The sequence below is a fragment of the Oncorhynchus tshawytscha genome, linkage group LG23, assembly GCF_018296145.1.
Source record: "Oncorhynchus tshawytscha isolate Ot180627B linkage group LG23, Otsh_v2.0, whole genome shotgun sequence".
NCBI classification, from domain to species: Eukaryota; Metazoa; Chordata; class Actinopteri; order Salmoniformes; family Salmonidae; genus Oncorhynchus; species Oncorhynchus tshawytscha.
Genome location: NC_056451.1, coordinates 20704632 through 20776222, shown reverse-complemented (window position 1 = coordinate 20776222; position 71591 = coordinate 20704632). Strand labels below are relative to the sequence as shown.

At 43.4% G+C, this 71591-nt stretch overlaps 4 protein-coding genes and 2 long non-coding RNA genes across 7 annotated transcripts in view; 2 read left to right on the top strand and 4 right to left on the bottom strand.

Moving 5' to 3' along the window:
* LOC112245884 (neural cell adhesion molecule 1-like) overlaps nt 1-660 on the top strand; it is a 13596-nt gene extending 12936 nt beyond the window's left edge. The window contains exon 16 of the mRNA XM_024414055.2: nt 102-660. Within this exon, the coding sequence (XP_024269823.1) occupies nt 102-141 (40 nt within the window). The 3' untranslated portion in view covers nt 142-660. The remainder of the gene's footprint in view (nt 1-101) is intronic.
* Nucleotides 442-8888, bottom strand: LOC112245885 (B-cell receptor CD22). The gene is made up of 9 exons (XM_024414057.2): nt 8788-8888; nt 6794-6861; nt 6311-6706; nt 5978-6217; nt 2260-2532; nt 2019-2109; nt 1605-1656; nt 1215-1342; nt 442-1008 (listed from the first exon to the last, which is right to left on the bottom strand). Coding segments are annotated over exons 1-9 (1317 nt in total). The 5' UTR covers nt 8790-8888; the 3' UTR covers nt 442-941.
* Nucleotides 8889-37528: 28640 nt separating this feature from the next.
* Nucleotides 37529-38940, top strand: LOC121840600. Of its 2 annotated transcripts, none has more exons than XR_006079729.1 (2): nt 37529-38532; nt 38872-38940. It is a non-coding gene; the product is annotated as an uncharacterized LOC121840600 (long non-coding RNA). The 2 variants fall into 2 exon arrangements; XR_006079730.1 differs by having other exon boundaries at nt 38306-38336.
* A 2507-nt stretch (nt 38941-41447) lies between these two features.
* LOC112245890 (IgGFc-binding protein) lies at nt 41448-47281 on the bottom strand. The gene is made up of 9 exons (XM_042304849.1): nt 46970-47281; nt 46335-46878; nt 45977-46173; nt 45589-45727; nt 45113-45441; nt 44417-44990; nt 43693-44303; nt 43017-43578; nt 41448-42828 (listed from the first exon to the last, which is right to left on the bottom strand). Exons 1-9 carry the CDS (start codon nt 47219-47221, stop codon nt 42404-42406), a joined length of 3633 nt encoding a protein of 1210 aa, XP_042160783.1. The 5' UTR covers nt 47222-47281; the 3' UTR covers nt 41448-42403.
* LOC112245875 (IgGFc-binding protein) lies at nt 47281-56873 on the bottom strand. The gene is made up of 15 exons (XM_042304848.1): nt 56823-56873; nt 55104-56330; nt 54567-54907; nt 53875-54448; nt 53178-53782; nt 52445-53015; nt 51695-52293; nt 51060-51603; nt 50702-50898; nt 50314-50452; nt 49841-50166; nt 49149-49722; nt 48452-49056; nt 47719-48289; nt 47281-47567 (listed from the first exon to the last, which is right to left on the bottom strand). Exons 1-15 carry the CDS (start codon nt 56866-56868, stop codon nt 47284-47286), a joined length of 7203 nt encoding a protein of 2400 aa, XP_042160782.1. The 5' UTR covers nt 56869-56873; the 3' UTR covers nt 47281-47283.
* Nucleotides 56874-63893: 7020 nt separating this feature from the next.
* Nucleotides 63894-65556, bottom strand: LOC112245887. Its single transcript, XR_002952827.2, has 3 exons — nt 65241-65556; nt 64842-65035; nt 63894-64326 (listed from the first exon to the last, which is right to left on the bottom strand). It is a non-coding gene; the product is annotated as an uncharacterized LOC112245887 (long non-coding RNA).
* Between the last annotated feature and the right edge of the window lie 6035 nt (nt 65557-71591).

The following is a 71591-nucleotide window of genomic DNA, read 5'->3' as shown; positions in this document are numbered from 1 at the left end:
GTGCATATTTAGTTACTGAGCTAATGACTCATTAAATATTTACATGGCTAGTTGTATTGAGTTGTATTTTATTTCTAACCTGACCTATGATTTCTTATCAGGAAAACGTCCCCCATTGGAGATCCTGCCACAGAGGTCTGAGTTACTGAACAGGAAGTGACATCCTAGTATCTGAAGAATGGAACTAGTAAATGCCAAAGTAGAAAGGAGGAAGTATTGTGAGTTGGGGGTCTTAGTTAAACATTTTTGGAGAGTTCCCAGGACAGTCCAAGTTGAGAAAGGATAAGGATTCGGAAAGTTATCTGAATTGTAAAGTCTAACATCAACAGATGGTTGTAATTTCATCCAGCCCTGTGTGTTAAGTGTTTCAGTACCTTCTTGTTATATTTCAGTACATTAAGGCGGCTGTAATTTGTCAGGGAGACCTTCGTAGTTCATTAATTTAATCATAACTCATTATTTATTGAAGTTTATATTCACTTTAATCTGCAAACAATCTGTAAGTGACATATCATTATTTGATAAGGACAGTTTATCCTAACATATTAACATGTTTCCACATTGAATATACAGCATAATCACGTTAACAAATAACGACGTGTCAAAATTACATCTCTTCAAGTGTTGTAATCATGAGAAATATACAGAGCTCATATATTACAGAGCAATATGATATGCTTATTTTTAATAATCTGTTGTTAAATGGAATACCCTGTGTGCTCATGTAATCATTTTATGTTTGTATTTGTATAATTATCCACTTTTTTTACTGTTTTTTTGTATATTGTACACTGTACATTGTTTGTACATACACATACAGTATAACAGCTTGTATTTTGCTATTTAAAATATGTTACTTAACATACTTTTTTTCATTCACTTTTCTTGAGTTTACCATACTGTAGGCCTTGAGGTCTAGATATCAAAGTTCTCTGACCACCTCAGTGTGTTTGCAGTTGTCTGTAGATAACTGCATCGTCATCTTCTGCCTTGTTATTCCGCTGCATCCTTTTAAAGGGAACAGGTTTTAGTGCAGATCTATATTTGTATTTACCTAGTAGTTATTACTATATTACAGATACTACGTAATGTAAGCCTGTTGTTGCATTGTTGGGGACACGTTTTTTTGCAAGTTATTATGCAATGGTTTTGATACACATTATTTTCCTTGTGCAATTTACTTTGAGTGTCTCACTCACTCTGTGTTTATTTACCTGGGTGAAGGAGCAGGCCTGATATTGAGCTCTGCGTAGTTCATGTCATCAGGATCAGTGATCGGCTTGGCTGACCATTTCACGTTTTCATAGATGTCCTCTGGTCTAGACAAGGTTGCTTTCTGTAACTAACAGTCAGAATACAGTCAAAATACTGAGCACTGGCCCCAGGCATAGAATGACTCTCTTTCTACTCATTGGCATATTTTAATGAACTCAAAGGTCAATGGGATTGATTTCCACATTTACATACAAGCTGTTTTTTATTTAAGAAAAACAGAACAATAAATTCCATGTGTAAGGTTTGTTTCGCAATGACAACATAGCCCATTTGCAATGACAACCACAGTAAGGCCACTGTTCGTACTTTACTTTCCTCTGATCACCTACTTGGGGGAATGGTTTGGTTGGAAGCTTCTTCTCGGCCGTATTCAACTTCCGTCTGTGGATGATACAACAAAGTGAGAATTCAGCCATAAAGGGCAACTAAATAGCCTGTCATGCTTTTCAGTAACTTTCCACTGTGGGCCAACCAAACCAACAGTTGGTGGTTGTCGATGCCAGTATGATAAATCATTTCGAAAGAACATTGGAAAAAAGAAGTTGTGAAAGTTTCAGTTGTGACATGATTACGACATCAAGCCTGTAGACAGTGTATTTTCATTTGTGTACACAGCTGAAGAGGGAGGGGAATGGGGCGAATATAATTCTATATATTTCTAAAGAAGAGATAGGGGAGAGAGGACCCTTCGGTGCACTATAATATATGTTTAGTACTTTATAAGACATTTTCAAACCACTCACCTTTTTATGTAAATGAAGAGCACCACAATCACTGCTGTGACAAGGAAGAGAGCCCCAAATGCTGCCAGGACCATCAGTAAATGGGCTGATTCTGGAACACAAGAGAAAATACACTATTAAACCTGATAAGATCATATACTGTAACTTCATATCCCTCTCGGCATGCCTTTGTTTTGTTGAGATACACAGGGCAGACATCACAACAGCGTGACATACAAGAAGTGCAGAAGTGTTGCAGTACCTTTAACTTTCACCTCATGTTCTGTAGAGTTCTGTGATCCAACGGCATTCTGGGCCATACAGAAGTACAGTCCACTGTCATCAGAATCTATTTCGTGGAAGGTGTGTTCTTTCCCCATCCCTAATCTTAGTGAAGTTAGCGTTCCTGTCCTCTGAAACCAGGTGTAGGTCTCTGCTGCAGGGTTGGCGTTATTGCTGCAGGTCAGAGTCAGACGACTGCCTTTCACTACCTCGGGGCTCGGGCTGACCTTAACAGAAACGTTCCTTGGAGCATCTGGAAGCAGACGTACAGAAAACAACAATGTATTGTGTGTATTCATTTGACTGTAAAGTCACCCCCCTTGGCGTTTCTCCTATTTTGTTGCATTGCAACCTGTAATTTAAATGGATTTTTATTTGGATTTCACGTAATGGACATGCACAAAATAGTCCAAATTGGTGAAAGTGAAATGAAAAAATAACTTGTTTTAAAAAATTCTAAAAAATTAAAAACAGAAAAGTGGTGTGTGCATATGTATTCGCCCACTTTGCTATGAAGCCCCTAAATAAGATCTGGTGCAACCAATTACCTTCAGAAGTCACATAATTAGTTAAATAAAGTCCACCTGTGTGCAATCTAAGTGTCACATGATCTGTCACATGATCTCAGTATACAGTTGAAGTCGGAAGTTTACATACACTTAGGTTGGAGTCATTAAAACTTGTTTTTCAACCACTCCACAAATTTCTTGTTAACAAACTATAGTTTTAGCAAGTCGGTTAGGACATCTACTTTGTGCATGACACAAGTAATTTTTCCAACAATTGTTTACAGACAGATTATTTCACTTATAATTCACTGTATCATAATTCCAGTGGGTCAGAAGTTTACATACACTAAATTGACTGTGCCTTTAAACAGCTTGGAAAAATCCAGAAAATTATGTCATGGCATTAGAAGATTCTGATAGGCTAATTGACATAATTTGAGTCAATTGGAGGTGTACCTGTAGATGAATTTCAAGGCCTACCTTCAAACTCAGTGTCTCTCTGCTTGACATCATGGGAAAATGGAAAAAAATCAGCCAAGACCTCAGAAAAAAATTGTAGACCTCCACAAGTCTGGTTCATCCTTGGGAGCAATTTCCAAATGCCTGAAGGTACCACTTTCATCCGTACAAACAATAGTACACAAGTATAAACTCCATGGGACAACACAGCCATCATACCGCTCAGGAAGGAGATGCGTTCTGTCTCCTAGAGATGAACGTACTTTGGTGCGAAAAATGCAAATCAATCCCAGAACAACAGCAAAGGCCCTTGTGAAGATTGCGTAGGAAACAGGTACAAAAGTATCTATATCCACAGGAAAACAAGTCCTATATTGACATACCCTGAAAGGAAGGAAGGAAGAAGCCACTGCTCCAAAAACACCATAAAAAAGCCTGACTATGGTTTGCAACTGTACATGGGGACAAAGATTGTACTTTCTGGAGAAATGTCCTCTGGTCTAATGAAACAAAAATAGAACTGTTTGGAGGAAGAAGCTGAAGAACACCATCCCAACTGTGAAGCACGGGGGTGGCAGCATCATGTTGTAGGGGTCTTTTGCTGCAGGAGGGACTGGTGCACTCCACAAAATAGATGGCGTCATGAGAAAGGAAAATTATGGGAATTTATTGAAGCAACATCTCAAGACATCAGTCAGGAAGTTAAAGTTTGGTCGCAAATGGGTCTTCCAAATGGACAATGACCTCAAGCATACTTCCAAAGTTGTGGAAAAATGGCTTTAAGGACAACAAAGTGAAGGTATTGGAGTGGTCATCACAAAACCTTGACCTCAATCCTATCAAAAATTTGTGGGCAGAACTGAAAAACCGTGTGCAAGCAAGGAGGCCTACAAATCAGACTCAGTTACACCAGCTCTGTCAGGAGGAATGGGCCAAAATTCACCCAACTTATTGTGGGAAGCTTGTGGAAGGCTACCCAAAACGTTTCACCCAAGTTAAACAAGTTAAAGGCAATGCTAACAAATATTAATTGAGAGTATGTAAACTTCTGACCCACTGGGAATGTGATGAAAGAAATAAAAGCTGAAATAAATAATTCTCTCTACTATTATTCTGACTTTTCACATTCTTAAAATAAAGTGATGATCCTAACTGACTTAAGACAGGGCATTTTTATTAGGATTAAATGTCAGGAAATGTGAAAAACTGAGTTTAAATGTATTTGGCTAAGGTGTATGTTAACTTCCAACTTCAACTGTATATACTGTACAGCTGTTCTGAAAGGCCCCAGAGTCTGCAACACCACTAAGCAAGGGGCACAACCAAGCAAGCGACACCATGAAGACCAAGGAGCTCTCCAAACTGGTCAGGGACAAAGTTGTGGAGAAGTAGAGATCAGGGTTGGGTTATAAAAAAAATCTGAAACTTTGAACATCCAACGGAGCACCATTAAATCCATTATTAAAAAATGGAAAGAATATGGCACCACAATTAACCTGCCAAGAGTGGGCCGCCCACCAAAACTCACAGACCAGGCAAGGAGGGCATTAATCAGAGAGGCAACAAAGAGACCAATGATAACCCTGAAGGAGCTGCAAACTCCACTGCAGAGATTGAAGTATCTGTCCATAGGACCATGTTAAGCCGTACACACCACAGAGCTGGGCTTTACGGAAGAGTGGCCAGAAAAAAGCCATTGCTTAAAGAGAAAAATAAGCAAACATGTTTGGTGTTTGCCAAAAGGCATGTGGGAGACTCCCCAAACAAGAAGGTACTCTGGTCAGATGAGACTAAATTGAGCTTTTTGGCCATCAAGGAAAACGCTATGTCTGGCGGCGCAAACCCAACACCTCTCATCACCCCGGTGGCAGCATCATACTGTGGGGATGTTTTTCATCTGCAGGGTCTGGGAAACTGGGCAGAATTGAAAGAATGACGGATGGCGCTAAATACTTGAGACCTGTTTCAGTCTTCCAGAGATTTGAGACTGGGACGGAGGTTCACCTTCCAGCAGGACAATGACACTAAGCATACTGCTAAAGTAACACTCAAGTGATTTAAGGGGAAACATTTAAATGTCTTGGAATGGCCTAGTCAAAGCCCAGACCTCAATCCAATTGAGAATCTGTGGTATGACTTAAAGATTGCTGTACACCAGCGGAACCCATTCAACTAATAAATCAAGATACAGTGGAAGAACAGAGTTTTATGACCAAGACAATAACTGCACACTGAAACTCAACAATGTGACTGGAGCAGTTTTGCCTTGAAGAATGGGGCCAAAATCCCAGTGGCTAGATTTGCCAAGCTTATAGAGACATACCCCAAGAGACTTGCAGCTGTAATTGCTGCTAAAGGTGACTCTACAAAGTATTGACTTTGGGGGAGTGAATAGTTATACACGCTCAAGTTCTGATTTTTGTGTCTTTTTTCTTGTTTGTTTCACAATAAAGAATATTTTTCATCTTCAAAGTGTAAATCAAATGATAGAAACCCCCCCAAAATCAATTTTTATTCCAAATTGTAAGGCAACAAAATTGGAAAAATGCCAATCGGGGTGAATACTTTCGCAAGCCACTGTATGTTTGTAGTACTGCATTTATACATTAATACAGACAATGAACAAAGCCATCTAAAATGTCCATTGGCCACTGTGAAGAGAAAACAACCCACTGAAGATAACTGACTACATCATAAATCGCATCAAACCAACATTTATTGCTGACTTACATCTCACATCCAGCAGTATTGGTGTAGATGTGCCTTGTCCCAGACCACAGGAGTAGCTCCCAGTGTCATTAGGGGAAAGTGGACCTAGGGGATACTGCCCACCAGAGACACCAGGAAGTGGGCGGCCATCTTTAAACCAGAGGAACTCCATTTGAGGAGGGTTACAGTTGGAGGTGCAGGCCAAGGTGACGTTGTCTCGCTCCTTAACGGGGCCATTTTCATTTAACTTTAGGGATAAGACTGACATAAAGAAGATACATGTATAACAAATATAGGACATGTTGAAGGGTTAATGACTTTGGTATGATGACATGTACACAAATCTAGATTTACCTGATATATTCAGGTCCACACCCAACGATCCTGTAAATCCCTGAGGGGTCTGAGGATGTTTATTTGCCTCAAATCTGAAGAAGAATCTGCCACTGTCATCTTCAGTCACATTGTTGAGTTTCAGTGTGCAGTTATTGTCTTGGTCATAAAACTCTGTTCTTCCACTGTATCTTGATTTATTAGTCAGTCCAGATGTGTTAAACACTCCATCTCCTTGCTGTGAGCCATCTAGTTTTGTATCGCCTCTCGGAGTGAACCATATCTTTCTTCCAACTTTTTTGTCAGCTGGGTAGCTGTATATACAGTCAAATACCACTGATGAGCCTTTTGATGCACAGATAACGGTAATCGTGACCCTGTCACGGTACCGGACAGACCAGGTGCGTGCCAGTGTGCCTGAAAACAGCGATTGAAACATCAATACATTGATTTATTCATTTTCCACTGATGGATATAATTAACTGAAACAAAGATAAAACGTACCTGGCAGGGAGAGTAGAGTTAACAGAGATAACTGTAGAATGCATTGACAGTGCATAGTGGCTTTAGCCCTGTAGGAAAGAGAGTGGTATTCCAGAAAATATATAATCAATACAATCTTTGATTCAAGAACGTAGTACCAACAGCTGTGTGTTATCTGACCAGCAGTGGCCGGGAAAATTCTTCTTATTGAAGACTGGGTGGTTGTGGAGAAGTACTGATGTCATCATAAAACTTACTGTCACATACTTCTGCTTTGTAGAGAGAAAACAAAGTCACAACAATACCACAATACCATTTTGCAATAACACCCACTGGGCAAAAACTGGTTGAATCAACATTGTTCCATGTCATTTCAACCCCCCCAAAATCTATGTTATGACATTGAATCAACGTGAAAAACTGATTGGATTTGCAATCCAATAGTGGAGTAGAGTGTGACTGTTTGAGGTTGTGGACAGGTGTCTTTTATACTGATAACAAGTTCAAACAGGTGCCATTAATACAGGTAACGAGTGGAGGACAGAGGAGCCTCTTAAAGAAGAAGTTACAGGTCTGTGAGAGACAGAAATCGTGCTTGTTTGTAGGTGACCAAATACTTATTTTCCACCATAATTTGCAAATAAATTCATTAAAAATCCTACAATGTGATTTTCTGGATTTTTTTCTTCTCATTTTGTCTGTCATAGGTGAAGTGTACCTATGATGAAAATTACAAGCCTCTCTCCTCTTTTTAAGTGGGAGAACTTGCACAATTGGTGGCTGACTAAATACTTTTTTGCCCCACTGTATATGGAGGATACTGGTCAACAGAACACAAACAGCAGAGGGGCTAATGACCTTGGAGATGGGGAAAGGGCTGATAAACCAGGGGGAGAGTTTGTGTGATTCCAACCGTAGGGGCAGATCCTGGGTGGACGGCCATACCTTCTGCCGAGACGATACCGGGGAGCCAGGGTCCGGTGATCCGCTTGTCATCAATACCTGGAGGGGGTCTTGAGAAGGGCCGACCGGGTTCTCTTCCAGGTACGATGACAGTGGCGTGGCAGAGCAAGGAAGGGTGTTGTTGGCGTATTCGACCCACACTAGTTACTGGCTCCAGGTGGTGGGGTTGGGAGAGACCAAACAGTGCAGAGTCGTCTCCAGGTCTTGGTTGGCTCGCTCCGACTTTCTGTTGGACTGGGGTGGAAACCGGAGGACAGGCTGGCCGACGACCCAATGAGTGAGCAGAATTCCTTCCAGAAGGGTAGCTTGGGGAGCGGAATGAAGCGGGCGGCTTTGGAAAACCGATCCACTGCGGTCAGGATGGCGGTGTTGCCATCAGACTGGAGAGACCCGCAACTATCTGTCACTTCCGTAGGTTCCTTCCTCAGTTGGTATTGTTCCTGTGTTCATGCCTTATCGCCACTGTTATGCTGTCTCATTTCATGTTTGTTATTTTATTAAATGTTTCACCTGCACCTGCTTCTCGACTTCCAGCGTCTCCATTACAGGCTTTTTCCTTATAAACAATACTTTTAAAAGAAATTGGTAATAAACATGTTTCATACAATTTATCTCAATATATATAAAATAAAAACATTTTAATTGATTTATTTAACCAGGTTTGTCACAATTAGATTTTGTAAGAGAGACCTGGTAAATAATATTGCCAAGCATAACGGTAATATAGCAGCATAATGTACTGTAACTAGTGTGGGTAGTTGTTACATAGTATAGTAGTACATAGTACATAGTATCAACTGTTATACCTCTTATAAGGCATGTAAACCATGTAATTATTATATAGTTTTTAGCATCACTGTGTAGTGATATAAATAGTAATTTGTTCTTAATTGACTTGGCCGGTTAAATAAAGGTAAAATAAAAATGAAATACAAATTGCGGCCATATAAAATAACAATGTACTTTCAAATTATTCAAATTATCATGTGCTTTTAATGTATTGTTTTAAGGCAATATTTAAACATGGATTAGAAGAAGTACTCGTTACTTACATATGGATGTTTTAAGTGTATGTCAACAGAACATGGCTTAAGTGAACGTCAATAGGAGACGGGCGAGGAGAGCTTACACAAATAAAACCAACCATGGAAACCATTACAGAAACATTGTTATTGAAACAGGATATGAGAGCCACATCCCAGTTAACAAAGAAAACAATATTTATTTACTGTCAGCTCAATCGAGAATAGGGTGACAGTGTTCTGAACAAGAACCCTGGACCCTTATGAGGATTTTGGGGGTGTGACGAGAGGGGTGAGGTGAGGATTTGTTTATCTTATCTTAAATACACATCATGTCATGGGCGCGTTTGTATAGTTTAAGGAGGAAGTGAGTATGTGAAATGCATTACAGAGCTGCCAACATGCTTATAACCAATGTGGCACTGCAGCTTACAAACAAAACACTCGTCCTGCTTAGTTTCTTTGACACTTTAACACGATGGGCACAGGCGGGCCTCATCCCTGTCATCAATGTAAGTAAAGGGCAAATGATTAATATGCATGTATGGTTTCACATTCTAGCTCTGAGGGTGATGTGTCAGAGGGCACCTTTTTGAACTGCTATCACTAGGGTTGTATGTCATTCTTTACAATGCAAATTCCTCCCATACAATTAAAAATTCCTATTAGTAACCTTTTCCTGGTGGGTCAATGTACGGATCTAGAAAACGAATATACTTAAGGTGGGGATGGAGGAGTACTATAGGTGTGTTGTATTTGTACAAGTACCTTCTGTGGGTGGCTCAAGGTTAGTTGAGCATGTCTTGTTACAACTTGTAACAACTATTTGTTGATGTGCTTGTTGAACAGTTGCTTTTCAAAATGCCTGTGTTGCGGCAACGGTAAATAGTTAATGTAATGAACTGTCTCACAGAGTGACTCAAGTAATGAAATTTGAAATATTTCTGTAATATGCCCCAGACGTTACATCCACCTCGTGGTGTAGGATCAACTTTTCAACCAGTCCAACTATAAGGTGGATAGTACTTTTCCCACAGTTGTTGGGAAACCTTTGACAATAACATTGGACAAAATGTATGTCCATAAATATCGATTAGAGTAAACATACTCTACATTTGAGTTATGTAAAAACATTGTGAGCTGACTGCTTACTGTTCGCTAAGATACTGTAGTTGTTATGGGGTTGCAAGGCTACATCTCTCCAAATGGTGAAGTTAGAGCAGCTCTTACCATCTAAAATATGTGAGACCGATAGTGGGAGAGTGTGGGTGTGGTACTTAGTGCACACAGTTATAGTAATTCCCTTGTCCCATCATGCAAATCATATCAGAAAAGTAATCCTTTCAGTGGGTATCGTAAGTATTCACCCCGCTTGGATTTTTTCAAATTTTGTTGTGTTACAAAGTGGGATTGAAATAGATTTAATTTAGAAATGTTTCATTGATCCACACAAAATTCTCCATAATGTCAAAGTAAAGAAAATTCAACAAATTTGTACAAATTAGTCAAACCTAAGTAACAAAAGTATATACTGAACAAAAATCTAAACTCAACATGCAACCACATCAACGATTGTAGTGAGTTACAGTTCATATAAGGAAATCAGTCAATTGAAATGAATGAACCCTAACCCTAATCTATGGATTTCACATGACTAGGCATGGGCACACCTGTCAGGTGAAAGGATTATCTTGACAAAGGAGAAATGTTTACTAACAGGGATGTAAATAAATTAGTTTTTGTGCTTCTGGAAAAATTCTGGGACCTTTTATTACAGCTGAAGAAACATGGAACCAACACTTTACATGTTGTGTTTGTATTTTTGTTCAGTATAGTTGCTGCATAACTATTCACTACCTTTGTTTAGGAAAATTTGTTCAGGAGTAACATTTGGCTTACTAAATAAAAAAATAAGTTAGTCTATGGACTCACCAGTCCCCCTTTCAAACTACAAAGACCAGGGAGCTTTTCCAAAGACTCAAAGAAGGGCAATGATTGATAGATGGAGAACAATAACAAATCAATAACACTTAATATCACTTTTAGCATGGTCAAGTTAAGAATTACACTGTGGATGATGTATTTAACCACCCATACACAAAAAAAGATAGTTGTACTTCTGAACTGAGCTGAAGGACAGGAAGGGAACTGCTCAGGGATGTCACCATGAGGCCATTGGTGATTTTAAACAGCTCTGGAGTTCATGGGAGAAAACTGAAGATGGATCAACAATATTGTAGTGATTCCACAATAAATGACCTAAAAGAGTGAAAAGAAGAATACAAATATACAGAATACAAATATTCCAAAACATGCATCCAGTATGCAACAAGGCACTAAAGTAATACTGAAGAAAAAAATACATGACAAAGGAATAGATTTTTGGGCCTTAATGCAAAGTCTCATGTTTCGGGCAAATCCAACACAACACATCACTGAGTAACTGCCTCCTTATTTTCAAGCATGGCGGTGGCTGCATCATGGTATGGGTATGCTTGATATCAGCAAAGACTGGGGAGTTTTTCAGGATAAAAAGAAACAGGATGGAGCCAAGCACAGGCAAAATCCTGTAGAAAACCTGTTTCAGTCTGCTTTACACCAGACACTTGGAGAGGAATTCAGCCTTCAGCGAGACAATAACCTATAACAAGGACAAATCTACACTGGAGTAGCCTACCATGAAGACAGTGAATGTTCCTGAGTGGCCAAGTTAGTTTTGACTTAAATCTGCTTGAAAAGCTATGGCAAGACTTAAAAATTGCTGTCTAGCCATGATCCCCAACATCTTGACAGAGCTTGAAGAATTTTGAAAAGAATAATGGTGTAACGGTTCTCTTGTGGTGAAGGAGAGGACCAAAACGCAGCGTGGTGGTTATTCATGTTTCTTTAATGAAGTCACTATACATGAATAAACTAATGAAAACAATAAACGTGAGAACTCAAAACAGCCCTATCTGGTGCAAAACACAAAGACAGGAACAATCACCCACAAACGCACAGTGAAACCCAGGCTACCTAAATATGGTTCCCAATCAGAGACAATGACTAACACCTGCCTCTGATTGAGAACCATATCAGGCCAAACACAGAAACAGACAAACTAGACACACAACATAGAATGCCCACTCAGATCACACCCTGACCAAACAAACATAGAAACATACAAAGCAAACTATGGTCAGGGTGTGACAGTACCCCCCCCCCCAAGGTGCGGACTCCGGCCGCAAAACCTGAACCTATTGGGGAGGGTCTGGGTGGGCATCTGTCCGCGGTGGCGGCTCTGGTGCTGGACGTGGCCCCCACTTCACCATAGTCTTAGTCCGCCACCTTGTCCGCTTTCTTGGCCTCCTAATTACGGCGACCCTACTACATGACCCCACTGGACTGAGGGGCAGCTGCTCGGGGCAGAGGGGGTCTGGCGCCTCTGGGCAGAGGGGGTCTGGCGCCTCTGGGCAGAGGGGGTCTGGCGGCCCCTGGGCAGAGGGGGTCTGGCGGCCCCTGGCTGACTGGCGGCACTGGCGGCCCCTGGCGGCACTGGCGGCTCCTGGCAGACGGGCGGCACTGGCGGCGCTGGGCAGCCGGGCGGCACTGGCGGCGCTGGGCAGACGGGCGGCACTGGCGGCGCTGGGCAGACGGGCGGCGCCGGAGAGGAGGAAGGCTCTGGTAGCGCCGGAGAGGCGGGAGACTCCGGCAGCGCTGGAGAGGGAGCCCCTGTAAGGATGGACCGGAGAGACAGCCTGGTACGGGGGCTGCCACCGGAGGGCTGGTGCGTGGAGGTGGTGACAGATAGACCGGACCGTGCAGGCGCACTGGAGCTCTTGAGCACCGAGCCTGCCCAACCTTACCCGGTTGAGTGGTCCTGGTCGCCCTGCCAGTGCGGCGAGGTGGAGTAGCCCGCACTGGGCTATGCAGGCGAACCGGGGACACCGTGCGCAAGATTGGTGCCATGTAAGCCGGCCCAAGGAGACGCACTGGAGACCAGATGCGTAGAGCCGGCTTCATGGCACTTGGCTCGATGCCCACTCTAGCCCGGCCGATACGCGGAGCTGGAATGTACCGCACCGGGCTATGCACCCGCACTGGGGACACCGTGCGCTTCACAGCATAACACGGTGCCTGTCCGGTCTCTCTCGCCCCCCGGTAACCACAGGAAGTTGGCTCAGGTCTCCTACCTGGCGTAGCCATACTCCCTGTGAGCCCCCAATAAATTTTTGGGGCTGACTCTCAGGCTTCCATCCACGACGCCGCGCTGCCTCCTCATACCAGCGCCTCTCCGCTTTCGCCGCCTCCAGTTCTTCTTTGGGGCAGCGATATTCTCCTGGCTGAGCCCAGGGTCCTTTACCATCCAATTCGTCCTCCCATGTCCATTCTTCCAAGTAGTGCAGCCTCTCCCGCTGCTGCTCCTGTTGCTGCTGCATCTATCGTCGCTGTCTTTTACCACACCGCTTGGTCCATGGTTGGTGGTGGGTGATTCTGTAACGGTTCTCTTGTGGTGAAGGAGAGGAGGACCAAAACGCAGTGTGGTGGTTATTCATGTTTCTTTAATGAAGTCACTATACATGAATAAACTAATGAAAACAATAAACGTGAGAACTCAAAACAGCCCTATCTGGTGCAAAACACAAAGACAGGAACAATCACCCACAAACACACAGTGAAACCCAGGCTACCTAAATATGGTTCCCAATCAGAGACAATGACTAACACCTGCCTCTGATTGAGAACCATATCAGGCCAAACACAGAAACAGACAAACTAGACACACAACATAGAATGCCCACTCAGATCACACCCTGACCAAACAAACATAGAAACATACAAAGCAAACTATGGTCAGGGTGTGACAAATGGGGAAATATTGCAGAATCCATGTGTGCAAGACTCACTGCTGTAATCACTGCCAAAGGTGTTTCTTACATGTATTGACTCAGGGGGGTCTGTTTGTGTTTTATTTTTCATTCATCTAAAAAATATTTTTTACATTTCTTCCACTTTGACATTAGAGTGTTTTGTGTAGATCGTTGACAAAGAAATTATAATTACATCTATTTTAATCAGACTTTGTAACACAATACAATTAGAAGAAATCCAAAGGGGGTGAATACTCATCTTTTCCCTGTTTTCAATATCTGACTAACAAGATGTTGTTATGTAAAAAAACAAAGTAGGCTGGATTACATAGGCTTGCAGAGAGAGTTGCAAAGTCTACTGCTAGCAGTACTATATAATACTTTATCAAGAGGGAATGGAAATATTTCAGAAGGCATCAACATACACATCTAGATTTGTGACATTGAAACACAGTGCTGTAAAAGCTTAAGCTTTGACTTCTCAAACTAGTTATTTTTTCAAGTCTGTTTCATAGGCCTCATCTTGTCCTATTGTATCGTCATGTGGGACCATCTGGTGTCGGTGTGCTTCAGGCTTGTGTCTGAAGTACAAAATGAGTGGCATTGCTAATGCTGCTAAGAGAACTATCCCTAATAACACCAAAGCCGGTCTGCCCCTGGTTGCAAGAGGCACCTCACAGCATTCTGTAAAAGAGGAAGAGAAGAGAGAAAGAGACAGGCTTTTTGTTTACCCCTAGCCCTCTTCAAGGATCTCCAGCTCTCTGTACAGTCATCCTGTGACAGCTTCATCATCAGTGAGTGGGTGAAGCTTTGATTGAGAACCTCCAGTCGTATTTCAACAAAGAGTGTGCTGTTTGGCCTGACCTCCATGGAGCTGTGGACCTCATAGCGCCCCCTGCTGTCCAGGCCGATACAGCTGTGGCTCTGATTGGAGATGTCTCCTCCAATGGAGTCCGTCCACCACGCATCAGGCTGGGAGAAACCCTGAGAGGAGTGGAGGGGGATGATGAAGCTGTCACAGGATGACTGTACAGAGAGCTAGGGCTCTTGAAGGGGGCTAGGGGTAAACAAAAACAACAACAACAACAATACTCTTATTCAGCTCTTAACAAATTAGAATTCTGACTGCAGAGGGCTTTAGGCAAGTAGATGACAATAAGCTGATTTTGTGCAGATAGCTTAATACTTTTAAGTCTCTTAATCCCTCATAGATGCAAGATTTTAAAAAATAAATCTGAATGGACAAATATAAATAGTCTCTAACCTGCCACTAAAAGTTGTAGCTTTCCTTGGTGCTTCCCTGTTCATCTGTCACATCACAGGTGTATGGGCCCTGTTCACTCAGCTGCACACCACTTGTGTGCTTCTTGGTGACGGTTGTTGTTAAACCAATATTCTAAATAATGCTTTACCAAATTTATTTATTTATTTTTATTTATTTTACCTTTATTTAACCAGGTAGGCAAGTTGAGAACAAGTTCTCATTTACAATTGCGACCTGGCCAAGATAAAGCAAAGCAGTTCGACAGATACAACGACACAGAGTTACACATGGAGTAAAACAAAGATACAGTCAATAATACAGTATAAACAAGTCTATATACAATGTGAGCAAATGAGGTGAGAAGGGAGGTAATGGCAAAAAAGGCCATGGTGGCAAAGTAAATACAATATAGCAAGTAAAACACTGGAATGGTAGTTTTGCAATGGAAGAATGTGCAAAGTAGAAATAAAAATAATGGGGTGCAAAGGAGCAAAATAAATAAATAAATACAAATTAAATACAGTTGGGAAAGAGGTAGTTGTTTGGGCTAAATTATAGGTGGGCTATGTACAGGTGCAGTAATCTGTGAGCTGCTCTGACAGTTGGTGCTTAAAGCTAGTGAGGGAGATAAGTGTTTCCAGTTTCAGAGATTTTTGTAGTTCGTTCCAGTCATTGGCAGCAGAGAACTGGAAGGAGAGGCGGCCAAAGAAAGAATTGGTTTTGGGGGTGACTAGAGAGATATACCTGCTGGAGCGTGTGCTACAGGTGGGAGATGCTATGGTGACCAGCGAGCTGAGATAAGGGGGACTTTACCTAGCAGGGTCTTGTAGATGACATGGAGCCAGTGGGTTTGGCGACGAGTATGAAGCGAGGGCCAGCCAACGAGAGCGTACAGGTCGCAATGGTGGGTAGTATATGGGGCTTTGGTGATAAAACGGATTGCACTGTGATAGACTGCATCCAATTTGTTGAGTAGGGTATTGGAGGCTATTTTGTAAATGACATCGCCAAAGTCGAGGACTGGTAGGATGGTCAGTTTTACAAGGGTATGTTTGGCAGCATGAGTGAAGGATGCTTTGTTGCGAAATAGGAAGCCAATTCTAGATTTAACTTTGGATTGGAGATGTTTGATATGGGTCTGGAAGGAGAGTTTACAGTCTAACCAGACACCTAAGTATTTGTAGTTGTCCACGTATTCTAAGTCAGAGCCGTCCAGAGTAGTGATGTTGGACAGGCTGGTAGGTGCAGGTAGCGATCGGTTGAAGAGCATGCATTTAGTTTTACTTGTATTTAAGAGCAATTGGAGGCCACGGAAGGAGAGTTGTATGGCATTGAAGCTTGCCTGGAGGGTTGTTAACACAGTGTCCAAAGAAGGGCCGGAAGTATACAGAATGGTGTCGTCTGCGTAGAGGTGGATCAGGGACTCACCAGCAGCAAGAGCGACCTCATTGATGTACACAGAGAAGAGAGTCGGTCCAAGTATTGAACCCTGTGGCACCCCCATAGAGACTGCCAGAGGTCCGGACAGCAGACCCTCCGATTTGACACACTGAACTCTATCAGAGAAGTAGTAGTTATTATACAAATGTACACATGATGAGATGATGGAATATGATAACTAGCTACCTGAGAAAAGCAATGAAGTCGAAAGAAGCTGTGAGGTGACAATTGTCTTTTCATCCCCAATGCTTTTGTGTGGACCTGTAAAAAGAAAATGTATAAAACAATGCGGATCACATCCATATATTGAAATACTATATGCCTTGAGTTACAACATGCATGTCTATAGTTGTCTCAGTCAGACGTACCAAGAGTCATGATAACTGATGAAGTAGGCCTAGTTCAACTTTATCAGTTATATGTGGATGAAAAGTATCAAGAGGTTGGCTAACTAAATCCTTTTTCATATTGGCAGTTTGAAGTGACTCAAATCCTATTTTTTTCCATATCCGATTCCAAACGGTTATTTTTCCTGCAGTCTGAACTGCCAAAAAGCACATGGAATCGGATATTTCAAGCCACATTTCAAACCCCCGTCTTGGTTTGAAGTCAGATACAAATCTGATTCCTGGCCATGCGACTTTAAATATAGCATTGAGATAACTTATAAATACAGCATTGAGATAATTATAGCCTACCAACATCTTTTGATTACTGATGCACGGTTCTGACTGTCTGCCTGTTACTGACCTCTGCCCGGCTGTGCCCCTCCCATCTCTCTCTTTCCCTTGCTACTTTGCACTTTCTTCGCTGTAAAAGATGCAAGAGTTTGCGTTCTCTAAAGTAAACTACAGCAACTACACTGAACACAAATAAAAATGCAACATGTAAAGTGTTGGTCCAATGTTTCATGAGCTGAAATAAAAGATCTCAGACATTTTACATACCCACAAAAAGCTTATTTCTATAAAATGTTGTGCACACATTTGTTTACATCCATGTTAGTGAGCATTTCTTCTTTGCCAAGATAATACATCCTCCTAATATGGAGTTGGGCCCCCTTTGCTGCTATAACAGCCTACACTCTTCTGGAAATCTTTCCCATAGATGTTGGAACATTGCTGCGGGGACTTGCTTCCATTCAGCCACAAGAGCATTAGTGAGGTCGGGCACTTAGGCCTGGCTCGCAGGTGTTAGATGGGGTTGAGGTCAGGGCTCTATGCAGGCCAGTCAAGTTCTTCCACACTGATCTTGACAAACCATTTCCGCATGGACCTTGCTTTGTACATGTGGAAATTGTCATGCTGAAACAGGAAAGGGCCATCCCCCCCAACTGTTTCTACAACGTTGGAACCACAGAATAGTCTAGAATGTCAATGTATGCTGTAGCATTAAGATTTCTCTTCAGTGGAACTAAGGGACCTTGCTCGAACCATGAAAAACAGCCCCAGGCCATTATTCCTCCTCCACCAAACTTTACAGTTGGCACTATGCATTGGAGCAGGTGGCATTCTCCTGGCTTCCGCAAAACCCAGATTCTTCCGTCGGACTGCCAGATGGTGAAGCGTGATTCCGATTTGGAGGTAGAGGGTCCGTCATGGTCTGGGGCGGTGTGTCACAGCATCATCAACTGAGCTTGTTGTCATTGCAGGCAATCTCAACGCTGTGCGTTACAGGGAAAACATCCTTCTCCCTCATGTGGTACCCTTCCTGCAGGCTCATCCTGACATAACCCTCCAACATGACAATGCCACCAGCCATACTGCTCGTTCTGTGTGTGATTTCCTGCAAGACAGGAATGTCATCGAAGAGCCCAGATCTCAATCCCATGGAGCACATCTGAGACCTGTTGGATCAGAGGGTGAGGGTGAGGACCATTGCCCCCAGAGATGTCCGGGAACTTGCAGGTGCCTTGGTGGAAGAGTGGGGTAACATCTCGCAGCAAGAACTGGCAAATCTGGTGCAGTCCATGAGGAGGAGATGCACTGCAGTACTTAATGCAGCTGGTGGCCACACCTGACTCAAAGGGAATACTGTGCCATCTAAAACTCATGGTGCGCTGATTTTGTGCTCACGTCTGCATTAAAAACAAATATTGATCCAGGTTGGATGTGACAGGAGAGATGAGGTGCACATTGTCGACCACACCCCTGACTTTGAGAATATCAGACCTGACGTGTATCAAGCACACCCATCTCAATAGTGGTGGTGATAAAGATAAATTATGTCAGACTAATTCGTAATTGCCTGTCATAGCCCCACATGAAAAGTATATTATGGTGAGTTGAGAATACAATAAGAAATACTGTTAGAATGTTTTGCAATTGACTGCCATAGCCCCAATTTTTAAAATAAACATTGCCTGTTAATTACATCATTTTTTTCACACAATTTTTCCTATTCAATCAAAAAACATTCAAATGTGTTGTAATTCTGTTAACTTTTTACTATCAGCATTTTTGAACAAAGCCCTCAATAAAATATTATGTTATAAGCAAAAATACAACAAAATTGTGAGTTAATCTCCATTTACTTTATTTTTTTAATATTTCAACTTTATTTAGGCTAGTTGAGAACAAGTTCTCATTTGCAACTGCGACCTGGCCATCTACTTTGTGCATGACACAAGTAATTTCTCCAACAATTGTTTACAGACAGATTATTTCACTTATAATTCACTGTATCATAATTCCAGTGGGTAAGAGGTATACATACACTAAGTTCACTGTGCCTTTAAACAGCTTGGAACATTCCAGAAAATTATGTGATGGCTTTAGAAGCTTCTGATAGGCTAATTGACATAATTTGAGTCAATTGGAGGTGTACCTGTGGATGTATTTCAAGGTCTACCTTCAAACTCAGTGCCTCTTTGCTTGACGTCATGGGAAAATCAAAAGAAATCAGCCAAGACCTCAGAAAAAAATTGTAAACCTCCACAAGTCTGGTTCATCCTTGGGAGCAATTTCCAAACCACGTTCATCTGTACAAACAATAGTATAAACACCATGGGACCACACAGCCGTCATACAACTCAGGAAGGAGACGCGTTCTGTCTCCTAGAGATGAATGTACTTTGGTGCGAAAAGTGCAAATCAATCCCAGAACAACAGCAAAGGACCTTGTGAAGATGCTAGAGGAAACAGGTACAAAAGTATCTATATCCACAGTAAAATGTGTCCTATATTGACATCACCTGAACGGCCGCTCAGCAAGGAAGAAGCCACTGCTCCAAAACCACCATAAAAAAGCCAGACTATGGTTAGCAACTGCACATGGGGACAAAGATCGTACTTTCTGGAGAAATGTCCTCTGGTCTGATGAAACAAAAATAGAACTGTTTCGCCATAATGACCATCATTATGTTTGGAGGAAAAAGGGGGAGGCTTACAAGCGAAGAACACCATCCCAACCACGAAGGACGGGGGTGGCAGCATCATGTTGTGAGGTTGCTTGCTGCAAGAGGGACTGGTGCACTTCAGAAAATAGATGGCATCATGAGGAGGGAAAATGATGGGAATATATTGAAACAACATCTCAAGACATCAGTCAGGAAGTTAACCTCTAGTGACACCCCATCCCGTGAACGGGACCGTTGTCATCATCTGACACTAATTAGCATAACGCAACGGACATAAATCTTCCTAGAAAATATTCCTATTCATGAAAAACACAAGTGAAATATATTGGAACACAGCTTAGCCTTTTGTTAATCACCCTGTCATCTCAGATTTTCAAAATATGCTTTACAGCCAAAGCTAGACAAGCATTTGTTTAAGTTTATCGATAGCCTAGCATAGCATTATGCCTTGCTAGCAGCAGGCAACCTTGAAAATCAGAAAAGCAATCAAATTAAATCGTTTACCTTTGATGAACTTCAGATGTTTTCACTCACGAGACTCCCCGGGAGATAGCCAACGTTCATTTTTTCCCAAAATATTAGTTTTGTAGGCGAAATAGCTCCGTTTCTTCTTCACGTTTGGCTGAGAAATCGACCGGAAATTGAGGTCACGACAACGCAGAAAAATATTCCAAATTAGCTCCATAATATCGACAGAAACATGGCAAACGTTGTTTAGAATCAATCCTCAAGGTGTTTTTCAAATATCTTTTCGATAATATATCCACCGGGACAATTGGTTTCTCAGTAGAAGCGATTGGAATAATGGCTACCTCTGTACTTTACGCAAGATTTTCTCCGGGAACATCATGTGACCACTTGCGCAATGTAGCCCCCTACGGGTATTCTTCAACATAAATGCGTAAAACTACGCCACAATGCTGTAGACACCTTGGGGAATACGTAGAAAGCGTAAGCTGGTTCATAGCACATTCACAGCTCAATGGGGACTCATTGGCACGCAGCGCTTTCAAAATATGGGGCACTTCCGGATTGGATTTTTCTCAGGCTTTCGCCTGCAACATCAGTTCTGTTATACTCACAGACAATATCTTTACAGTTTTGGAAACGTTAGAGTGTTTTCTATCCAAAGCTGGCAATTGTATGCATATTCTAGCATCTTGTCCTGACAAAATATCCCGTTTAAAACTGGAACGTTTTTTTTCCAAAAATGAAAATACTGCCCCTAGAGTCGCAACATGTTTTAAAGCTTGGTCGCAAATGGGTCTTCCAAATGGACATTGACCCCAAGCATACTTCCAAAGGCAAAATGGCTTAAGGACAACAAAGTCAAGGTATTGGAGTGGCCATCACAAAGCCCTGACCTCAATCCAATCGAACATTTGTGGGCAGAACTGAAAAAGTGTGTGCAAGCAAGGAGTCCTACAAATCTGACTCAGTTACACCAGCTCTGTCAGGAGGAATGGGCCAAATTTCACCCAACGTATTGTGGGAAGCATGTGGAAGGCTACCCGAAACATTTGACCCAAGTTAAACAATTTAAAAGCAATGCTACCAAATACTAATTGAGTGTATGTAAACTTCTGACCCACTGGGAATGTGATGAAAGAAATAAAAGAGGAAATAAATAATTCTCTCTACTATTATTCTGACATTTCACATTGTTAAAATAAAGTGGTGATCCTAACTGACCTAAGATAGGGCATTTTTACTAGGATTAAATGTCAGGAATTGTGAAAAACTGAGTTGAAATGTATTTGTCTAAGGTGTATGTAAACTTCCAACTTCAACTTATGTAACCTCAATAAACTTGGCACATACAAACATATCATATGGGATTGTCCTAAAGTTTATGAGTTTTGAAGGAAAGTGTCATCTATTCTCTCTGACATGATAGATCAAACTGTACCGCTTGAATCATTTCCATAGTTGCTTAACGATGATACTGGTATGCAGCTGAATGAGAAACAGCGAAAGGTTTAGCTGGCTGGGTTGACTGCTGCCAAAACACTTGTTGTTCAGTGCTGGCTGCCACCACATGGCTGGCATGTTTTCAAGACTTAGTTATGTAGAGTTATCCACTGCCCGTATGAATAATGCCAGACTTTGTAAACGTGGAATGTAGCTGCCTCAGATATCTCTGAGTTGCAGTAGATGATGTAGGTGTGTGGTGTAAAATATTTTTTGGATGGTGTTATATTAGCAAACAACATTTATGTGTTTTATTTGTACTCTTGTGTAGTGTGTGTTATTTATTTACATTTTATTATAATTTCCATTTTTGTGTATTTTTGTTTTATATAATGGGTTGTCCGAGGTTGGGGACAGGGTGGGACTGCCAGGGGTATGCTTGGGATGGGTGGGATGGGAGGGTGTGTTTGTTTGTTCAAAAAAGTGAGGAAAGTGTCATATATTTTCATGATTGTATTGATCTTGTGACCCAATAAAAACCATTGTTCAGGGCCTCCCAAGTGGTGCAGCGGTCTAAGGCAATGCATCGCAGTGCTAGAGGTGTCACTACAGACCCGGGTTCGATCCCGTGCTGTATCACAACCAGCCGTGATCGGGAGTCCCATGGGGCGCCTCACAATTGGCCCAGCATCGTCAGGGTTAGGGGAGTGTTTGGCCGAGGGGGCATTACTTGGCTCTTATGCTCTAGTGAATCCTTGTGGTGGACCGGGAGCCTGCAGTTGTCAGGTGAACGCATTTCCTCCGATACGTTGGTGCGGCCGGCTTCCGGGTTAAGCGGGCGGGTGTTAAGAAGCGCGGTGTGGCGGGTAATGTTTCGGGGGATCGCAGGCAAGGTGAGAATGGCATCCACATGGGACAGGATGTGGGTGATGCCCTGTCTGGAGAGCCTGTACCCAATGAATCGAGGTGTATCTGTGGATGTATTTCAAGGTCTACCTTCAAACTCAATGAATTCAAAGTCTGACACCCCGAACACACACTTTTCAGTGTTGAGTCTGGCCCCGTTCTCGATTAGCTGACGAAACACCTGCTGTGTGTTATAAATGCAGTGAGATCTCAACTCATGTGCCAGGGGAACCTGGAGGTATCCCTGCCTCAGGTCAAGTTTGCTGAATAACATGGATCCATAAAAATGGGTTGTGAGCTCCTCAGCGGTTGGTAGCGGGTACTTGTCTGGAATAATAGCTTTGTTCACGGCCCTGAGGTCCATGCAGATCCGAAGATTGCCATTTTTCTTGGGTGCAACGACCAGGTTTGAGACCCATGGCGAGGCGTCAATGGGCTCGATGATGTCATTCTCCAGGAGGTTTTCAAGTCCCTTATCAATGGGCTCCCAAAGGGTCAGAGGAACCCTTCGCAATGGCTGGATTACTGGCTTGACATCTTTGTTGACTGTAGACCGATGGACGAAACCTCTGAGGTGACCTAGCCCCTCAAACAGTTGTGAGTACTCCATAGGCACAGGTGTAGGCAAGTGATGCACATGTGCACCAGTTGAATCTGACATCAGGAATCATATTGTTCCTTGAGAGCTTGGACCGCTGATGTAAACTTGTTATCCACTGGCTGTAGAGTGGAGAAGACACATTGTCCCTCAGCGCTGAGACAGTGGTGCAGAATCTCCAGTTTTCGTGCATCGGCAGCTCCATGCAGATTGATAGCTACCATATACAACTGAAAGGATTGAAACCAGCGATTCCATGGAACATGTGGCTCTCCAGGGACTGGAAGAAATTGAGATAGTGGAGGTAAGCTAAACTCGGCCATCCTCGTCGCCAAATGTTCCACATGCAAGGAGGCTTGTTGTGCAATTAAACTGAACGTTTTACTTCAGATCAACATGTTAACAACTCGTAAAGAAAATCACTCATCCAACCCTCACACCTCGGTTTACGCACAACCTGACTGATACATTCTTAAAGCAACAGTATTCAGTACTCAACTGAGCTACGACACCATATTACTGAACACAACAAGGAGGTAAAAATGTATAGCATAGGTTCACAATATCAACATTCAAATGACTAATTTACACACCCCTGCACAGGACAAATATTTAGGATCAAAGGCCTGATTACCTGCATGTCCACCAACGTTTTTTACATGTTGAAATGTCCCTGCGGTCTGTCTTACATAGGGACAACCTGTAGAAGCCTTGAGATCCGGATCAGTGAGCACCGCATAAATATATGGACAGGTGAGACAAAAAAACACGTCTCTGTTCATTTTGTACAAGCTGGACATCCTATTAATTATCTAAGATACCTTGGAATAGAAATGGTCAAGATGTCACAAAGGGGAGGGAACACTGAGAGGAAACTTCTTCAAAGGGAATCTTTCTGGATACACAGGCTCAACCCACAGTCTCCTCTTGGCCTTAAGGAGGAGTTTGACTTAAAACCGTTTTTATAGTTAAAAAATGTCCAAATTGTTCTGTGCTTTTAAAGAAATGCCAATTGAATATTGTATATATACAGAACTAGTTAAAAGTTTGGACACAGCTGATCATTCAAGGGTTTGTCTTTATTTTTATTATTTTCTACATTGTAGAATAATAGTGAAGACATCAAAAATATTAAATAACGAATATGGAATCATGTAGTAACCAAAAAAGTGTTAAACAAATCAAAATACATTGAAAATTGTAGATTCTTCAAAGTAGCCACCCTTTGCCTTGATGACAGCTTCACACACTCTTGGCATTCTCTCAACCAGTTTCATGAGGTAGTCGCCTGGAATGCTTTTCCAACAGTCTTGAAGGAGTTCCCACACTTGAAGGAGTTCCTGCGGTCCAACTCATCCCAAACCATCTCAATTGGGTTGAGGTCGGGTGACTGTGGAGGCCAGGTCATCTGATGCAACACTCCATCACTCTCCTTCTTGGTCAAATAGCCCTTACACAGCCTGGAGGTGTGTTTTGGATCATTGTCCTGATGAAAAACAAATGATAGTCCCACTAAGCGCAAAGCAGATGGGATGGCATATCTCTGCAGAGTCTCATTAGGCTCGTAGCCATAATGAACTTATCCTCTGCAGTAGAGGTAACTCTGGGTCTTCCTTTCCTGTGGCGGTCCTCATGAGAGCCAGTTTCATCATAGCGCTTGATAGTTTTTGTGACTGCACTTGAAGAAACTTTAAAAGTTATTGATATTTTCCAGCTTGACTGACCTTCATGTCTTAAGGTAATGATGGACTGTCATTTCTCTTTGCTTATTTGAGCTGTTCTTGCCATAATATGGACTTGGTATTTTACCAAATAGGGCTATCTTCTGTATACCACACCTACCTTGTCACAACACAAATGACTGGCTCAAATTCATTAAGAAGGAACGAAATTCCACAAAATAACTTTGAACAAGGCACACCTGTTAATTGACATGCATCCCAGGTGACTACATCATGAAGGTGGTTGAGAGAATACAAAGAGTGTGCAAAGCTGTCACCGAGGCAAAGGGTGGCTACTTTGGTTACTACATGATTCCATGTGTTATTTCATTGTTTTGATGTCTTCACTATTATTCTACAATGTAGAAAATAGTAAAAATAAAGAAAAACCCTGGAATGAGTAGGTGTGTACAGATTTTGAATGGTACTATATATATTGTCGTGACATGACTTTCATTAATGTGCTGACTGTTACTTATCGAATCAGCTAACTATGTTTAATTGTCACCCGATTAAATAAATCATGTAACAATTAAGTCATTAGGAATTTGGGGCACCACGGACGGAATAAGTTGTTCATAAAGTTACCATCTCCCGAATTAAACTCTAAAGATATGTTATATATCGATAAGAGTCACCTATTAATCATTACCTCATATCAGTCTCATTCTGAACGTTGCATACTTCTTCGATCTGCACAAACCCGAGTCTTACTGATCATTCCATTGATTTGATTATTTATTCACTAACAAACTAAATGATAACACGGGATACACACACACGGGTATAGGTTATTGATTAGAAACTTTTTTTTAAATTTAAAAATGTATTGAACATTCAAAACATACAATGTATTTGCAGTGAAGCTGCTCAACAACTACATCATACCAGTCATCCAACTGATTCCCATTCAGAGAGACACATAGAAGCATCCAGGGTCAATGCCCTGCTCAAGGGAATGTTGACCAATCTACCACCAGGCCAAAAACGTGAACCCGAACCCTCCAAGATCCCCCCACAGTTCCCCAATAGCTGTGCATCAACCATTCGAGACCCCTCCCACAGTCCCCCTCAGGAATAAAAGTTAAAAATACAATTAATCCCACCCCCAAGTACCCCCAATGCACCAACAACCAAGAGAATGAACAAAAGAGAAAAAAGGAAAAGACAGAAGAAAGAAGAAAACAGCAAACAACAATGCAACATTTTATCTAATCGAATAGAATCCACAGATTGCGAGTTGAAGGTAAATACTTTTACTAAGAGTATGAGTATATTAGTAATTGACTGACCCGGTCTCCCCAAATCTCCTAACAGTACTATTACTAGAGTCAATTTTTAGATCAATGCTATGCATTTTCAGCCATTCCTGAACCTGAGACCAGAAACAGGCTACCTGAGAGCAATACCAAAATAAATGGTCTATTGATTCTGGATCCTCACATCAAAATCTGCAGAGCTTATGCCCCAAATATTCAACATTTTGTTGGTGGCAAGTATTCTATACAATCATTTTAGCTGAAAAGCACGAAGTCTTGAATCTTGCGTTGTTTTATATATCAACTCATATACCCTGTACCATGGAATCAGTACATCAAAAATCTCTTCCCAACTATTTTGCAATCTGTATGGCACAGTTGTCAACATCCTGGTCCTCAATTGAAATTGGTATACTTTCCTATTTATGCTATTTTTATTCCTCCGCCAGTTTTGATCCTTTATATTGGGCAGACAGACCAGTTCCCTACCTCCTCCCTCTGCCACCTGCCTCCTCCATATTTGGGGTACAAAAATAAGTTACAAACAACGCAAGAAAAAGAACAAAATAACACAGTTGGTTAGGAGCATGTAAAACGTGAGCCATTCTCTCCAGCGCCATTCAAGACATTACAGAGTTTGCATGTCCGTACCCCCCTCTCTGTCTTTCTCTTAGAATAAGGTGGATGAGGACTGGAGGGTGAAGGACCTGCCGTCCAACTCGACAGTGATCAACCTCCATGACCTGCAGTATAAATCAGACTACCACATGCAGGTGTTAGCCGTCAATCCCTACAGCTCCTCCAGCCCAGCCAAGCTGAACTTCAATGTCCCACAACCTGGTAAGCTGCTATAACATACTGTAGTAGTGAAATAAAGCTTGAAACCTTCTGAGAGGAGGGACAAATACTGGATTGAGCAGAGTAGGGTAGTGCTGCCACCACCTTTTGATTAACCGGTTTGTCTGAGTGAAGGAAACACCAGAACTCAACAACAATATAGAAAACAATTATATATTTTATAAATCAAATCAAATCAAATCAAATTTTATTTGTCACATACACATGGTTAGCAGATGTTAATGCGAGTGTAGCGAAATGCTTGTGCTTCTAGTTTTGACAATGCAGTAATAACCAACAAGTAATCTAACTAACAATTTCAAAACTACTGTCTTATACACAGTGTGAGGGGATAAAGAATATGTACATAAGGATATATGAATGAGTGATGGTACAGAGCAGCATAGGCAAGATACAGTAGATGGTATCGAGTACAGTATATACATATGAGATGAGTATGTAAACAATGTGGCATAGTTAAAGTGGCTAGTGATACATGTATTACATAAGGATGATATAGAGTACAGTATATACGTATGCATATGAGATGAATAATGTAGGGTAAGGAACATTATATAAGGTAGCATTGTTTAAAGTGGCTAGTGATATATTTACATCATTTCCCATCAATTCCCATTATTAAAGTGGCTGGAGTTGAGTCAGTGTCAGTGTCAGTGTGTTGGCAGCAGCCACTCAATGTTAGTGATGGCTGTTTAACAGTCTGATGGCCTTGAGATAGAAGCTGTTTTTCAGTCTCTCGGTCCCAGCTTTGATGCACCTGTACTGACCTCGCCTTCAAATCAAATCAAATCAAATCAAATCAAATTTTATTTGTCACATACACATGGTTAGCAGATGTTAATGCGAGTGTAGCGAAATGCTTGTGCTTCTATTTCCGACAATGCAGTAATAACGAACAAGTAATCTAACTAACAATTCAAAAAAAAACTACTGTCTTATACACAGTGTAAGGGGATAAAGAATATGTTCATAAGGATATATGAATGAGTGATGGTACAGAGCAGCATAGGCAAGATACAGTAGATGATATCGAGTACAGTATACATATGAGATGAGTATGTAAACCAAGTGGCATAGTTAAAGTGGCTAGTGATACATGTATTACATAAGGATGCAGTCGATGATGTAGAGTACAGTATCAACGTATGCATGAGATGAACAATGTAGGGTAAGTGACATTATATAAGGTAGCATTGTTTAAAGTGGCTAGTGATATATTTACAACATTTCCCATCAATTCCCATGATTAAAGTGGCTGGAGTAGAGTCAGTGTCATTGACAGTGTGTTGGCAGTAGCCACTCAATGTTAGTGGTGGCTGTTTAACAGTCTGATGGCCTTGAGATAGAAGCTGTTTTTCAGTCTCTCGGTCCCAGCTTTGATGCACCTGTACTGACCTCGCCTTCTGGATGGCAGCGGGGTGAACAGGCAGTGGCTCGGGTGGTTGATGTCCTTGATGATCTTTATGGCCTTCCTGTAACATCGGGTGGTGTAGGTGTCCTGGAGGGCAGGTAGTTTGCCCCCGGTGATGCGTTGTGCAGACCTCACTACCCTCTGGAGAGCCTTACGGTTGAGGGCGGTGCAGTTGCCATACCAGGCGGTGATACAGCCCGCCAGGATGCTCTCGATTGTGCATCTGTAGAAGTTTGTGAGTGCTTTTGGTGACAAGCCGAATTTCTTCAGCCTCCTGAGGTTGAAGAGGCGCTGCTGCGCCTTCCTCACGATGCTGTCTGTGTGAGTGGACCAATTCAGTTTGTCTGTGATGTGTATGCCGAGGAACTTAAAACTTGCTACCCTCTCCACTACTGTTCCATCGATGTGGATGGGGGTGTTCCCTCTGCTGTTTCCTGAAGTCCACAATCATCTCCTTAGTTTTGTTGACGTTGAGTGTGAGGTTATTTTCCTGACACCACACTCCGAGGGCCCTCACCTCCTCCCTGTAGGCCGTCTCGTCGTTGTTGGTAATCAAGCCTACCACTGTTGTGTCGTCCACAAACTTGATGATTGAGTTGGAGGCGTGCGTGGCCACGCAGTCGTGGGTGAACAGGGAGTACAGGAGAGGGCTCAGAACGCACCCTTGTGGGGCCCCAGTGTTGAGGATCAGCGGGGTGGAGATGTTGTTGCCTACCCTCACCACCTGGGGCGGCCCGTCAGGAAGTCCAGTACCCAGTCGCACAGGGCGGGGTCGAGACCCAGGGTCTCGAGCTTGATGACGAGCTTGGAGGGCACTATGGTGTTAAATGCCGAGCTGTAGTCGATGAACAGCATTCTCACATAGGTATTCCTCTTGTCCAGATGGGTTAGGGCAGTGTGCAGTGTGGTTGAGATTGCATCGTCTGTGGACCTATTTGGGCGGTAAGCAAATTGGAGTGGGTCTAGGGTGTCAGGTAGGGTGGAGGTGATATGGTCCTTGACTAGTCTCTCAAAGCACTTCGTGATGACGGAAGTGAGTGCTACGGGGCGGTAGTCGTTTAGCTCAGTTACCTTAGCTTTCTTGGGAACAGGAACAATGGTGGCCCTCTTGAAGCATGTGGGAACAGCAGACTGGTATAGGTATTGATTGAATATGTCCGTAAACACACCGGCCAGCTGGTCTGCACATGCTCTGAAGGCGCGGCTGGGGATGCCGTCTGGGCCTGCAGCCTTGCGAGGGTTAACACGTTTAAATGTCTTACTCTCCTCGGCTGCAGTGAAGGAGAGTCTGCATGTTTTCGTTGCAGGCCGTGTCAGTGGCACTGTATTGTCCTCAAAGCGGGCAAAAAAGTTATTTAGTCTGCCTGGGAGCAAGACATCCTGGTCCGTGACTGGGCTGGATTTCTTCTTGTAGTCCGTGATTGACTGTAGACCCTGCCACATGCCTCTTGTGTCTGAGCCGTTGAATTGAGATTCTATTTTGTCTCTGTACTGACGCTTAGCTTGTTTGATAGCCTTGCGGAGGGAATAGCTGCACTGTTTGTATTCGGTCATGTTACCAGTCACCTTGCCCTGATTAAAAGCAGTGGTTCGCGCTTTCAGTTTCACGCGAATGCTGCCATCAATCCACGGTTTCTGGTTAGGGAATGTTTTAATTGTTGCTATGGGAACGACATCTTCAACGCACGTTCTAATGAACTCGCACACCGAATCAGCGTATTCGTCAATATTGTTATCTGACGCAATACGAAACATCTCCCAGTCCACGTGATGGAAGCAGTCTTGGAGTGTGGAGTCAGCTTGGTCGGACCAGCGTTGGACAGACCTCAGCGTGGGAGCCTCTTGTTTTAGTTTCTGTCTGTAGGCAGGGATCAACAAAACGGAGTCGTGGTCAGCTTTTCCGAAAGGAGGGCGGGGCAGGGCCTTATATGCGTCACGGAAGTTAGAGTAACAATGATCCAAGGTTTTTCCACCCCTGGTTGCGCAATCGATATGCTGATAAAATTTAGGGAGTCTTGTTTTCAGATTAGCCTTGTTAAAATCCCCAGCTACAATGAATGCAGCCTCCGGATAAATGGATTCCAGTTTGCAAAGAGTCAAATAAAGTTTGTTCAGAGCCATCGATGTGTCTGCTTGGGGGGGATATATACGGCTGTGATTATAATCGAAGAGAATTCTCTTGGTAGATAATGCGGTCTACATTTGATTGTGAGGAATTCTAAATCAGGTGAACAGAAGGATTTGAGTTCCTGTATGTTTCTTTCATCACACCATGTCTCGTTAGCCATAAGGCATACGCCCCCGCCCCTCTTTTCTTACCAGAAAGATGTTTGTTTCTGTCGGCGCGATGCGTGGAGAAACCCGCTGGCTGCACCGCCTCCGATAGCGTCTCTACAGTGAGCCATGTTTCCGTGAAGCAAAGAACGTTACAGTCTCTGATGTCCCTCTGGAATGCTACCCTTGCTCGGATTTCATCAACCTTGTTGTCAAGAGACTGGACATTGGCGAGAAGAATGCTAGGGAGTGGTGCACGATGTGCCCGTCTCCGGAGTCTGATCAGAAGACCGCCTCGTTTCCCTCTTTTTCGGAGTCGTTTTTTGGGTCGCCGCATAGGATCCATTCTGTTGTCCTGGTTGAAAGGCAGAACACAGGATCCGCGTCGCGAAAAACATTTAAATTCGTAAAACAGTGTGGATTATCTCAGAGAGACGCCCTACTATATTTCTGCGGTCTATGCAACTGAGCCTGAGTAGGAAGAAGAAAACTGTGGTGTAAGGCACATAGGCTATGAGCTTAATTACACACTAGGAGGTGACACTGCATACAAAGGTGGAAACATGCAGTTACACGACAAACTGGACATCAAATACTCTTAAAGCTTGCGACTTCACTGCAGACAGATGCTTGGACCAATACAAACAGTCAAAAGACCCACATGATAGTGATGAAGGCACAAAGAGGACCCAGCCCTCTTAAGCTACAATAGCTGTTCTGTCCTCCTTTCATAACCCACCCTGTAATTTAAAAAGCTACTCCTAACAACTAAACACATTTACCAGGACTCTGCCAACAGAATAGGACACGGACTTGACACTAAACATTGAAAACATTTAAAAACATTTAGCTTGTCTAGCTGACGAGACACTCCCGTGGGGTCTGAGCGTGTGCATCCTTGCTGAGCCAGCAGGTATGACAAGTTGCAGGCCGACAGTAGGTACAGTACATATCTAATGTGCACTGAGTAGCCTTGGCCTTAAGCAACAACCCTCCCACCATTATAGGGTGAGTGCAATATAATTGCATATAAGGGCTACAGAGCCTCACCTTCATTGAAGGACCAGCTCCTCCGCTACCACGTTTCTGCGCTCTCACCTTATAATAGTTTTTACAGAGTCCCAGGCAGAGCTTGCAAACAGGCACTGGTGCCAGAAATGAGTTAATGATTTGGTGACGTCATTCCTTGCGAGCTGTTTCACAGCTTTACCACAGTCACATACTGGAAAAGGACTATTGCCCAATAAAGTAAAACATCTCTGAAATAAAAACAGTTCCAGAACAGAGCAGCCAGAGCAGAATAAATTGTATTACTGAGTTTAATTATGATTATCTCTCCTTCTCAGTGTCTCTCTCTCCTTCTCTCCCTCCCTTTCATTCTCTCCCTCACTCCTTTCCTCACTTCTTCCCCTTCTGTGGCCAAGATGAACAAGGGTGGGATGGGGAAAGGGGCTGTGGCAAGCATTGTCATGCTCAACTTTTTGGTGCTACTGATTGCTGTGGACGCCACCTGTTGCTATATCAACAGCTGTGGCATGCTGATGTTCCTGGCTGTCAAGCTGTTTGGGCAGTAGGTCCCTGGGATGAAGACTGTGGAGGAGGGGGACGGCACCTGTAATGGGTAATACTGTTCTCTAGCCTACTGTCTGCCTGTTCCTCAATGTAACATTTTCAGTTGTAGTGTGGTTATGTGTGTTTCTCTATATGACCCCTCCTGAGCCTCAGTTTATGTGTGTAATTCAATGCAGAGACTTGAAGTTGAATAGGCTAGGAACACCGAGGGATAGCATCCCAAAACTGCAGACACAAAATGGAGCAAATAATGGGTTGCAGGTGGAGGTCACGGGCGACAAAGAACTCCTCACTAAATTTGAGTAGGTGGCCGATGACGATGTCAGAGGGGTGGACACAGCCCACCCTCCCCTAAACGGGCTGTGATCCATAAAAAATGTCAAAAAGAGGCACCTCCACACTTATAAGTCAGCAAGTGTGTTTGATCACGGACTGATTAAATTATAACTAATTGTTACAGGAATTATGTTCTCAATGTTTATAACCCAAATCAATTAAACTACTCAGTCTGCAACCCAGAATTTGTAAGATACTGGTCGAATGAAACAGACGGAGGCCCAGCTAAATAGGCAAAAGGTTTATTCACGAGAGCGCTGGTCTGTTGTACAAAACCATTCATTTTATACTGGCTTCTTCCGCACATACTTTCACACACAAACATTAGGTATCCTACGCACACACGCACATACTTTCACACGCAAACATTAGGTATCCTACGCACACACGCACATACTTTCACACACAAACATTAGGTATCCTACGCACACACTGTCCTGCTACCCAGCCGACAAAGATTAGGGGAGTCCGTGAGAATCACTCCCTGTCCTCCCTCAAGATAAGGAGACCCTGGGAAGTACTCTCAGTGGCCCCCAGCCAAGGTCGGCACCGAATCCTGCTCAAACAGTCTGTTTTTAAGATACTATAATAGACATATTGTACAGATATATTGTTATACCCTAATTCTGACTTAAAACTACACTCACGGATATATAATTCTACTGACTAAAACCACACACATTATTAGAATAATCTCATGATTCTAATCAATTTCATACAATCATATGGTTTCAGGGTGGAATATTCTAATCATTCATTTAAACATATAAATCCCATTATCACTAATATACCCATGTGCAAAGTGACACCCTTAGCCATTTGATACCAATTTTAATTGTTAGGTAGCCACCACCCACTTGCCACTGCTAGAGTCTTTCATGACTTGAGCTGACGAACACGGGAATGAATAGGCTTATTAGTCTTATTTTCCTGTATTTGCATGTGCATATTTAGTTACTGAGCTAATGACTCATTAAATATTTACATGGCTAGTTGTAAGTTGTATTTTATTTCTAGCCTGACCTATGATTTCTTATCAGGAAAACGTCCCCCATTGGAGATCCTGCCACAGAGGTCTGAGTTACTGAACAGGAAGTGGCATCCTAGTATCTGAAGAATGGAACCTGTAAATGCCAAAGTAGAAAGGAGGAAGTGTTGTGAGTAGGGGGTCTTAGTTAAATGTATTTGGAGAGTTCCCAGGACAGTCCAAGTTGAGAAAGGATAAGGATTCGGAAAATGATCTGTGAATTGTAAAGTCTAACATCAACAGATGGTTGTAATTTCATCCAGCCCTGTGTAATCTCCTGTTAAGTGTCACATTTCCTTGCTTTTAAATTCATATGCCGTCACGACTTCCGCCGAAGTCGGCTCCTCTCCTTGTTCGGGCGGCGTTCGGCGATCGACGTCACCGGCTTTCTAGCCATCGCCGCTCCATTTCTCATATATCCATTTGTTTTGTCTTGTTTGATACACACCTGGTTTTCATTCCATAATCACACTGCATGTATTTAGTCCTCTGTTCCCCTCCATGTCTTTTTGTGTAATTGTTTATTGTTAATGGTGTATGTTCACGCAATATACTTCTGTTTCATGTTCAGTGTTTTTTGGGCACTTAGATGTCATTTTTTGTGCCAATTTTTGTACCCGAATAAAAGTGTGCCTGTTTACTCTAATCTGCACTCCTGCACCTGACTTCACCTCCCTTACACAGCCTTAACATGTACATTCATGTTATCTTTCAGTACTTTAAGGCTGCTGTAAATTGTCAGGGAGACCTTCGTAGTTCATTAACCTCTATAGATAGCATCATAGATAGCATTATAAATATTCACTTACCTTTGATGATCTTCATCAGAATGCACTCCCAGGAATTGCAGTTCCACAATAAATCCTTGTTTTGTTCGATATTGTCCATCATGTATGTCCATTTATGTCCAATAGCTTTTGGGCGTTTGGTAAACAAATCCAAATGCGCGATCTGGTCCATTCGGAAACGTTCAAAAAGTTATATTACAGGTCGAAGAAACTTGTCAAACTAAGTATAGAATCAATCTTTAGGATGTTTTATCATAAAAGTTCAATAATGTTCCAACCGGAGAATTCCATTGTCTGTTGAAAAGCAATGGAACTACAGCTACCTCTCAAGTGAAAGCGTGTGACTGAGAACGAGGCTGTCGGCAGACCACTGACTCAAAGAGCTCCCATCCGGTCCCACATCACATGAGAAGCCTGAAACAACTTTCTAAAGACGGTTGACATCTAGTGGAAGCCTTAGGAAGTGTAACATGACCAATATCCCACTGTGTATTCAATAGGGGTGAGTTCAAAAACTACAAACCTCAGATTTCCCACTTCCTGTTTGGATTTGTTCTCAGGTTTTTGCCTGCCATATGAGTTCTGTTATACTCACAGACATCATTCAAACAGTTTTGGAAACTTCAGAGTGTTTTCTATCCAATACTAATAGTAATATGCATATATTAACATCTGGGACAGAGTAGGAGGCAGTTCACTCTGGGCACGCTATTCATCCAAAAGTGAAAATGCTGCCCCCTTTCCCAAAGAAGTTAATTGAATCATAACTCTATATTAACTCTATACATAAGTCTATATTCACTTTAATCTGCAAAAAAAAATCTGTAAATGACTGTCACGCCCTGGCCATAGAGAGGATTTTATTCTCTATGTTGGTTAGGCCAGGGTGTGACTAGGGTGGGCATTCTAGTTTCTTTATTTCTATGTTTTGGCCGGGTATGGTTCTCAATCAGGGACAGCTGTCTATTGTTGTCTCTGATTGGGAATCATACTTAGGCAGCCTTTTTCCCACCTGTGTTTTGTGGGTAGTTGTTTTCTGTATAGTTTATACACCTTACAGAACTGTTTCTGTTTTCTCTATTGTTTATTTTGTTCGAGTGTTTTGTGATCAAATAATATCATGAACACTTACCCCGCTGCGCCTTGGTCCGATCCTCATTACGACGAGAGCCGTGACAATGACATACCATTATTTGATAAGGACAGTTTATCCTAACATATTAACATGTTTCTACATTGAGCTTAATCTCATTAAGGAATAATGACGTGTCAAAATTACATCTCTTCAAGTGTTGTAATCATGAGAAATATACAGAGCTCATATATTACAGAGCAATATGATATGCTTATTTTTAATAATCTGTTGTTAAATGGAATACCCTGTGTGCTCATGTAATCATTTTATGTTTGTATTTGTATAATTATCCACTTTTTTACTGTTTATTTTGTACATTGTACACTGTACATTGTTAGTACATACACATACAGTATAACAGCTTGTATTTTGCTATTTAAAAAACGTGACTTAAACATACTTTTTTTCATTCACTTTTCTTGAGTTTACCATACTGTAGGCCTTGAGGTCTAGATATCAAAGTTCTCTGACCACCTCAGTGTGTTTGCAGTTGTCTGTAGATAACTGCATCGTCATCTTCTGCCTTGTTATTCCGCTGCATCCTTTTAAAGGGAACAGGTTTTAGTGCAGATCTATATTTGTATTTACCTAGTAGTTATTACTATATTACAGATACTACGTAATGTAAGCCTGTTGTTGCATTGTTGGGGACACGTTTTTTTGCAAGTTATTATGCAATGGTTTTGATACACATTATTTTCCTTGTGCAATTTACTTTGAGTGTCTCACTCACTCTGTGTTTATTTACCTGGGTGAAGGAGCAGGCCTGATATTGAGCTCTGCGTAGTTCATGTCATCAGGATCAGTGATCGGCTTGGCTGACCATTTCACGTTTTCATAGATGTCCTCTGGTCTAGACAAGGTTGCTTTCTGTATCTAACAGTCAGAATACAGTCAAAATACTGAGCACTGGCCCCAGGCATAGAATGACTCTTTCTTTCTACTCATTGGCATATTTTAATGAACTCAAAGTTCAATGGGATTGATTTCCACATTTACATACAAGCTGTTTTTATTTAAGAAAAACAGAACAATAAATTCCATGTGTAAGGTTTGTTTCGCAATGACAACATAGCCCATTCGCAATGACAACCACAGTAAGGCCACTGTTCGTACTTTACTTTCCTCTGATCACCTACTTGGGGGAATGGTTTGGTTGGAAGCTTCTTCTCGGCCGTATTCAACTTCCGTCTGTGGATGATACAACAAAGTGAGAATTCAGCCATAAAGGCCAACTAAATAGCCTGTCATGCTTTTCAGTAACTTTCCACTTTGGGCCAACCAAACCAACAGTTGGTGGTTGTCGATGCCAGTATGGTAAATCTTTTCGAAAGAACATTGGAAAAAAGAAGTTGTGAAAGTTTCAGTTGTGACATGATTACGACATCAAGCCTGTAGACAGTGTATTTTCATTTGTGTACACAGCTGAAGAGGGAGGGGAATGGGGTGAATATAATTCTGTAGATTTCTAAAGAAGACATAGGGGAGAGAGGACCCTTCGGTGCACTATAATATATGTTTAGTACTTTATAAGACATTTTCAAACCACTCACCTTTTTATGTAAATGAAGAGCACCACAATCACTGCTGTGACAAGGAAGAGAGCCCCAAATGCTGCCAGGACCATCATTAAATGGGCTGATTCTGGAACACAAGAGAAAATACACTATTAAACCTGATAAGATCATATACTGTAACTTCATATCCCTCTCGGCATGCCTTTGTTTTGTTGAGATACACAGGGCAGACATCACAACAGCGTGACATACAAGAAGTGCAGAAGTGTTGCAGTACCTTTAACTTTCACCTCATGTTCTGTAGAGTTCTGTGATCCAACGGCATTCTGGGCCATACAGAAGTACAGTCCACTGTCATCAGAATCTATTTCGTGGAAGGTGTGTTCTTTCCCCATCCCTAATCTTAGTGAAGTTAGCGTTCAGGTCCTCTGAAACCAGGTGTAGGTCTTTGCTGCAGGGTTGGCGTTATTGCTTCAGGTCAGAGTCAGACGACTGCCTTTCACTACCTCGGGGCTCGGGCTGACCTTAACAGAAACGTTCCTTGGAGCATCTGGTAGCAGACGTACAGAAAACAACATTGTATTGTGTGTATTCATTTGATTGTATGTTAGTAGTACTGCATTTATACATTAATTCAGACAATGAATCAACCAGGCCAACTGAAATTTACATTGGCCACTGAGAAGAGAAAACAACAACTTGAAGGTAGCTGACTACTGAAAGAATCTTGCTGACTCACATCTCACATCCAGCAGTATTGGTGTAGACATGCCTTGTCCCAGACCACAGGAGTTGCACCCAGTGTCATTAGAGGAAAGTGGACCTAGGCGATACTGCCCACCAGGGAGTGGGTGGCCATCTTCAAACCAGGGATGCAAACGAGTCACCTTTTTGCGAAATTTGTCGTTTTGAATCCAAAATAGGTGACCTTTGTGATTTGTGTAGATTCGATGAGAAAAGTTTTGGGGGGTTGGATCACTACTGGCTGTAAGCAAACGAGTGATGCACATTTGGAGCAATACTGGCTGTATCCAAGGCTCAGTCAATCGTTTACATAACAACAGAATGCAGCATTTCCCAAGTGCAATATTTATGTGTGTGGTTACAAGCGTTCTATTATGAAGGCTATCAGGGTTAACTGCAATATTAGTGTATTGTTTTTTTTCTCAAGACTTGAGTGTCATTTGCAGTAAAGCCTAGGCAACAAATAAGACTGGATTGCTTTCTTTACATTTTTTAGCTGTGAGTTATGTTCACATTCTTCACTTTTTATTTTACACACAGAAACGGGTCATGCAGATCATATTCTTTGTTGTTTAACCAGTTAAAACCTGCATTTCCCCCTAGCAGGGAGGTTTTGCATGTTTCACTAGTTAAAACCTGCATTTCCCCCTAGCAGGGAGGTTTTGCATGTTTCATTAGTTAAAACCTGCATTTCCCCCTAGCAGGGAGATTTTGCATGTTTCATTAGTTAAAACCTGCATGTCCCCCTAGCAGGGAGGTTTTGCATGTTTCATTAGTTAAAACCTGCATTTCCCCCTAGCAGGGAGGTTTTGCATGTTTCATTAGTTAAAACCTGCATGTCCCCCTAGCAGGGAGGTTTTGCATGTTTCATTAGTTAAAACCTGCATTTCCCCCTAGCAGGGAGGTTTTGCATGTTTCATTAGTTAAAACCTGCATTTCCCCCTAGCAGGGAGGTTTTGCATGTTTCATTAGTTAAAACCTGCATTTCCCCCTAGCAGGGAGGTTTTGCATGTTTCATTAGTTAAAACCTGCATTTCCCCCTAGCAGGGAGGTTTTGCATGTTTCATTAGTTAAAACCTGCATTTCCCCTAGCAGGGAGGTTTTGCATGTTTCATTAGTTAAAACCTGCAAAACCCTAGCAGGAGGTTTTGCATGTTTCATTAGTTAAAACCTGCATTTCCCCCTAGCAGGGAGGTTTTGCATGTTTCATTAGTTAAAACCTGCATTTCCCCTAGCAGGGAGGTTTAGCATGTTTCATTAGTTAAAACCTGCATTTCCCCTAGCAGGGAGGTTTTGCATGTTTAATCAGTTAAAACCTGCATTTCCCCTAGCAGGGAGGTTTTGCATGTTTCATTAGTTAAAACCTGCATTTCCCCTAGCAGGGAGGTTTTGCATGTTTCATTAGTTAAAACCTGCATTTCCCCTAGCAGGGAGGTTTTGCATGTTTCATTAGTTAAAACCTGCATTTCCCCTAGCAGGGAGGTTTTGCATGTTTCATTAGTTAAAACCTGCATTTCCCCCTAGCAGGGAGGTTTTGCATGTTTCATTAGTTAAAACCTGCATTTCCCCCTAGCAGGGAGGTTTTGCATGTTTCATTAGTTAAAACCTGCATTTCCCCCTAGCAGTGAGGTTTTGCCTGTTTCATTAGTTAAAACCTGCATTTCCCCCTAGCAGGTAGGTTTTGCATGTTTAATCAGTTAAAACCTGCATTTCCCCCTAGCAGGGAGGTTTTGCATGTTTAATCAGTTAAAACCTGCATTTCCCCCTAGCAGGGAGGTTTTGCATGTTTCATTAGTTAAAACCTGCATTTCCCCCTAGCAGGGAGGTTTTGCATGTTTAATCAGTTAAAACCTGCATTTCCCCCTAGCAGGGAGGTTTTGCATGTTTCATTAGTTAAAACCTGCATTTCCCCCTAGCAGGGAGGTTTAGCATGTTTCATTAGTTAAAACCTGCATGTCCCCCTAGCAGGGACGTTTTGCATGTTTTATTAGTTAAAACCTGCATTTCCCCCTAGCAGGGAGGTTTAGCATGTTTCATTAGTTAAAACCTGCATGTCCCCCTAGCAGGGAGGTTTTGCATGTTTAATCAGTTAAAACCTGCATTTCCCCCTAGCAGGGAGGTTTTGCATGTTTCATTAGTTAAAACCTGCATGTCCCCCTAGCAGGGAGGTTTTGCATGTTTCATTAGTTAAAACCTGCATTTCCCCCTAGCAGGGAGGTTTTGCATGTTTCAGTGCAAAAAAAAAGGTGTCACCTTCTTGGGCCCTCGGCAGTTTTCATCCCTGTTTTAAACCAGAGGAACTCCATTTGAGGAGATTTACAGGTGGAGGATGTACAGGCCAAGGTGACATGGTCTCGCTCCTTAACGGGGCCATTTTCATTTAACTTTAGGGATAAGACTGACATAAAGAAGATACATGTGTAACAAATATAGGACATGTTGAAGGGTTAATGACTGACCATCCTACATTAGGTAATACCTTAATTGTTTGGTATGATGACATGTACACAAATCTAGATTTACCTGATATATTCAGGTCCACACCCAATGACCCTGTAAATCCCTGAGGGGCTTGATTACTTGTATTTGACTCAAATCTCGAGAAAAATCTGCCACAGTCATCTTCAGAATTTCAGTGTGCAGTTATTGTCTTGGTCATAAAACTCTGTTCTTCCACTGTATCTTGATTTATTAGTCAGTCCAGATGTGTTAAACACTCCATCTCCTTGCTGTGAGCCATCTAGTTTTGTATCGCCTCTCGGAGTGAACCATATCTTTCTTCTAACTTTTTTGTCAGCTGGGTAGCTGTATATACAGTCAAATACCACTGATGAGCCTTTTGATGCACAGATAACAGTAATCGTGTCCCTGTCACGGTACCGGACAGACCAGGTGCGTGCCAGTGTGCCTGAAAACAGCGATTGAAACATCAATACATTGATTTATTCATTTTCCACTGATGGATATAATTAACTGAAACAAAGATAAAACGTACCTGGCAGGGAGAGTAGAGTTAACAGAGATAACTGTAGAATGTATTGACAGTGCATAGTGGCTTTAGCCCTGTAGGGAAGAGAGTGGTATTCCAGAAAATATATAATCAATACAATCTTTGATTCAAGAACGTAGTACCAACAGCTGTGTGTTATCTGACCAGCAGTGTCCGTTTGTGGAGTAGTACTGATGTCAACATAAAACATTTATTTAGCTGAAATTACTGTCAAACGTATGCTGTTTGGAGAGAAAGAAATTCCAATAGCCACAACAATACCATAGCCAAAGCACCAAACTGATTTGTGTTATTTTGCAATAACACCCACTCGGCAAAAACTGGTTCAATCAACGTTGTTTCCGAAGTAATTTCAACCCCCAAAAACTATTTTATGACATTGAATTAATGTGAAAAAGTCATCAATATAAGGTCATTGTCTTTTTTTCACCAAACTTTTAACCCAAAATCCAATGACATGATGACACGTGTTGCTGATTTCACGTTGACAACTCAATACCTCACAAGTAATAATTCAAAACTAGACATTGAACTGACATCTGTGCCCAGTGAGCAGAGGCAGTATATAATATGGCATGGCATATACAAGATTAATATACTCAACAGTTTTGTTTGAATGAATTGAGAGGTTTTGAGTTATCTGATTAAACCAAAACTGTAGTAATTCCACCATTACTACTAAATGCAGGATAAACAGATGACACAGACTCATTTAGCTGCTATATGTTTATTATTAGGCTTTTGAAAGTTGTGAAGGTAATAAAATAATGTATATGTTGAAAGATAATGATAAAATTATTCCACTCTGAAACCTTATAACTGTATGAAATTGATTAGAATCATAAAATTATAATCTGATGATGTGTGTAGTTTTAGTCAGAATTGGGTTAAACAATGTATCTGTATAGTGGAAAAACACAGACTGTCTGAGCAAGACATAGTTTAGGATTTGAACTTGTATGTGTGTGCCGAAGAAGAAAAAACTGTGTTAAACTGTGTTTGGACCGAGCTGGCTAGGCTTCTGAGGAACCTATGATAGCATAGGGAGTACTTCTCAAGGTTTCCCTAATCTCGGGGGGAATGGAACTATTGGCTGGGCAGTGATACACAGTGGTGAGAACTATAGAGATAAAACTCACCTACTGTTTGTGTGGAAGTATGTGCGTAGGATACCTACTGTTTGTGTGGAAGTATGTGCGCAGCCATAAAGTGGATGTCTTTGTATAATGGATTTAAGAATATTCTCTGAATAAACTGCTATCTTTTTGCCTAAACTGAGCCTTTGACTAGTTATTATTAAACCCATGGTCTTACAGATCTCGGGGATTGGTCAGAGCTATTGATTGTCAGTTATTATCATTGGGATTGAAAATTCTCTTGACTAAAGGATAGACAGAGATACATGCATACAGAGATAATCTGATCACAATTATGGGATTATATTTGGATTATAACAAATACAGAGTTAAATAACAATTCCATGCATGAGTACTCATAATCCCTCACAACATTATATAGTTCAGAATATGTTATCACATACAGAAGGTAATTTGAAGGTAATTTTACTATTTTATGTTGAAATGCTTTAGCCTACAACCTGGACATGAAAGGGAAGTTTTTAAAGGATATTTTAGATCCATGAGATCTTATTTGAAAATTAAAATGTTCTAGCCTCCAAACTTGATATGTACAGGTTTTCCATATTTGTTAAGGAGTTTTTCAATCCATGACTGGTTGTTTGAATCTTTGCTGCTGATAATGTAACAGCCCCTGACCCCCTTCACCACCGCACACGTGGTCTTCGGACCGCAGGGCGCCACCTCACAGGCCATCTCGCCGGAGTTACAGCTGCAGCGGTGGTGGCAGTTCTCCTTATAGAAGACCTCGCCGGACACAAAGTAGCGACCCTTGTGGTGACAGCCACAGTTCTTCATGTGGACACACTTGTCATCGCTCAGCAGGAAACCAGGTTTGCATTGACAGCCCTCCCCTGGAGGAGTGGTGCATCCTGGGGCGGAGGACATGGAATAGCATGTGGCCGGGCACCCGGAGGCCGAGAGGCTGTAGACACTGTTCTCTGGACAGGGGAGGTCTGAAAACACACAGGGAGAAAGAAAGGTCTGTGGAATCAGTTACAATTTTACAGTTTCAGGATTTCATTTAAAATGTAGGGTTTCGAATTTTCAGTCTAATTTTACTGTCAGATTCCTGTTTAAAGAATTTATGAATTGCGACTCATCATAAACCTGAAGATTAGTGATACAAAACCAGAGAACATACGGCAGAAGTCTTTACTCCTCCAGACCTCAATTTTCCCTCCCTTCTCCTGACACTCTTCCACATAGTTGGTGATGATGTCACAGGCTGCCGTCAGTAGGCCGTTGTTGAGGATCATGTCATAGATGCAGTCTTCTTTGTACTCATCAGAGTCCACTCTACCAATGCAGTCTCTGAGGGGACCACTCTTATCCACAATGACATCACAGGCGCTGACATATTTGGGCTTTATAAGGGGGATGTCTACAACGGCACAATCTTTGCACTCGTGGGAGCAGCCCGGTACGTCAGCTACCCAGTAACTGTTTCCAAACTCCTTGGGACTCATGGGCTTTTTCCCGTTGGGCAGAAGCAGGTCGTCATCAGGGTCGTCATTGAGGTTGCCACAGAGACCACAGATGGCGTTGTGGTAGGTGCTCGGGACCTTCACCCTCACCTCGCTGGACCAGTCGAAGGAGACCTTGAGACCGAAATGAGTCTCCAGTACAGCAAAACGTCTGTTTCTGTAGATCTGAACCTCAGTGTTGTTGGAGTAGTATGGCAGAGATGTCAGGACATCGTCCACCTAAATACAGTCCAGTAAAAATAGAGAGTGGAATGGATACTATTCCGTAAGACTGTTTTTTCCCCCCTTCAAAACAGGATATTATACAAAATAGATAGGACCTTTATTACTCACCAGAACTTTGCCGTGATAATCACCTGTGACGGTGTAACTACTTCCCAACACAATGACAGTCACCACCTTGGCGTAGGAGACTCTGGTGCTGCCCCTGTTGTTGTTCTCCAGAGTCACCTCAAAGCTCTCCAGATCAGGATCTTTGGAGCAGACCCCCGCCAGCTTGTAGATACAGTTTCCCTGGAAGTCGAAGCGCTTCCCATCAAAGGTGCGGAAGTGGGGGTCCCCCTGTGCTGAGCATGTCTTGAAGCTGAAAGGGTAGCAGTCCTGAACCCCGTTGACCACTTCACAGTGCTCACTAGCCTTGCACTTCCTAGGCATACACACCAACTTCTGTGTGGCTCCATCGCACACACACTTACTCTGACATGTGTTGCCCTCCCAAAAGGTTTCTTCAGGCAGGTAGTAATGGTCATTGTGTGTACAGCCACACCCTGTCTCCTTGATGACACAGTGTTCACCACTGAGCACGTAACCCATGTCGCACTGGCAGCCTTCCACACAGACTTTGGAACAGATCTCGGGGACATTGGGAATGGCACAGGTAGCAGGGCAGGCAGTGCCACATAGCTCATAGTGGCTGTGGTATGGGCAAGCCAGGGCTGTTCGAGCTGAGAAAAAACAAACATCAAATGTAGTCCTAATACATTCTGCAAATTCATTATACACATTTCAGAATGTCTGAGTTCATAAATGTGATGTTTTGTTTTAGCTGAGAACTTACGGCAGTTGGAGGCCTTTCTCCACAGCGGTGAGACTACAACCCCAGCCTGCTGACATTTGGCCACGTAGTTAGCCAAGGTCTCACACAACACCTCCTGTCGACCCTCATTCAGACACACATCATAGAGGCAGTCTGAGGCAAACTCCTTCACTGGCACTTTCTTATGACACTGGTGAAATGGGCCCCCTCCGTCTGTCATCAAACCACAGTACTTTGGTCCAGTATAAAGTGCCCGGTCTAGTTCTGAGCACGTGGGGCAGTTGCCATTACAGACATGCCGGCAGAATGGATCACCGTCAGCAACACTCCAGGATGCCACCCATGCCGTGGTATTTGCCGAAAGCACACCTGTGGGAGTGGTGAAGTCGTCTGTTTTGTTACCATTGTAGTTGCCACAAATGCCACCGAGGTTGTCGTAGTAACTGCTGCTGATGGTCACCATGAAGAAGGCGGTCCAGTCAAAAGTGATCTTCAGGCCAACATCTGTCTGGATGGTCCCTTGGATACCAGACTCTGTGATTCTGATGTTGCCAGACTCCAAACTCACAGGGAGGTCAGACCTAATGCCATCAATCTGAGACAAGAGAGAGAGAAGAGGAATTAAAGAGGACTTAAAGCGGATGGAGAGCATAGAGGATTCTTACATTCAACTTCAACATGGAAAATCTGTATCAAGTATAACTGGAAGCCACCCACCTCCACTGTCCCTCTTTGGCCACTGAGAATGGTGATCCTGTGACCACTCAGGTCTATGTTGGCTGACTTGAGGAAGGAGCCTTTGGAGTTGACGCGCGGCTCGTTCTTAGTCTGGATGCTGAACTGAGGCAGGGAGGGATCTTTGCCCGTCGTATTCACCAGAATGTAGGAGCAGGTACCCATGAAGGAGAAGGGCTGGCCATCGAACGTGCTATAGTGAGGGTCACCGAACAACCAGCAGTAGGCCTTGGACTGGGCCACACATATCGCCTTATTGTTCATCACCACACAGTTTTCTTTCTCACGGCACTCAGTGTCCTCACAGGGGTCTGACAAAATGTGCATTAGAGATGCTGACATATCTTGCTCATCGTAATATCAAAATAGAACATCAATAAAGTCCATAATTCTACGTCCAAATGTACTAACACAAAGCCATATCTGTTTGGTTTTATAATTATTAATGTATTTTTTACCTATGCTGTAGCAGTCCATGACTCCATTCTTCATCCCACATTTCTGACCCTCTTTGCACTGTGAGTTCTTGCAGGTGAACACTCCTGCGGCACAGCTGCAGGTCTCAGAACAGTTTCCCAGGATCACAGACTGGCCAGACTGAAAACCAGCAAAACATGTCAATGATACCATTGAGTGTTTATACTATGGTGGTAACCATAGGATGATTGCAAACAATACATATATTTACCAAGGATAGTGATTGATTATATTATTTCCACTTTATATTTGCATTTAGCGTAGAACAGATATAGGCCTATATTTGTAATAATCACTTTAGGATAACATAGATTTGTTAATATATGATATGGCAGTTTATTTGTCGATACACAATAAACCAGTGATCACCTTGTAATAGTGTCCATCAACCACACAGCCACAGTTCTCCAGTAGGACACACTTGCCACCATCAAACACAAAGCCATCGTCACACTGGCAGCCCTCCTGGCATAGTGGGCATTTTGGAGACTCGCTGAGAGAGTAACAGGTAGAAGAACAGGTGTCGGCACACAACTCATAGTGACTGTTAGCTGGACACGTCAGAGCTAGAGGACAGATGGAAATGGGAGGAGATGCATGTTATCAAAAAAATTAAATCAGCTTCAGCTTCAATTGTTTTTCAGCAGAGCATTAGGTCAGAAAAATATTGCACACTAAGATAAACCAGGATAAGGTAAATTAACTTCAAATATCAAAATTCACTCACGACAAAACTGGTCAGATCTCCAGCTGCTGACAAGGCCACCGGATAACTGACAGAAAGTCACATATGTCTGTAAGTGGCGGCACAGGGCATCCCCACCCTCTCCCTCCTTCATGCACTCCTCAAAGTGCTCTTGTGGTGGCACAACAGCATGGCATTGGGCAAATGGACCCTTGGTTGACTTCATGATGCTACAAGCCGGTGGGGGTCCACTGGTGGGAGGACACTTCAAGCCACCGTCACATCCTGTCTGACATTTGACCCCTTCCTGAACCACCAACCACCCCGCTGCAAACTTCTCCACAGACGGCTCCTGCAACCCACTGGGCAGCAGGAAGTCATCCTCCTTCTTGTCATTATAGTTGCCACAGAGACCACCGGTAACACCTTTGTAAATGGATGGAAGCTGTATGATGGCGCCAGCAACGGTGTCGTAGGTCACCATCAAGCCAAAGTCTGTTACCACGACGATGTTAATGCCGTTCTGGTAGGCCCTGACCTTTCCATCTCCGAGTGACAGTGGGAGATTTGTTGCAACATCATCCACCTGTGAGAGGAGAAAAGATTGAAAACATCAGTTTTTCTAATGAAGTGTTGCTTTTTAATACTGAAATGAATAGATCAAGACAGAAAACTACCATTATTTCCCATATAACTCTGGGAGACATAGATATCTTGTATTTGTAGGCCTGTATGTCAACCCTCCTGGTGACCATTGCATCATCCATCTTGGTCAACTGCTGCACTGATACAACAAATGGAGCCATCGATCCGTCTTTCTCCACAACCTCTGACATTTTGTACACACAGTCCCCGTGTAGGCCGAAGCAGCTGCCATCGAACGAGTGGAATCTCCTGGCCCCGCTCACATGGCAGGTGCCTGTGCTCATGGGTACACAGGCCTGCACCCCGTCTTGGACCTGGCACTTCTCACTGGGACCGCAGGCAAACTTTACATTACACTCCACGTCTCCATCCTTGTTACACACAAGCGCTCTTTGCACTGGCCGTTGGGGAAGAACACCTGGCCCATCTGGTAGTACTGGCCTTGGTGAACGCAGCCACATTCAGCCAGCAGCACACACTCGCTGTCGCTCAGTATGAACCCTTCGTCACAGACACATCCCTCAGTGCACAGGGAGTTCCCACAGCTCTCAGGCTCATCGAGGCCGCTGCAGGTCTGGGGGCAGCCTGAGGCACACACCTCATAGTGGCTGTTGGTCTTACAGGAAGACGCTACAACACATTAGGTCAAACATGATAGAATTTAATGTTGGAACCAGAAGCTGTTAGCGAGACAAATCACTTCTGACTTATAGTAATGATCAAAATTGTTACAGTAGTTGTTTTGAAATATACATCTGATGTGTGTCTGCACACTACTTACGACAGAAGCTGTCCGACCTCCACTGTTCCACCTTGGCAGTGGCATCCTGGCAGGCGGTGGTGTAGGTGCTGAGGGCGTTACAGAGGGCAGAGGCATGGCCACGGTACATACACAAATCAAACACACAGTCCTCATAGTACTCTCTGGGGTCCACCTTGGCGTGGCAGTACTTGAACGGACCATTTTTGTCTGTGATCCTGCCACAATATTTCCCTGTTTGGTAATCAAGCATCAGGCTGTGGTCACAGGTGGGGCACTTCTTGCCGTCACAGTCGCTGGAGCAGCCAGGGTCGTTCCCCACTTTCCAGCTGTCCCCAAATACTGTTGGGGTGTTAGCAGGGCTCCTGTCTGGTTTGAGGAGATTGTCGTTCCGTTGGCCATTCCAGTTTCCGCAGAGCCCACCGATGAGGTCTGAGTAGGAGCTGGGGAGGGTTAGGGAGACGTGGCTGTTCCAGTTGAACTTCAGTGTCAGGCCAAATTTGGTCTTCACCACCCCAAAATACCCACTGCGGAAGATGGACAGTTGGCCGTCTTCTACATCAAATGGCAAGTTCACATACTGGTTGTTGACCTGGGGAGAGAGAACGAAACTTGAATGGAACATGAAGGATGATAATGTCCTGATATTTCTTCTTACATTAAGTAGTATAATCATAAAAGCTCATTGACAAAATAGACCCAGAAGGCAATTATGTCATTCATTAGGAATGGATAACATTTTAAGGTAGCTTACCAATACTTTGCCAGGGTTGTCCCTACTCATGATGATGATGTTTCTGAAGACAGTGATGGTGACTGTCTTTGTGTAAGACACTGCCATGTTCCTCCCCCTATTCTGATTCTTTACAAGCACCTCAAAAGGTGCCAGAGATCTGTCGTCTTTGCTGACCAATTTGGAGAGAACGTAAGTACACGTTCCCTGGAAGTTGAACCTCTTGCCATCAAACGTGCGGTAGTGGGGGTCGCCTGAACCTTGGCAGGTGGCATAAGATGTTGGGTAACAATCTCTCTTACCACTCTGCAGGCCACACACCTCTGATTTCTTGCATGCTGTTGCTTTGCATTCAACCTTGGCTGTTCCTGGATTACATTCACACTGCTTTGTGCATTTGTCATCTTCCCAGAACTTCATTCCAGAGGGGTAGTATCGTCCTTCATAAGAGCAGCCACAGCTCTCCTTGGAGATGCATTTGTCTCCACTGAGGACAAAGCCCTTGTTGCATTGACAGGTCTCCACACAGGGTTCCTTGCACTTTGCTTCGGCATCTAGATCTGAACAAGATGCAGGGCAAGCTGTGCCACACGCCTCGTAGTAGCTGTTTGATGGACATTCCAGTGCTGCAAATGTGAAATTAGAAAATATATGTAAATAATAGTGAAAAGTGCAATCTAAAAATCTTTATGAAATGTCTGGAAAGAAAGAAACTCACGGCATGCAGTGATTGTCCTCCACTCAGGGCTAATTTTGACCCCCTCAGCCAAGCAGGCATCATTGTAACTTTTCATGTTCTCACAGAGGAACTGATAGATGCCTTTATTGATGCAGACGTCATAGACACAGTTGTCCATGAACACGCCTGGGTCCAGGACCTTGTGGCAGCTTGCGAATGGGCCATCTTTTTTGGCCAAGAGACCACATAACTTTTCTCCCTTGTATTTCTGTTGGAGAGCCGGAGTGCAGATAGGACATTCCCCTTGGCAGTCATCATGACAGAACAAGTCGCCATCTTCAGTTCTCCAGCTCTGGGCAAACTTCACCACTGTGGGTTCCTTGTTACCTTTGGGGTTAGTGAACTCGTCATTGTGATCCCCGTTGTAGTTCCCACAGAGCCCACCCAGGGTGCGGAAGTAGCTGCTGGGGACAGTGATGTAGAACTTCATGTTCCAGTCGTACATAACCTTCAGGCCAAAGTTTGTCTTCAGAACAGCATAGCTGCCACTATACACCACCGTTAGGTTTCCTCCGGCCAGGGTCACAGGCAGGTAGACATTCTCACCATTCACCTAAGAAAAGATCAATAAGCATGTGGAAAAACCACTCAGTTCATCTCCTGGATTGACCAAATTTACCATGGAACCGAGCCCAACTCTGATCATTTCCCTCTGGTCTCTTGTTACTCACCTCAACCTTCCCTTTATGCGTGCTGATCACAACAGTCAGCCCATAGACCGTGACTGAGACTTTCCTCACGAAAGACACCCTCTTGTTCCCTCTGTGGTTGTTCTTGGTCGAGACAGTGAACGGGATGAGACCAGGTTCAGATTTAACAACCGTGGCCATGACGTAAGAGCAGGTGCCCTGGAAGTCAAACCGCTCCCCATCAAAGGTGAGGTAGTGGGGGTCCCCCACAGCCCTGCAGGTGGCCTTGGACTGGGCCACACATATCGCCTTATTGTTCATCACCACACAGTTTTCTTTCTCACGGCACTCAGTGTCCTCACAGGGGTCTGACAAAATGTGCATTAGAGATGCTGACATATCTTGCTCATAGTAATATCAAAATAGAACATCAATAAAGTCCATAATTCTACGTCCAAATGTACTAACACAAAGCCATATCTGTTTGGTTTTATTATTATTAATGTATTTTTTACCTATGCTGTAGCAGTCCATGACTCCATTCTTCATCCCACATTTCTGACCCTCTTTGCACTGTGAGTTCTTGCAGGTGAACACTCCTGCGGCACAGCTGCAGGTCTCAGAACAGTTTCCCAGGATCACAGACTGGCCAGTCTGAAAACCAGCAAAACATGTCAATGATATCATTGAGTGTTTATACTATGGTGGTAACCATAGGATGATTGTAAACAATACATATATTTACCAAGGATAGTGATTGATTATATTATTTCCACTTTATATTTGCATTTAGCGTAGAACAGATTTAGGCCTATATTTGTAATAATCACTTTAGGATAACATAGATTTGTTAATATATGATATGGCAGTTTATTTGTCGATACACAATAAACCAGTGATCACCTTGTAATAGTGTCCATCAACCACACAGCCACAGTTCTCCAGTAGGACACACTTTCCACCATCAAACACAAAGCCATCGTCACACTGGCAGCCCTCCTGGCATAGTGGGCATTTTGGAGACTCGCTGAGAGAGTAACAGGTAGAAGAACAGGTGTCGGCACACAACTCATAGTGACTGTTAGCTGGACACGTCAGAGCTAGAGGACAAATGGAAATGGGAGGAGATGCATGTTATCAAAAAAATCAAATCAGCTTCAGCTTCAATTGTTTTTCAGCAGAGCATTAGGTCAGAAAAATATTGCACACTAAGATAAACCAGGATAAGGTAAATTAACTTCAAATATCAAAATTCACTCACGACAAAACTGGTCAGATCTCCAGCTGCTGACAAGGCCACCGGATACCTGACAGAAAGTCACATATGTCTGTAAGTGGCGGCACAGGGCATCCCCACCCTCTCCCTCCTTCATGCACTCCTCAAAGTGCTCTTGTGGTGGCACAACAGCATGGCATTGGGCAAATGGACCCTTGGTTGACTTCATGATGCTACAAGCCGGTGGGGGTCCACTGGTGGGAGGACACTTCAAGCCACCGTCACATCCTGTCTGACATTTGACCCCTTCCTGAACCACCAACCACCCCGCTGCAAACTTCTCCACAGACGGCTCCTGCAACCCACTGGGCAGCAGGAAGTCATCCTCCTTCTTGTCATTATAGTTGCCACAGAGACCACCGGTAACACCTTTGTAAATGGATGGAAGCTGTATGATGGCGCCAGCAACGGTGTCGTAGGTCACCATCAAGCCAAAGTCTGTTACCACGACGATGTTAATGCCGTTCTGGTAGGCCCTGACCTTTCCATCTCCGAGTGACAGTGGGAGATTTGTTGCAACATCATCCACCTGTGAGAGGAGAAAAGATTGAAAACATCAGTTTTTCTAATGAAGTGTTGCTTTTTAATACTGAAATGAATAGATCAAGACAGAAAACTACCATTATTTCCCATATAACTCTGGGAGACATAGATATCTTGTATTTGTAGGCCTGTATGTCAACCCTCCTGGTGACCATTGCATCATCCATCTTGGTCAACTGCTGCACTGATACAACAAATGGAGCCATCGATCCGTCTTTCTCCACAACCTCTGACATTTTGTACACACAGTCCCCGTGTAGGCCGAAGCAGCTGCCATCGAACGAGTGGAATCTCCTGGCCCCGCTCACATGGCAGGTGCCTGTGCTCATGGGTACACAGGCCTGCACCCCGTCTTGGACCTGGCACTTCTCACTGGGACCGCAGGCAAACTTTACATTACACTCCACGTCTCCATCCTTGTTACACACACAGCGCTCTTTGCACTGGCCGTTGGGGAAGAACACCTGGCCCATCTGGTAGTACTGGCCTTGGTGAACGCAGCCACATTCAGCCAGCAGCACACACTCGCTGTCGCTCAGTATGAACCCTTCGTCACAGACACATCCCTCAGTGCACAGGGAGTTCCCACAGCTCTCAGGCTCATCGAGGCCGCTGCAGGTCTGGGGGCAGCCTGAGGCACACACCTCATAGTGGCTGTTGGTCTTACAGGAAGACGCTACAACACATTAGGTCAAACATGATAGAATTTAATGTTGGAACCAGAAGCTGTTAGCTAGACAAATCACTTCTGACTTATAGTAATGATCAAAATTGTTACAGTAGTTGTTTTGAAATATAAATCTGATGTTTGTCTGCGCACTACTTACGACAGAAGCTGTCCGACCTCCACTGTTCCACCTTGGCAGTGGCATCCTGGCAGGCGGTGGTGTAGGTGCTGAGGGCGTTACAGAGGGCAGAGGCATGGCCACGGTACATACACAAATCAAACACACAGTCCTCATAGTACTCTCTGGGGTCCACCTTGGCGTGGCAGTACTTGAACGGACCATTTTTGTCTGTGATCCTGCCACAATATTTCCCTGTTTGGTAATCAAGCATCAGGCTGTGGTCACAGGTGGGGCACTTCTTGCCATCACAGTCGCTGGAGCAGCCAGGGTCGTTCCCCACTTTCCAGCTGTCCCCGAATACTGTTGGGGTGTTAGCAGGGCTCCTGTCTGGTTTGAGGAGATTGTCGTTCCGTTGGCCATTCCAGTTTCCGCAGAGCCCTCCGATGAGGTCTGAGTAGGAGCTGGGGAGGGTTAGGGAGACGTGGCTGTTCCAGTTGAACTTCAGTGTCAGGCCAAATTTGGTCTTCACCACCCCAAAATACCCACTGCGGAAGATGGACAGTTGGCCGTCTTCTACATCAAATGGCAAGTTCACATACTGGTTGTTGACCTGGGAAGAGAGAACGAAACTTGAATGGAACATGAAGGATGATAATGTCCTGATATTTCTTCTTACATTAAGTAGTATAATCATAAAAGCTCATTGACAAAATAGACCCAGAAGGCAATTATGTCATTCATTAGGAATGGATAACATTTTAAGGTAGCTTACCAATACTTTGCCAGGGTTGTCCCTACTCATGATGATGATGTTTCTGAAGACAGTGATGGTGACTGTCTTTGTGTAAGACACTGCCATGTTCCTCCCCCTATTCTGATTCTTTACAAGCACCTCAAAAGGTGCCAGAGATCTGTCGTCTTTGCTGACCAATTTGGAGAGAACGTAAGTACACGTTCCCTGGAAGTTGAACCTCTTGCCATCAAACGTGCGGTAGTGGGGGTCGCCTGAACCTTGGCAGGTGGCATAAGATGTTGGGTAACAATCTCTCTTACCACTCTGCAGGCCACACACCTCTGATTTCTTGCATGCTGTTGCTTTGCATTCAACCTTGGCTGTTCCTGGATTGCATTCACACTGCTTTGTGCATTTGACATCTTCCCAGAACTTCATTCCAGAGGGGTAGTATCGTCCTTCATAAGAGCAGCCACAGCTCTCCTTGGAGATGCATTTGTCTCCACTGAGGACAAAGCCCTTGTTGCATTGACAGGTCTCCACACAGGGTTCCTTGCACTTTGCTTCGGCATCTAGATCTGAACAAGATGCAGGGCAAGCTGTGCCACATGCCTCGTAGTAGCTGTTTGATGGACATTCCAGTGCTGCAAATGTGAAATTAGAAAATATATGTAAATAATAGTGAAAAGTGCAATCTAAAAATCTTTATGAAATGTCTGGAAAGAAAGAAACTCACGGCATGCAGTGATTGTCCTCCACTCAGGGCTAATTTTGACCCCCTCAGCCAAGCAGGCATCATTGTAGCTTTTCATGTTCTCACAGAGGAACTGATAGATGCCTTTATTGATGCAGACGTCATAGACACAGTTGTCCATGAACACGCCTGGGTCCAGGACCTTGTGGCAGCTTGCGAATGGGCCATCTTTTTTGGCCAAGAGACCACATAACTTTTCTCCCTTGTATTTCTGTTGGAGAGCCGGAGTGCAGATAGGACATTCCCCTTGGCAGTCATCATGACAGAACAAGTCACCATCTTCAGTTCTCCAGCTCTGGGCAAACTTCACCACTGTGGGTTCCTTGTTACCTTTGGGGTTAGTGAACTCGTCGTTGTGATCCCCGTTGTAGTTCCCACAGAGTCCACCCAGGGTGCGGAAGTAGCTGCTGGGGACAGTGATGTAGAACTTCATGTTCCAGTCGTACATAACCTTCAGGCCAAAGTTTGTCTTCAGAACAGCATAGCTGCCACTATACACCACCGTTAGGTTTCCTCCGGCCAGGGTCACAGGCAGGTAGACATTCTCACCATTCACCTAAGAAAAGATCAATAAGCATATGGAAAAACCATTCAGTTCATCTCCTGGATTGACCAAATTTACCATGGAACCGAGCCCAACTCTGATCATTTCCCTCTGGTCTCTTGTTACTTACCTCAACCTTCCCTTTATGCGTGCTGATCACAACAGTCAGCCCATAGACCGTGACTGAGACTTTCCTCACGAAAGACACCCTCTTGTTCCCTCTGTGGTTGTTCTTGGTCAGGACAGTGAACGGGATGAGACCAGGTTCAGATTTAACAACCGTGGCCATGATGTAAGAGCAGGTGCCCTGGAAGTCAAACCGCTCCCCATCAAAGGTGAGGTAGTGGGGGTCCCCCACAGCCCTGCATGTTGCTTTGGAGATGTGGACACAAACCCCCTTTGTACATTCTTCTTTTTCTCTGCATTTGACTTTCTCACAGGGGTCTGGTGGTAGAGTGGGTGGGGCAGTGCCTGAGGGAGTACAGAAGCAACGTTCAAGACTAATTCTAGTTTTCATGCAGTGCATTTGTTGTGTTGTGTTGCGTTGCGTTTTTTTTGTGTGTGTTGCGTTGTATTGTGTTGTTTAATAGTTGTCCTATTTAACGAGGGAGATGTTGAGGGGCAGTCAATAGGCCAGTTAAGTGGATGTGTCAATTAAATAGCGTACCTTTGGAACATACTCCTGTTGTAGCATAGCCGTCTCTTGGCATGCCACCATAAACGTAAACAGCCATGAGGGAGTCGCCTTTGATGGAGAAATGCTGTTGCTGCTCTCCCAATGGAATATTTACCCACATGTACTTAGGGTCTGAGTTGAATAATGTCCATTGGAGAGATTTCACACATGTATTTTTCTCACAGACTTTAACGGTGTTGATCCCTTCCCTCTCGGAGACAATGACCAATGTGCTCTCGAATTTGCTCTGCGTGTCCACCGACCACTCGTTGGCCAGATCAGACGTTGGGAGGATGTTGGTGAGGAACGGATCGTAGGGCTTGTTGTTGCTGAAGTACATCACCATGACCTTCTTATCACTTTTGATGATCAGCGGATATTTGGGTTGGACAGAAACCACATACGCCTGCCCCGCTTTCAGCTCTTTAGCAGTGGATACCTTTCCCTCAAAGATCTTCACTAGAGTGTTGTCCTCTGAGGCCACAATGTTTACAAAGTCTGTTGAATTGGACATGTGCATGGAAGGAACCAGGTAATTGGTGGAGAGGCTCTGTACTGGTAGCAGTTGTTCGTAGACGTGATTGCAGCGGCCTCCATCTGCAACGCACTCGTGTCCCCCCAGGACCGCCACAGGGAACTTGGCTTTGACCCTGGTCCCAGTGAAAGTGGTGTAGCTTTGGTAGAGGTAGACCTGGTATGGGTCCATGGTAACAATCACCGCCTGTCTTTGCTTCCAGGAATCCACGCCACTGAGATTTATGTTGGAGACAGGGATGATTGTGATCTTGTTGGGCTCTTTGCCATTGACAATAGACATAAGCTTGTGCATGTTGCTTGGGCCCTCATCGGGGGTGAAGACCACATAGTCAGTACCCAGCTGGTCAGTTGGATAGACCACACTGCTGTCTCCGGTTGAGAACTTGTAGTTGAAGGCCACTACTGAGATGTCAGAGTTGGAGGTGACCTGCACTGTTTTGGTGGAAGCTCCTGGACCCCCAATTTCAGCGTTACCAGGTATGGCGATCCATTTGGTGTTCTGTTTATCTATTTTCACTGAGGTGGAGAAACCGATTGCATTGACCTGAATTTGAACAATGGCTGGATAATCCTGTGTGGTTATGGCCAGTTGAAGACTCTGATCATCATGGTAGCTCAGCAAATAGTTAGGCATAAAGGCAGTAATGAACTCCCGCCCCACTGGGCATGATCCACTGACCACTAAACATAAAGGAAGAAAGACAATTTTACAGATGAGCATCTGCATTCTTTTTGCAACCATTTGACTAATGTAATATCAGTTTAATAATGAATAGTTTACTATAGCTTAAATACAGGACAATTGTCTTGCTCCGACTGCTCTTGTTGAATTCACTGACTGTCAAGTGTCAATTTAGTAAGGCACACAATAATTAGTTTTTGCTTGAATGACATGATTGTATACAAATGTTTGTGTACATAACAGTACAGATGTTGTCGCTTCCCCCTGCATAGCTTTATAACCAGTATTACATGTCTATAATATAGTGTGCCCTGCAGAACAAACAACATAAATGTACTATCTAATTAGAGGAGGCAAGAAAGATTTCATTTGCCAAACTACACTATGTTTATGTTTCCCCATCATGTTAGATAATAACAAATAATCAACTTGCTCAATTCTGGTAGTAATTATATAACATGGAATATTGAAAGGTAAACTGTGATTCTTACCTATGAATAGGCTGACAGCCACACAAAGCTCGAAAGTTGTCCCCATGGCTGGAAACTAAAATGCACAGTCAACAAATGACATGGGAAAAAATGGAAAATGGATGTAAAGACTAAATTAGTTTTGTTTTAGATTGTATTATAGAAAAGCTAATGACAGGAGAGAAAACAAATATAATTAATTTTAAATGCATTTACTTTCATTCATTTATATCCATCAAAAAATGACATAAATATTTTGTAAATATAAATTAGTTTGCATTAATACATTGTACATGTATTTACAAAGATAAGAAATAGTTTATAATTTGGTCTTCAACTGATTCTATTCACCATTTTTTCTAATCCAAAAGACTGACTTGATGTCCGTACTTTACCTGTTGGTGGGACCATGAAGGATATAACAGACAGGGAGGGATGAGAGGGTGTCTTATATTGTGAAGAGGATGGGTAAAAAATAACACATCCTTGACAAAATATTGAATTACCGTACTTATTAAGTCAACATAGCATATGCATGACTGTAATGCATATATTGACAACTGCGTGTCTGAAGTTTCCATCTCCATCTCCATCAACCAAAACATTTACATTAGGCATACATACATCTCCCTCATTCACATACTGTAATTATTTATTTTGCTCCTTTTGCACCACAGTATCTCTACTTGCACACCCATCTTTTGCACATCTACCATTCCAGTGTTTAATTGCCATATTGTAATTACTTCGCCACCATGGACTATTTATTGCCTTAACTCCCTTATTTGACCTTATTTTCACTCACTGTATATAGACTTTTTTTCTTTTTTTTCTACTGTATTATTGACTGTATGTTTTGTTCATTCCATGTGTAAATCTGTGTTGTTGTATGTGTCGAACTGCTATGCTTTATATTGGCCAGGTCGCAGTTGCAAAAACTAGCATACCTGGTTAAATAAAGGTGAAATAAAAAAAATAAAATGTAAACATTGAATTATTCCTCATAAACAATACTTTTAAAAGAAATTGGAAACAAACATCTGTTTCATAAAATGTTACCTCAATCTACCTCAATATATATAAAATAAAACATATTCATTGATTTATTTATAATATAAAATAACAATGTACTTTCAAATTATTCAAATTATCATGTGCTTTTAATGTATTGTTTTAAGGCAATATTTAAACATGGATTAGAAGAAGTACTCGTTACTTACATATGGATGTTTTAAGTGTATGTCAACAGAACATGGCTTAAGTGAACGTCAATAGGAGACGGGCGAGGAGAGCTTACACAAATAAAACCAACCATGGAAACCATTACAGAAACATTGTTATTGAAACAGGATATGAGAGCCACATCTTTATTTACTGGCAGCTCAATCAAGAATAGGGTGACAGAGGTCTGAACAAGAATTGACTATAGAACCATGAGGATTTTAGGGGTGTGGTGAGGATTTCTTAAATACACATGATATAGTGAGTATCTGAAATGCATTACAGAGCTACTAACATTTATTAAACCCTAACTTTAGAATGTACTCTTTTTTTTCACCTTTACTTAACCAGATTGGCCAGTTGAGAACAAGTTCTCATTTACAACTCCGACCTGGCCAAGATAAAGCAAAGCAGTGCGACACAAACAACAGAGTTACACATGAAATAAATAAACGTACAGTCAATAACACAATATAAAAAAGTATATATACAGTGTGTGCAAATTGCGTAAGGAGATAATGCAATAAATAAGCCATAGTAGCGAAGTAATTACAATTTAGCATATTAACACTGGAGTGATATATGTGCAGATGTCACGCCCTGGTCAAAGTATATGGTGTTTGTCTTTATTTATTTGGTCAGGCCAGGGTGTGGCATGGGTTTTTGTATGTGGTGTGTATGTATTGGGATTGTAGCTTAGTGGGGTGTTCTAGTTAAGTCTATGGCTGTCTGAAGTGGTTGTCAATCAGAGGCAGGTGTTTATCGTTGTCTCTGATTGGGAACCATATTTAGGCAGCCATATTCTTTGAGTGTTTCGTGGGTGATTGTCCTTAGTGTCGTTGTTCCTGGCTCTGTGTTTGCACCAGATAGGACTGTTTAGGTTTTCACTTTTCTTGTTTTGTTTAGTCTGTTCATGTATAGTCGTCTTTATTAAAAACATGAATAACCACCACGCTGCATTTTGGTCCCCCTCTCCTTCAGATGAAGAAAACCGTTACAGAATCACCCACCACAACAGGACCAAGCGGCGTGGTAACGGGCAACAGCAAAAGCAGCAGCAGGAGAGGGAACAGAGGCAGCAGCAGCAGGAACAGCAACAGCGAGGTCAGGATTTTGGGACATGGGAGTAGAATCTGGACTACACAACTTGGGAGGAGATAGACAGGTGGGCGGTCAACGCAGGGAGAGTGCGGGAGCCCGCCTGGGATTCGATGGAGCAGTGTGCGGAAGGTTACAGGAGAATGAGGTTGGCGAAGCAAGCACGGCGGCGCGGACGGAAGCCCAAGAGTCAGCCCCAAAAATGTATTGGGGGGGCAACAGGGAGAGTGTGGCAGAGTCAGGAGTCAGACCTGAGCCAACTCCCCCTGTTTATCGTAAGGAGCCAAGGAGGAAACCAGAGCCGGTGTTGGAGGTGAGCGAAGCAGAGACGGTGAAGGAGTTAATGGGGAGATTGGAGGAGAGAGATATGAGGGAGTTGCTGTGTTGGTGCATGAGACACGGAATTCGCCCGACGGAGCGTGTCGAGGATTTGATGACACCTGGGTCAGCTCTCCATACTCGTCCTGAGGTGCGTGCTAGTCGGCTGGTGAAGATGGTGTCAGCCTCACGCACCAGGCCTCCTGTGCATCTCCCTAGCCCTGCACGTTCTGTGCCATCTCAGCACTACAGTGCTCCTAGCAATGCTAACCGTGGCGGGCGTGGTGCTGGTCAGGCACCGTGTTATGCGGTGGTTCGCACGGTGTCCCCAGTACGCGTGCTTAGCCCGGTGCGCTACATCCCAGCTTCCCACATCTGCCGGGCTAGGGTGAAGATCCAGCCAGGGCGGTTGGTGCCAGCCCTGCTCTCAAGATCTCCAGTACGCCTTCACGGTCCGGTCCATCCAGTGCCACCTCCACACACCAGCCCTCCGGTGGCAGCTCCCCGCACCAGGCTTCCTGTGCGTGTCCTCGGCCCAGTACCACCAGTGCCAGCACCACGCATCAGGCCTACAGTGTGTCCCGCCTGTCCAGCGCTGCCGGGGCCTTCCTCCTCTCCAGCGCTGCCGGGGCCTTCCTCCTCTCCAGCGCTGCTGGAGTCTCCCGCCTCTCCAGCGCTGCCAGAGCCTTCCTCTCCAGCGTTGCCGGAGTCTCCCGCTTGTTCAGCGCTGCAGGAGCCTTTCTCCTCTACAGCGCTGCTGGAGTCTCCCGCCTCTCCAGCGCTGCCAGAGCTGCCAGCCTATATGAAGCAGCCAGAGCTGCCAGCCTGCATGGAGCAGCCAGAGCTGTCAGTCTGCATGGAGCAGCCAGAGTGCCAGTCTGCATGAAGCAGCCAGATCTGCCAGTCTGCATGAAGCAGCCAGATCTGCCAGTCTGCATGGAGCAGCCAGAGCTGTCAGTCTGCATGAAGCAGCCAGAGCTGTCAGTCTGCATGGAGCAGCCAGAGCTGTCAGTCTGCAAGGAGCAGCCAGAGCTGTCAGTCTGCAAGGAGCTGCCAGTCTGCAAGGAGCTGCCAGTCTGCAAGGAGCTGCCAGTCTGTAAGAAGCCGCCAGAGCTGTCAGCCTATATGGAGCAGCCAGAGCCGCCAGTCAGCGTGGAGCAGCCAGAGCCGCCAGTCAGCATGGAGCAGCCAGATCCGTCAGTCTGCCAGGGTCCGCCAGTCAGCCAGACTCTTCCAGATCTGCCAGTCAGCCAGACTCTTCCAGATCTGCCAGTCAACCAGACTCTTCCAGATCTGCTAGTCAACCAGACTCTTCCAGATCCGCCAGTCAACCAGACTCTTCCAGATCTGCCAGTCAACCAGACTCTTCCAGATCCACCAGTCAGCCGGGATCTGCCAGAACTGCCAGTCGGCCGGGATCTGCCAGTCGGCCGGGATCTGCCAGTCGGCCAGGATCCGCCAGTCAGCCAGGATCCGCCGGTCAGCCAGACTCTTCCAGATCTGCCAGTCAGCCAGATTCTTCCAGATCTGCCAGTCAACCAGACTCTTCCAGATCTGCTAGTCAACCAGACTCTTCCAGATCCGCCAGTCAACCAGACTCTTCCAGATCCACCAGTCAACCAGACTCTTCCAGATCCGCCAGTCAGCCGGGATCTGCCAGAACTGCCAGTCGGCCAGGATCCGCCAGTCAGCCAGGATCTGCCAGATCCGCCAGTCAGCCAGGATCTGCCAGTCAGCCAGGATCTGCCGAAACCACCAGCCAGCCAGGATCTGGTAGATCCATCAACCTGCCTGAGCTTCCTCTCACTCCTGAGCTTCCTCTCACTCCTGAGCTTCCTCTCACTCCTGAGCTTCCCCTCAGTCCCAAGCTTCCCCTCAGTCCCGAGCTTCCCCTCAGTCCCGAGCTGCCTCAGTCCCGAGCTGCCCCTCAGTCCCGATCTGCTCCTCAGTCCAGTGGGGTTCTGGGTGAGGACTACTAGGCCATGGTCGGCGGCGAGAGTGGACTATCCAGGGACGCGAGGAGGAGGGACTAAGACATTGATTGAGTGGGGTCCACGTCCCGCGCCGGAGCTGCCACCATGGACAGACGCTCACCCGGACCCTCCCTATTGTTTTGAGGTGCGTCCGGGAGTCCGCACCTTAGGGGGGTTCTGTCACGCCCTGGTCAAAGTATATGGTGTTTGTCTTTATTTATTTGGTCAGGCCAGGGTGTGGCATGGGTTTTTGTATGTGGTGTGTATGTTTTGGGATTGTAGCTTAGTGGGGTGTTCTAGTTAAGTCTATGGCTGTCTGAAGTGGTTCTCAATCAGAGGCAGGTGTTTATCGTTGTCTCTGATTGGGAACCATATTTAGGCAGCCATATTCTTTGAGTGTTTCGTGGGTGATTGTCCTTAGTGTCGTTGTTCCTGGCTCTGTGTTTGCACCAGATAGGACTGTTTAGGTTTTCACTTTTCTTGTTTTGTTTAGTCTGTTCATGTATAGTCATCTTTATTAAAAACATGAATAACCACCACGCTGCATTTTGGTCCGCCTCTCCTTCAGATGAAGAAAACCGTTACAGCAGATGATGATGTGCAAGTAGAAATATTGATGTGCCAAAGAGCAAATCTGTCATGGTTTTCTTTAGGTGAAGTAGAGGCGGACCAAAATGCAGCGTGGTTGTTATTCATTGTACTTTATTAAAGAAACTGTAAAAGAATACTAACAAAACAACAAACGTGTGAAAACCTAAAACAGTCCTATCTGGTGCAAAACACAGAGACAGGAACAATCACCCACAAACACAGTGAAACCCAGGCTACCTAAATATGGTTCCCAATCAGAGACAATGACTAACACCTGCCTCTGATTGAGAACCATATCAGGCCAGACATAGAAATAGACAAACAAGACATCCAACATAGAATGCCCACTCAGATCACACCCTGACCAACCAAAACATAGAAACATACAAAGCAAACTATGGTCAGGGTGTGACAGTACCCCCCCCCCCCCAAGGTGCGGACTCCGGCTGCAAAACCTGAACCTATTGGGGAGGGTCTGGGTGGGCATCTGTCCGCGGTGGCGGCTCTGGTGCTGGACTTGGCCCCCACTTCACCGTAGTCTTAGTCCCCCACCTACATCTAAGATGTAGCTGGTGAACCAGGTGAGGCAGTCATTTGAGAAACCAAGGCTGTTGAGTATGCCAAAAAGAATACGGTGATTGAGTCGAAAGCCTTGGCCAGGTCGATGAAGACGGCTGCACGGTACTGTCTTTTATCGATGATGGTTATGATATTGTTTAGTACCTTGAGCGTGGCTGAGGTGCACCCGTGACCAGCTAGGAAACTGGATTGCACAGCGGAGAAGGTACGGTGGGGTTCAAAATGGTCGTTGATCTGTTTGTTAACTTGGCTTTCGAAGACTTTACAAAGGCAGGGCAGGATGTATAAAGGTCTGTATCAGTTTGGGTCTAGAGTGTCACCCCCTTTGAAGAGGGGGATGAAGAGGGGGATGGACCGAGGCAGCTTTCCAATCTTTAGGAATCTCGGACGATATGAAAGAGAGATTGAACAGACTGGTAATCGGGGTTGCAACCATGGAGGCGGATAATTTTAGAAAGAGAGGGTCCAGATTGTCTAGCCCAGCTGATGTGTACGGTTCCAGGTTTTGCAGCTCTTTCAGAACATCTGCTATCTGGATTTGGGTGAAGGAGAAGCTGGGGAGGCTTGGGCAAGTAGCTGTGGGGGGGTGCGGGGGGTGCGGAGCTGTTGGCCGGTGTTGGGGTAGCCAGAAGGAAAGCATGGCCAGCCATAGAGAAATGCTTCTTGAAGTTCTCGATTATTGTGGATTTATCGGTCTTATAACCAACAGTAGGTCAACATGGCATTGTAGCTCACAGACAAAACACTCCTCTTGCTTAGTTTCTTTGACACTTTGAATGGATGGGCACAGGCTGGCCTCATCCCTGTCATCAATATAAGTAAAGTTTCACACTCTATCTCTGAGGGTGATGGTGTCAGAGGGCACCTTTTTTAACTGCTATCACTAGGGTTGTATGTCATTCTTTATCTAAGTGACAATGCACATTCTTGTTTTCAAAATGTTTGTATTGCAGCAACGGTAAATAGTTAATGTAATGAACTGTCTCACAGAGTGACTCCAAGTGCCATGTAATGAAATTTGAAATATTTCTGTAATATGCCCCAGACGTTACATCCACCTCGTGGTGTAGGATCAACTTTTCAACCAGTCTATAAGGTGGATAGTACTTTTCCCACAGTTGTTGTTACCAGGCCACCTTTGACAATAACATTGGACAAAATGTACAGTACCAGTCAAAAGTTTGGACACACTTACTCATTCAGGGGTTTTCTTTATTTTTATTATTTTCTACATTGTAGAATAATAGTGAATACATCAAAACTATGAAATAACACATATGGAATCATGTAGAACCACAAAAATTGTTCAAGAAATCAAAATATATTTATATATTTTAGATTCTTCAAAGTAGCCGCCCTTTGCCTTGACAGCTTTACATCCCCAAAAAATCTAAGTAGGCTGGATTACGTAGGGTTGCAGAGAGTAGCAAAGTTTCCTTCCAGCAGTACTCTATAATACTTTACCAAGAGGGATTGGAAATATTTAATAAGGCAACAACACACACACACACCTATATTTGTGACATTGAAACACAGTCCTGTAAGCTTAGACTTTTGTAACTAGTTTTTATCAAATTTCTGTTTCATGAGCCTCGTCTTGTCCTGTTGTATCGTCATGTGGGACCATCTGGTGTCGGTGTGCTTCAGGCTTGCGTCTGAAGTACAAAATGAGTGGCATTGCTGAACTATATCTAATAACACCAAAGCCCGTCTGCCCCTGGTTACAAGAGGCACCTCACAGCATTCTGTAAAAGAGGAAGAGATGAGAGGAAGACAGGCTTTCAGCTTCCCCTCCCAAAGACTTGTTCCTCTGGTAGTACTGCCTGGTCACTGAACCTTTCATTGAGGTCATTGTAAACAGTTCCTCTCATGGGAAGTTTCACTCCGCAATGGTATTATTCTTGCATGCAGTACATCTATACAAAATGCTCATATGACTCATTTTCCCTCATGAAGTGAAATGTCAAATCCTTATTTAGTATGGGGGTTTTTGACTACAAATTTAGTCTAAATTCATACATTGTGGAATGTGTGTAGGAATAACACACTGTCAGGTTTTAGCCATTAGTGATTATGAAATGGTTTAATATTTCATCACTAAATCAGCGATCCATACTTGGTCACATTGCTCTACCCCTAAACCTGTTAGTAGGTCGCAGCTTTACCTGGAAGTGGGTGGAGAGTGAGCGAGCGGGTGAAGGTTTGATTGAGAACCTCTAGTCTCATTTCAACAATGATGGTGAGTACTGTTTGGACTGACCTCCATGGAGCTGTGGACATCATAGCGCCCCCTGCTGTCCAGGCCGATATGGCTGTGGCTCTGATTGAAGATGTCTCCACCAATGGAGTCCGTCCAACACACATCAGGCTGGGAGAAACCCTGAGAGGAGTGGAGGGTGATGATGAAGCTGTCACAGGATGACTGTACAGAGAGCTGGGGCTCCTTGAAGGGGGCTAGGGGTAAACAAAAACAACAACAACAACAATACTCCAATTCAGCTCTTAACAAAATAGAATTCTGACTGCAGAGGGCTTTAGGCAAGTAGATGACAATAAGCTGATTTTGTGCAGATAGCTTAATACTTTTAAGTCTCTTAATCCCTCATAGATGCAAGATTTAAAAAATAATCTGAATGGACAAAAATAAATAGTCTCTAACCTGCCACTAAAAGTTGTAGCTTTTCCTGGGTGCTTCCCTGTTCATCTGTCACATCACAGGTGCATGGGCCCTGGTCACTCAGCTGCACACCACTCAGTCTAAGTGACGCCTTTCCCACAGTGAGCTGGTCTTCAAACAGATGAGTTCGTCCCTTGTAAACAACACTCTGTCTTTCCAGCTGATGTCTCCCATGTAATAGCTGTGGACCACCTCTGACTCTCCACACTGCCAGTTGACAATCACGTTGTTGAGGTTCAGGTTTTCATACGGAGGGAAAGATCATCTAAGGGTGATGTCACTGTCCAGAGCTGTCACTCCCATAGGTGAAATAGGGAACTGAACCTCAATAATGACTAAGGAAGGAGACAAACAACACAGCCATCGATAAGGGAGAAACTTAAATTCTCTTGTATTACATCAGCAAAGATAGTGTGATACTTGTGTGCTTCTTGGTGACGGTTGTTGTTAAACCAATATTCTAAATAATGCTTTACTAAATGATATTGTACAAATGTACACATGATGAGATGACGGAATATGATAACTAGCTACCTGAGAAAAGCAATGAAGTCGAATGAAGCTGTGAGATGACAATTGTCTTTTCATCCCACATGTTTTTAAGTGGACCTGTAAAAAGAAAGTGTATTTGTGGAGAAACAATGCGGATCACATCAGAAGAAATACAGTAGACGACACGAGTCAAAAAGTGATTGATGACCTATTTCATGTGTTACGTGGTTATGCCCATATATGTACATCCTGTCTTTCCGTTCTCACGCTATCGAGTGAGTGCCTCATAGTGCATCTGTTTATGGTAAAGCATGTGTTTGCATTAAAGCTGTCAATATGATTGATGTGCAGTGACCTTGTTGAACTGTGGAATGTGTTTGAACATTTGAAAGAGTAGAGTATTGACTCTCTGCTGTTTAGTAATAATGTATATTAAACAGTAATTTCCAGGGGGGTCATGTATTGGTCAGTATAAGTAAAGAGCTGTGAACACTATGAGCGACAAGAATCCTCGAGAGATAAACCACAGAAGACTCTAAATAAATAAAACATGGCTCCTAGACCAATTTTATGTATATTGGGATTTAACTTCAAGGAATGAAATCAATGTCTCTCTCTCTCGCTCTCCATATGTGTTTGTGTGTGTGTGTTGACAAGGATCTGCTAATGACCTATGTCACCCCCCACAACATGGGGTTGTGTGTGGGAGGTCGTTCGGTAACAAGCAGAGAAGCATGCTGATTGTATTATTTTCTAAGAAAGAAATTAAAGAAGAATTATACAAATAAACATTTTAAAGGATATGAATGACATTTATGTATAAACATTTTAGAAGAAAATACAAGGTTTAAAAAAAAACTGGCCATATGTGTGTGTGTGTGTGTGTGTGTGTCCAGGCTGCAGGCTGCATGGTAGGTGTCAGGTTACGAGCTGTGGGTTGACACACAGAGAGAGAATCGTGATCAAGAAGCAAAATGCCTAATTTTACATGAATACAGTTAAAAATAATGTATATATATATATTACATGGGGTATTAAAGTGTAGTATTGTTTGATAATAATATGTGTGTTTTATATACATTTTAGTTTAAAAAAAACAGAGGTTTAGTATAATATTGCATAGCACACATTGTGTGCTATCCTATACCAATCTATCTTTACAGACATGTATCTATAACAAGGCATAGGAGGCCCTTATAAGTGTCCAAAAATGTCTCCAATATGTCACATATTGTAAGCATCTTTATTTTCATGCATATAGCTTGTCAACATCTATTTTTATGACCAAATTCAATTTTTTTAGTGTAGACATTCATTTTCTTCATGATTTCATGACTGTTTGATAGTAGATCCCTGAATGGTCAAAAAACCTCTTCAAGTAGAAGTATGTTTGTAGCACAAAATATCTTTATGCTATCAGCATGTTTCTCTGCTTGTTACCGAACGACCTCCCACACACAACCCCATGTTGTGGGGGGTGACATAGGTCATTAGCTCCACCCCGGACGCTACAGATCCTTGTCAACACACACAAACAAACACACATGGAGAGTGAGAGAGAGACAGCGATTTCATTCATTGAAGTTAAATCACAATACACCTAAAATTGGTCTAGGAGCCATGTTTTATTTATTTAGAGTTTTCTGTGGTTTATCTCAAGGTTTCTTGTCGCTCATAGTGTTCACAGCTCTTTACTTATACTGACCAATACATGACCCCTCTGGAAATTACTGTTTAATATACATTATTACTAAACAGCAGAGAGTCAATACTCTACTCTTTCAAATGTTCAAACACATTCCACAGTTCAACAAGGTCACTGCACATCAATCATATTGACAGCTTTAATGCAAACACATGCTTTACCATAAACAGATGCACTATGAGGCACTCACTCGATAGCGTGAGAACGGAAAGACAGGATGTACATATATGGGCATAACCACGTGACACATTAAATAGGTCATCAATCACTTTTTGACTCGTGTCGTGTACTGTATTTCTTCTAACATCCATATATTGAAAATACTATATGCCTTGTTACAACATGCATGGCTATACTTGTCTCAGTCAGATGTACCAAGATTCATGATAACTGATGAAGTAGGCCTATTTCAACTTAATCAGTTATGAGGATGAAAAGTGTCAAGGGTTGGCTAACTAAAGCCTTTTTTACATTGGCACTTTGAAGTGACCCAAATCAAAAAATATTGCATATCCGATTAGAAACCCAAGCTTTTTCCTGCAGTCTGAACAGCCAAAAAGCACATGGAATCAGATATGTCAAGCCACATTTCAAACCACCATGATAGATGGTTTGAAGTCCGATACAAATCTGATTCCTGGCCATTCGACTTGAAATTCAGCATTGCGATAGCTTCAAGCCTACCTACATCTTTTTACTTATTTTTCTACCCCGATTTCCAATTACGATCCAATTACAATCTTGTCTCATAGCTGAAACTCCCCAACGAGCTCGGAAACACTGTTCAACTGTCGATTGTCGTCAGACGCCTGGCCCTCAACAAGGAGTCGCTAGATCGCGAAGACCCAAATAAAGCCCCCCTGGTCATCCTTCTGAACTGAGCTGCAGGACAGGAAGGAAACTGCTTAGGGATGTGTGAAGGAAAAATTCTATGTTTGCCGGACCTATATAATTATTTGTAGCTTTATAATAGGAGCTTAGTATAGAAGCTTAGTAATGGGAAAGAGCTCTCTGCTTAAAGTAATAAGTAAGGCATATTGCTGTGCACATATGGAGGGGTGTAACTACAAGACAGTTTCACCACTTCCCCTGCCTCAGGGTAGGTTCCTACTCTCCCACTTTCACTCCCCACAGCCGTTCTGAGCATACAGCCAAGGACACATCTGGCAACCATAGATAGATCAAGGAGCAGAAACACCCTCTTTATTGTTCTAAAGCATCCTCTTCCTGCAAAACTAAGCCAGGCTGGGGTGATCAACACCCGGCACATTCGACCACAAGATTGACACAAAGTGACTGTGGAGCCCAGGTACGCCAGGGAAGGCTGGAATAAACCCTACCTAAGCAGTTTTTGGGTTTCTATACAAACCCCTTGCGTACTCTGTATTGTCGAGCTCTCACCCACCCACCTCAGAGTGTACTGCTGACCAGCTTCATTATTGCAATAATGATTAATTGTTTGAAGAAATCACTGTGTCTCTTCCACTTGGTTAGAATTTCCACGACAGATGTCAGTGCAAAGAAGAATACAAATACACATAATAAAAGTATTCCAAAACATGCATGTACAGTGGGGCAAAAAAGTATTTAGTCAGCCAACAATTGTGCAAGTTCTCCCACTTAAAAAGATGAGAGAGGCCTGTAATTTTCATCATAGGTACACTTCAACTATGACAAACAAAATGAGGGAAAAAAATCCAGATAATCGCATTGTAGGATTTTTTATGAATTTATTTGCAAATTATGGTCGAAAATAAGTATTTGGTCAATAACAAAAGTTTATCTCAATACTTTGTTATATACCCTTTGTTGGCAATGACAGAGGTCAAATGTTTTCTGTAAGTCTTCACAAGGTTTTCACACACTGTTGCTGGTATTTTGGCCCATTCCTCCATGCAGATCTCCTCTAGAGCAGTGATGTTTTGGGGCTGTTGCTGGGCAACACAGACTTTCAACTCCCTCCAAAGATTTTCTATGGGGTTGAGATCTGGAGACTGGCTAGGCCACTCCAGGACCTTGAAATGCTTCTAACGAAGCCACTCCTTTGTTGCCCTGGCGGTGTGTTTGAGATCATTGTCATGCTGAAAGACCCAGCCACGTTTCATCTTCAATGCCCTTGCTGATGGAAGGAGGTTTTCACTCAAAATCTCACGATACATGGCCCCATTCATTCTTTCCTTTACACGGATCAGTCGTCCTGGTCCCTTTGCAGAAAAACAGCCCAAAAGCATGATGTTTCCACCCCCATGCTTCACAGTATGTATGGTGTTCTTTGGATGCAACTCAGCATTCTTTGTCCTCCAAAGAGTTGAGTTTTTACCAAAAAGTTCTATTTTGGTTTCATCTGACCATATGACATTCTCCCAATCTTCTTCTGGATCATCCAAATGCTCTCTAGCAAAATTCAGACGGGCCTGGACATGTACTGGCTTAAGCAGGGGGACACGTCTGGCACTGCAGGATTTGAGTCCCTGGCGCGTAGTGTGTTACTGATGGTAGGCTTTGTTACTTTGGTCCCAGCTCTCTGCAGGTCATTCACTAGGTCCCCCCGTGTGGTTCTGGGATTTTTGCTTGTGATCATTTTGACCCCACGGGGTGAGATCTTGCGAGATCGAGGGAGATTATCAGTGGTCTTGTATGTCTTCCATTTCCTAATAATTGCTCACACAGTTGATTTCTTCAAACCATGCTGCTTACCTATTGCAGATTCAGTCTTCCCAGCCTGGTGCAGGTCTACAATTTTGTTTCTGGTGTCCTTTGACAGCTCTTTGGTCTTGGCCATAGTGGAGTTTGGAGTGTGACTGTTTGAGGTTGTGGACAGGTGTCTTTTATACTGATAACAAGTTCAAACAGGTGCCATTAATACAGGTAACGAGTGGAGGACAGAGGAGCCTCTTAAAGAAGAAGTTGCATGTCTGTGAGAGCCAGAAATCTTGCTTGTTTGTAGGTGACCAAATACCTATTTTCCACCATAATTTGCAAATAAATGAATTAAAAATCCTACAATGTGATTTTCTGGATTTTTTTTTTCTAATTTCGTCTGTCATAGTTGAAGTGTACCTATGATGAAAACAGGCCTCAGGCCTCTCTCATCTTTTTAAGTGGGAGAACTTGCACAATTGGTGGCTGACTAAATACTTTTTTGCCCCACTGTATATGCAACAAGGCACTAAAGTAATACTGGGGGGAAAAAAGCACAGCAAAGGAATACACTTTTTGGCCTAAATGCAAAGCTTTATGTTTGAGGCTGTCACATGTACTCCCTCTCCGGCCTCTAGGTCACCAGGCTGCTCGTTATGGCGCACACCTGTCAACATCTTTAAGCGTGTCAGCGCATAATGACACTCCATCACCTCCTTGATTACCTGCCCTATCTATATATGTCACTCCCTTTGGTTCCTTCCCCAGGCGTCATTATTTCTGTTCCTGTGTCATGTCTGTGCGTTGTTCTTGGTTATTATTTGGTATTATATTGTGTTAATTTATTAAAACACTCACTCCCTGAACTTGCCTCCTGACTCTCAGTGCACATCGTTAGAAGCAAACACAACACATCACTGAGTAACTGCCTCCTTCTTTCAAGCATTGTGGTGGCTGCATCATCAATCAATCACATTTATTTTTTAAGCCCTTTTTACATCCGCAGATGTCACAAAGTGCTATACAGAAACCCAGCCTAAAACCCCAAGCAGCACGCAATGTAGATTTGTAAAAGCATGGAATGGGTATTGTCATGTCTTTACTATCATTAAATTGAAGACATAGTTTTTATCAAAGATTCTCTGTAATTAGTATTACGCGATCAACTGATTAATCATGTAACTGTAATGAACTAGGAAGTCGGGGCACCAAGGAAAAATATTCAGATTACAAAGTTATCATGCTAATCCTAAATAACTAATCCTAATCCATGCTAATCCTTTGCACATGAACGCTCAATCATTTGGGAACAATTGCAATCAATATATATATTTAAGCTCAGTGTGTCGTCTTGATCGCTGGTGAAAAGTTGTTTCTTTTGTGGAATTGTCCATCTCTCTCCCTCTCTCTCTGTCGTGGTCATAGTGGATAGTTCAGAGTGACATTCATTTGTTTCGTTATAGAGTGGATGTTTCGGCGGTTGTCGTTGTTCGCGT

Coding starts and splice junctions, on each gene's coding strand:
- LOC112245885 (XM_024414057.2), bottom strand. Junction 6,707..6,793: donor AACTCTACTCTCCCTGCCAG/GTACGTTTTATC, acceptor CGCTGTTTTCAG/GCACACTGGCACGCACCTGG. Junction 1,009..1,214: donor AGGCCTGCTCCTTCACCCAG/GTAAATAAACAC, acceptor TCCCTTTAAAAG/GATGCAGCGGAATAACAAGG.
- LOC112245890 (XM_042304849.1), bottom strand. CDS start 47,221: ATGAGCACAGGCACCTGCCATGTGAGCGGGGCCAGGAGATTCCACTCG. Junction 46,879..46,969: donor GAGTTATATGGGAAATAATG/GTAGTTTTCTGT, acceptor CTCCTCTCACAG/GTGGATGATGTTGCAACAAA. Junction 44,304..44,416: donor GAGAAAGGCCTCCAACTGCC/GTAAGTTCTCAG, acceptor GTTTTTTCTCAG/CTCGAACAGCCCTGGCTTGC.
- LOC112245875 (XM_042304848.1), bottom strand. CDS start 56,868: ATGGGGACAACTTTCGAGCTTTGTGTGGCTGTCAGCCTATTCATAG. Junction 53,016..53,177: donor ACAACCCTGGCAAAGTATTG/GTAAGCTACCTT, acceptor CTCTCTTCCCAG/GTCAACAACCAGTATGTGAA. Junction 47,568..47,718: donor GAGGTCGGACAGCTTCTGTC/GTAAGTAGTGTG, acceptor AATGTGTTGTAG/CGTCTTCCTGTAAGACCAAC.